The sequence below is a fragment of the Vicugna pacos genome, chromosome 22 (assembly GCF_048564905.1).
Source record: "Vicugna pacos chromosome 22, VicPac4, whole genome shotgun sequence".
In the NCBI taxonomy this organism is placed as follows: domain Eukaryota; kingdom Metazoa; phylum Chordata; class Mammalia; order Artiodactyla; family Camelidae; genus Vicugna; species Vicugna pacos.
The window spans coordinates 27,637,148-27,702,813 of NC_133008.1; the positions used below are offsets into that span (position 1 = coordinate 27,637,148).

The 65,666-nt window shown below is 50.9% G+C and overlaps 5 protein-coding genes and 1 long non-coding RNA gene across 8 annotated transcripts; 2 read left to right on the forward strand and 4 right to left on the reverse strand.

Moving 5' to 3' along the window:
- The first annotated feature begins 10,310 nt into the window (after positions 1-10,310).
- Positions 10,311-13,242, forward strand: CLEC4G (C-type lectin domain family 4 member G). The gene is made up of 9 exons (XM_006206331.4): positions 10,311-10,385; positions 10,681-10,782; positions 11,108-11,161; positions 11,354-11,416; positions 11,579-11,683; positions 12,009-12,098; positions 12,314-12,462; positions 12,580-12,695; positions 12,968-13,242. The coding sequence occupies exons 1-9, from the start codon at positions 10,331-10,333 to the stop codon at positions 13,104-13,106; spliced, it is 873 nt and encodes a 290-aa protein (XP_006206393.1). The 5' UTR covers positions 10,311-10,330; the 3' UTR covers positions 13,107-13,242.
- Positions 11,974-13,788, reverse strand: LOC140688369 (uncharacterized). Its single transcript, XR_012063005.1, has 2 exons — positions 13,648-13,788; positions 11,974-12,733 (listed from the first exon to the last, which is right to left on the reverse strand). It is a non-coding gene; the product is annotated as an uncharacterized lncRNA (long non-coding RNA).
- A 15,030-nt stretch (positions 13,789-28,818) lies between these two features.
- FCER2 (Fc epsilon receptor II) lies at positions 28,819-41,129 on the forward strand. 3 transcript variants are annotated; one of them, XM_031689860.2, is made up of 11 exons: positions 28,819-28,918; positions 30,626-30,739; positions 31,744-31,860; positions 32,180-32,233; positions 35,365-35,427; positions 35,614-35,676; positions 35,788-35,850; positions 35,976-36,065; positions 37,895-38,367; positions 38,518-38,624; positions 39,000-41,129. In XM_031689860.2, the coding sequence occupies exons 2-11, from the start codon at positions 30,718-30,720 to the stop codon at positions 39,136-39,138; spliced, it is 1,191 nt and encodes a 396-aa protein (XP_031545720.2). In that variant the 5' UTR covers positions 28,819-28,918; positions 30,626-30,717; the 3' UTR covers positions 39,139-41,129. The 3 variants fall into 3 exon arrangements, with proteins under 3 accessions (XP_031545720.2, XP_006206577.2, XP_072803121.1); XM_006206515.4 differs by having other exon boundaries at positions 38,216-38,367; XM_072947020.1 differs by lacking the exons at positions 28,819-28,918; positions 30,626-30,739 and adding an exon at positions 30,987-31,114 and having other exon boundaries at positions 38,216-38,367.
- A 1,790-nt stretch (positions 41,130-42,919) lies between these two features.
- TRAPPC5 (trafficking protein particle complex subunit 5) lies at positions 42,920-45,143 on the reverse strand. Its single transcript, XM_072947021.1, has 2 exons — positions 45,048-45,143; positions 42,920-43,530 (listed from the first exon to the last, which is right to left on the reverse strand). The coding sequence occupies exon 2, from the start codon at positions 43,516-43,518 to the stop codon at positions 42,952-42,954; it is 567 nt and encodes a 188-aa protein (XP_072803122.1). The 5' UTR covers positions 43,519-43,530; positions 45,048-45,143; the 3' UTR covers positions 42,920-42,951.
- Positions 45,144-45,947: 804 nt separating this feature from the next.
- On the reverse strand, positions 45,948-48,623 carry MCEMP1 (mast cell expressed membrane protein 1). The gene is made up of 7 exons (XM_015240971.3): positions 48,500-48,623; positions 48,078-48,167; positions 47,427-47,555; positions 47,229-47,279; positions 47,017-47,154; positions 46,690-46,749; positions 45,948-46,554 (listed from the first exon to the last, which is right to left on the reverse strand). Exons 1-7 carry the CDS (start codon positions 48,621-48,623, stop codon positions 46,523-46,525), a joined length of 624 nt encoding a protein of 207 aa, XP_015096457.2. The 3' UTR covers positions 45,948-46,522.
- A 4,614-nt stretch (positions 48,624-53,237) lies between these two features.
- On the reverse strand, positions 53,238-54,507 carry RETN (resistin). The gene is made up of 4 exons (XM_072947023.1): positions 54,460-54,507; positions 54,147-54,274; positions 53,726-53,803; positions 53,238-53,402 (listed from the first exon to the last, which is right to left on the reverse strand). The coding sequence occupies exons 2-4, from the start codon at positions 54,262-54,264 to the stop codon at positions 53,272-53,274; spliced, it is 327 nt and encodes a 108-aa protein (XP_072803124.1). The 5' UTR covers positions 54,265-54,274; positions 54,460-54,507; the 3' UTR covers positions 53,238-53,271.
- Positions 54,508-65,666: the final 11,159 nt, after the last annotated feature.

The window sequence follows — 65,666 nt, forward strand, 5'->3', positions numbered from 1 at the left end:
TATGATTTTTAACATTGGCTCTGTTTTGTTGTTTTGTTTTCCTTATTCAAGGGCTCTAATAATGCACAAATTAGTCCTTCAGTGCCTGAAATTCCATTTCCGTTACTTTCCCCTTTCCATTTCTTTCTTCATGTCATTGTCACTCTTTTTGTTGTTTTCCTGGCTGTTGCCAATGCCCTTTATGATGCGTTTGTCTGAGTTTATGTTCTCTTGGGTATTTTATAATTTATTCTGCAGCTCTGAGATAATTTTGTCTTTTTCTTCCACTTCTTTCCCCAGTTGACCCAAATCTCTCTTCATCCATCCCTGCCCACATCAGTACTTGGTTCTTTAGTGTCTGAATTTTTGATGTACGGTGATTTTTCACATTCTCAAATGCTTGTATTAACTTCTCTTTGGAGTGTTGACTTACAGTGTTCTTCTATTTCCTGATTCCTTTTTGAGGGGACTTTCCCCTTGATTTGTGTGAATTTCCATTTCCTGAATCTTTCCAATTACTCTCTCTGAATTTACTATTTTCCTTTCCTTTTTGTTACGGAGCAAGGATATTTTAAGATACATGCAGCTCAATGGCGCCCTCTTATGTCCATGCAGCATGACTTAACTCCGTGGATTTCGTTTTGGTTTGTTGGTGGCTGCAATATGTAGAGACTTCCAAATATATACTAAATGACCCTGTCCCCCTACCTTTGTTTCTGCTCCTCTTCACCACACAATTGCCATAGATTAGAGATCTTCTCTCTTCATCCTGACCTTTACTTTCCCCAGGAGCTATGCCTTTTGAAGAATTCATCCCCTTCTTAGAGCTTACATTCTGATTCGTTCAGAAGTTATTATAGTATTTTTAGACTTAGAATGAACTTAGTCTTTCTGGAGCTAGTTCTAGATCAGCCTCAGCTTCCCTTTCCATTTCTTCTCTTTTGTATCCCCTGCAGATTTTCTCCATTGCCCTTGGGGCAGGAGTGGAACAGATGAGTGAGGAATCTTATGCTGCGATTCACGATTTTTCTCTTTCCCTCTTAGTTCTTTTAAGTTTGGGGCATTTCTCTGGCTTCAAGTTATGCCAATGACATGGATGTGTGTCACTTTGTTTCCCCCACCTGTTGCTTTGTATTTGGGGGGCGGGAGGAAATATTTGGGATACAAGTAGATCTCACCATCGTGGGACCCTGAGATGTCTCATAGCTCTTCTGATACAAATGGATAATGTAAGTAATGCCAAAAGATGTGAGGAGCATTTGTAGCATTTTCTAGGCTTACAGGGCACTCCCAGTTGAGGCCACTTTATTTGCCAACCTGAGGATTGACTGCAGTCTAACAGGGCAGGAGTCTGCAGTGCCGGGTGAGGTACAGGCAAGGAGGATTATGGCATCAATAAACACTGCAGGTAGTACTCGACACGTAGAATCTTTTTTTTTTAAATTGGAGGTACTGGGGATGCAACCCAGGACCTCGTGCATGCTAAGCATGCACTCTACCACTGAGCTATACCTCACCCCCCAACACATAGAGTCTTAAGGAAAGGTTAAGTAAAAATTAATGTTTCAGCACCACTTACAGTAGGCAAAAGGAGGAAACATCCCAAATGCCCATCAACTGATGAATGGATCAACGAAATAAGGTAGTTCCAGACAATGGGATATTAGTCGTAAAAAGAAGTTAGGTACCAATACATGCTACACTGTCAATGAACTTGAAAACATTGTGTTAAGTGAAAAAAGCCAGACACAAAAGGTCATATATTGTATGATTCCACGTGTATTAAATACACACTCAAAATAGGCAGGTATATAGAGGCAGAAAGCAGATTAGGGGCTGCCAGGGGCTGGGCGAGGGGGAACGGGGAGTGACTACTAGTTGATCCAGGGTTTCCTTTTGAGGTGATGGGAAAGTTCTGGAACTAGATAGTGATGATGGGTTGCACGACATTGTGAACGGACTTAATGCTACTGAGTTGTTCACTTTAAAATGGTAAAAAAAAAAAAGAGGTAAATTTTATATTATCTGTGTTTTGCCACAATGGAAAAGAAGTGAGTATTGCACAAGATCCCCTCCATCCTGGTCAGCGCATGTGGACTTCTGGGGAGGTTGACTCCATCACTCAAATGACAGGTTCCTGCCAAAGGTGGGAACACTGGGAGGGCATTCTCTTGTCACCAGCATGACTACAAGGGTGATCTGGTTTCCTGAAACGGTGCCATGATTCTCAGTAATAGATGCTTCTCGAATTGCCAACTATGACCATCTTCTACCTTATCTCCTGGACAGCTGTCCTCTCCAGGGCAATCCTGCTTTCATTCTTTCCTATTGAAATCAGATGGAAATTTCTAGACCCCCACGGACAAAAAGATCAGCTTAAAAGGCTTTGCTAATTATTCCCAACCACAGCACCCCATGGCTGTCATTATAGTGCTGTTACGGACTGAATGTTTGTCCCCCACCCTCAAATTCATATACTGAATTCCTAACCCCTGGTGTCATGGTATTTGGACGAGGTAATTAAGGTTGGATGAAGCCATGAAAGTGGGGTCCTCAGGATGGGATTAGTGTCTTTAGAAGAGGAGGAAGGGACACCAGAGCTCTCTTTCCCTCTGCCATGTGAGGACACAGAAAGAAGGTAAGACCAGGAGAGAGCCCTCGCCAGAAACCGAATCTGCCAGCACCTTGATCTTGGACTTCCAACCTCCAGAACAGTGAGAAAATTAATTTCTGTTGTTTAAGCCCCTCAGCATATGGTACTTCGTGATGGCAGTCGGAGAAAACTAACAAAATTATATAACGCAACATGGGATCCTGGATGAGACCTTATAACAGAAAAAGGACACCAGGGGGAACACATGAAATCTAATGAAGTCTGTGGTTTAGTTGACAGTATCTTACCAACATGAACTTCCTCATTGTGACAATGGTTATGTAAGATGATAACATTAGAGGCAGCTGAGCTGGATAAAGGGTGCACGGAACTCTGGACTACCATTGTAGCTCCTCTACATTTTAAATTATTTCCAAATTAAAAGTTTTTTTTTAAAGACTCAAAATATCTATTTAGGATTCCACTTACATGAAGTACTTAGAATAGTCAAAACTTTCAAAAAGATAGATGCACCCCAATGTTCATAGCAACGCTATTTACAGTAGCCAAGACTTGGAAACAACCTAAGTGTCCATCAACAGATAATTGGATAAAGAAGATGTGGTATATTTATACAATGGAATACTACTCAGCCATAAAAAGGATGAAATAATGCCATTTGCAGCAACATGGATGGACTTAGAGATTATCATACTAAGTGAAGTAAGTCAGACGGAGACAAATATGATATGGTATCACTTACACGTGGAATCTAAAAAAATAATATAAATGAACTTATTTACAAAACAGAAAGAGACTTACAGACATAGAAAACAAACTTCTGGTTACCAAAGGTGGGGAGGGGTTGTGGGGAGAGATAAATTAGGAGTTTGGGGTTAACAGATACACAACATTACATATGAAATCAATAAACGACAAGGTCCTACTGTACAGCACAGGGAACAATATGTTTAATAGCTTTTAATAGCCTATAATGGAAAAGAATCTGAAAAAAGAATATATATATATATATATATATATATATATATATATATATATATATATATATATCTGAATCACTTTGCTGTACACCTAAAAGTAACACAACATTGTAAATTAACTATACTTCAATTTTAAAAAAGGTCCAAAAAAAAAAGAAAAAAAAAAAGGAAGCTGCTTTCTTTGGATAATAATCTTGCTGCATCCCTTAATTAGCCCAGAAGTTAAATCCCTAAACTTTCTGGAAAAAATGATTATTGTCAACTTTTACTCTTCCTTTCCAACATTTATAGGTCTTATTTATTATTGCACTGGAAAATAAGCAAGATAAGCATCTTTATTTTGTTCTTGATTTTACCAAAAGCGGTTCTCACAATTCGCAAGTAAGACATTTCTGTGGGTTCCCGGAAATTGCCACTTATCGAATGAAGGAAGTTTCAACCTGTTCTTTGTTTACTTCAGCATTTGTTTTCTGGTGGTTATCTTTTCTCTTAATTTATGAAGAATGAGTGTTGAATAGATATATTTAGTAACTGTAATGTGAAGGGGACAAAAATAAATTCTGGAAGCATGCAGGCCACGTGATACCGCTTAGATAAACTTCCAGATGTGCAAAACAACCCAACAGATTGTCTAAATGCATCCGTAATTAACATGTGTTTTAATATGATAAACACCAAGTTTAGGCGGTTGCCTTGGGGAAGGGAGAGAAATAAGACAAGATGAGGGCACAGGGGACTGTCAGTGGTGATTTATTTATGCTTAATAGGATCTGAAATACTTGATAAGGCTGGGTGGAAGGCATGTGGGTTTTCATGTTTGTTTCCTGCATACTTTTGTGTGTGCTTAATTGATTTCATAATAATAACAATAAAAAAGCAAAGCCAACACTAACAGTAGAAACCAAAGCATGATACCCTCTGCACTGAGCTAGGTTCCCCAGTGGGTAGAGAGCTTTCCGTCTCTAGAGAGAATGGAAACCACAGAGTGGGCTTGGCCTTGGGGCTAAATCCTGTGACTTTCACCTTCTTCCTACATTAATCCAAACCCCTTATCTCCACCATTCAAGTCCTTGTATGATCTGGCCCCAGCTGACACCACAGCCCCAGACTACTGTCCATGAATTAATCTCAGCTTCTCTGAGGAGTCCCATTCCCTCTCCTCTCTTAATCTTGCCAAGTGCTAATATCATTCTGGGAACACTCTTTCATCCTCTGGAATAATTCTGGCTTTTTCTCCAGGTATCACCTCCTCCCGGAAGCCCTCCTGGATCCTCCAGGCTGAGTCAGATGGCTCTTGTGGTTCTCAGAGTTCCCTGTGCCTTCCAGACTCGTCACATTGTTTCAACATCCTTGATGACAACTTCCCCACCTACCTGGCCCCCTGGAAATGAATCTCCCTTCCTTGTACCAGACAAAGGCTAGAGGTTAGAGAGCTGTACCAGCCTCATGCCTGGAACCTCGTTTCCCCTTTTATTTCCCTGGTGACAAATTCTGGGCCCAGGACAGGGGGTGGGCAGCCTTCTGGTTGCCTTGCTACACTGGACATCTTCCTCCACCTCCCCAAAGCAGCTTCAGCTCCAGGTATATGCAAGAGAGATATCCCTGTCTCCTTGTGCTTGCCTTGGCTGTGTCCATCATGCAAACCCTTCTTTTTCTGTCAGCACCGCACGTGTCCTTTATGGCCCACTTCCAATGCTACCTCTTGCAGAAAAACTCCTCTGTATTCACTGTTACTCCTTCGTAAGTACTGACAATTCAATTCCAGTTAAATCATTTCCCCAAAACATATTCTGATGAGATTGCGCAATCCCTGTGGGTTTTTTCCCATTTCCTCCCACTGAGCCCTCATCCCTCCTAGTGCCACTGAATTTGAGAGACCCAGGAGGGTGTGCCCTTCCAGAACTCCCTGCCTCACAGTAACCTCCTGCTGTTAAGACGGCTGTCAGCGCTTTTTTTAAAATTTGATGTATAGTCAGTTACAATGTGTCAATTTCTGATGTACAGCATAATGTCCCAGTCATGCATACATATATATTCATTTTCATATTCTTTTTCATTAAAGGATATTACAAGATATTTAATATAGTTCCCTATGTTAGCACCTTTTGATGTGGGTTCCATTTCTGATGATGAAGGCAAAATGGGTCTTGTGTCTCGGAACTAGGGGACTTCTAGGAAGAGGAGTGGGACCCTCCCATTTTGTGGAAAATAACCTTTGTCAGCTGTGCATTGGCCTCTGAGCACTGCTGCCTGTTCACATCCTCTCTCTGCACCACAGGCATCCTCTCTGATGTGTGCAAAACACATCCCTACATACACGTGCGCCATGGCACTGTGAATCTCAAGTGGTTTCTGCTTTTGGCTACTCTAGGTTACTGGGATCTAGACCGTGGCTGCCTCTGCAACTAGATTATTCCTCATTTGTTTCAGGGTGTGTGCCCATCAAGTTTTCCCTACTCATTCATGAGCACCCAGAAGGCCCGTAAGGAAGTGGAAAGACCGGCCACCATGTGGAAGGTGATAGTTACCTTTGTATTTCTAATACTTAAGCAACTTCTAAAAATTAATAAGAAAAAACAAACCCAAACCATCTGATAGCAAAAGATGGAAAAAGGATACAATTTATAGAAAAGCAAACCAGAAGAGTTAATCAACACACAATGGATACTCAAAATCTCCAGGCGTCTATCTAAATACAATCTAAAGCCACAATGACTGTACAGCACAGGAAACCATATTCAATAGCTTGTAATAACCTATGATGAAAAAGAAGATGAAAAAATATGTATGTGTACAGCTGAATCACTATGCTGTACACCAGAAACTAACACAACATTACAAATCAACTATAATTCAATTAAAAAATAACACAGCCACAATGACATTTGGTGAGAAAGTGTTGCCGAAAGATCTGCCCCTGTCTCTGGCTAGTCAAGGAATTCAGAGACCGGGTTTTGGAGCTTAGAAGAAAAGAGGCAGCTTTACTGCTTTGCCGGGCAAAGGGGGCTCGCAGGAGGCTAGTGCCTTCAACACGGTGAGCCCGTCTTAGGGTTGGGGCTTAGTGATTATATAGTGAACAAATTGGAGAGTAAAAGGGGATAGCAATCAACAAGTCTCTGATGAAGCTTCCTCCTGAAACTTGGCAAGTCTGACCGGCATCATGGGACCGTCCGGTGGTCGGGAGGGTCATCAGCCCACGACCTTCTTTATCTGATCAGACTCATCAGGCACCGGAGGGACTTCGGAGGGTCTGGTCATTCTCCTAAGGTTGTCATCTGGTGAGTCACTTCCTAGGGGAAGGACTCAGAATCCATGCATGATTGTAAATTTCAGTTGCCAGAGTGAGGTGAAACAAGCAGGAAAATGAATAACTCCTACTCCAGCTCTGATTGTGACCGTGGGCCTGGGGCTGGGGCAGTGTCCGGCCACTCAGATTTGGTGACTGTTTCAAAAGCAAACGGCAAGTATAAGGCCAGGAATTAATTAGCCTAAGCGCTGCCATTTTGTTATTTCTTCCTCAAAAGCATGAAAGTTGTTCTCACAAAAAAACTTAAAGACTTGTTTTAACCAAGGGGGTAAAAAGAAAGAGAGAACGGGAAAGGAGAGAGATAACAAGGGACCAAAAGTGAAGGAATTAATAAGGATTTCACGTAATAAATTAGTTTTTAAAAAGCAAAAAAAGAAAAAACTAAAAGAAAATAAGAGCAGGGAGTTTTTTTTTAAATAAAAGATGAAATAATTGAAGAGGAAAAGAATATACAAACGATAAACGCTGGAGAGGGTGTGGAGAAAAGGGAACCCTCCTACAGTGCTGGTGGGAATGTACTGTGGTGCAACCACTATGGAGAACAGTATGAAGATTGCTTAATAAACTAAAAATAGACTTACTATATGATCCAGCAATCCCACTCCTGGCCATATACCCAGAGAAAATTCTGATTTGAAAAGATACATGTACCACAATGTTCATAGCAACACTACTTACAATGGCCAAGACATGGAAGCAATCTAAATGTCCATCGACAGATGATTTGATAAAGATGTGGAATATATATGCAACGGAATACGACTCAGCCATAAAGAAGAATGAAATAATGCCATTTGCAGCAACATGGATGGACCTGGAGATTGTCATACTAAGTGAAGTAAGCCAGAAAGAGAAAGAAAAATACCATATGATATCACTCGTATGTGGAATCTTAAAAAATGACCCAAATGAACTTATTCACAAAACAGAAACAGACTCACAGACATAGAAAACAAACTTATGGTTACCAGAGGGGGAAGGTGGGGTGGAGGAATAAATTGGGAGTTTGAGATTTGCAGATACACACTACTATACATAAAATAGATAAACAATAAGGTCCTGCTGTATAGCATAGGAAACTGTATTTGATACCTTGTAATAGCCTGTAATGAAAAAGAATATATATATGTATGTAACTAAATCACTATGCTGTATACCAGAAACCAACACAACACTAAACCGACTATACTTCAATTACAAAAAAACCCCAGCAGCAACTGCCAAGTATAAAGAGCTTTTATACATTTTAACTCAGATAAACTCGTAACAGTCCAATGAGGAGGGAACTATGACTATGACCATCCCACTTTATAGATGGGAAACCGAGACACAGAAACGTTCATCCATCCTTCAGAGATGACACATCTCGTGAGTGGTATAGTTGGGATTCAAACCCAGGCAGTTTGACTGTAAACTAGTAAACAGTACCACGCCTTTAAACCAAAAATAGTAGAAAGCATAAACAAAACCCATTTTTTAGGAAAAGACTGTTTGTCCCCTCTCAGCCTTGGAACTTTCCCTGACACACCCACTGCCTGGGAAAGCGGCTCCCCTCCCCACGCACCTCAGGCCCCAAAACTGTTACCTTTGCTTGGAGTGCAAATGTACGCTCATTTATCTTTACAGCTATTTCAGTTACCTACTGCAATATAACAAACCACCCCACAAGTTAGTGGCTTAAAACCAGTGATTTGTTAGTTTTCACAATTCCACGGGTTGACTGGGTGGCTCCTTTCCTGGTCTCACTTAGAATTGGTTGGGGTGTTGCATTCAGATGGCACTTGGAATGGCTGGCAGAGCCAAGAGTAGCTGTGCTGCTGGCTGCCAGCTGGACTGCTTTGTCCTCCACGTGGCCTCCCATCTTCACTGCGCTAAGCCGGGCTCTCTAACCAGGCCATCCGCAGCATCCCATGAGCACAGAGATGGAAGTTGCAAAGCATGCTGGGGCCCAACATGGAAGTCACATGGTGATGCTTCTGTACACCCATTGGTCAAAATGAGTCAAGTGGGTAGTCCAGCTTCAGAAGGGAGAGGAAATTGACTCCACTTGATGGGAGGAGTAACAAAGTCACATCACAGAGAGAGGCTGGCCCGCATCTCTCAGTCTCCCACAATAACTAAGAGAAGAGTAGCTGGGGCAGGAGGAACGTGGCTTTGGTCAGGACACCAGCACCTCTTGGCTGGGTAGCGTTGGGTGAGCCACCTTTCCTGTCTGAGCTTTGGATTAATCCAGTTTTAGCATCACCTTGATAATCATCCTTTTAGTTACTACCTGGGGAAACGGGCTACAAATCAACAACTTTAGAAACCTTTTCTAGCAGATTCTCTCCCTGAACATGGATAATCCATTTAACTAGAGGTCCCTGTTGATCTTACATGGCAACCACAGAAAGATAATAACAATGCCAACAGCAGAAATACTAGCAGCTACCTTGTATGGACCCCTTCACCTTACTTTTTAATTATGTTCATTATTTGCTGTCTGTCTCTCCCTACCCCTTACTGGAATGTTAACTCGAAGAAGGAAGGAACTGGATTCTTTGGGACATCGATGCATCCCCAATTCCTTGGTGGATGCCTGGTACGTGGTAGGTGTCCAGTATTAGTTGAAAGAATGACCTTTGGTGGATTTTGTGTCTGGTGATGGCATCAAGACTTGTTGAGCATAACCTCATTTCTTTATCACAACATCCCTTGGAGGAAAGTCCTGTCACTGCCCTCCTTTGCACAGAGGAGAAAAACGGAGGCTTCTAGAAGCTGCGTATATATACCTTATGCACCCACACAATAGGAGAGTCCAGAGGCTTAGCTGACCACAGTTCAACAATCATCTGTGTTCTACCTTCTGGATGAAGAGGATTGAATGGTCAGGGTCAGACGTAGCCTCTGGCAGGCACCTGCAGGGGAGTTGAGGAGGGAAACTGAGCTGCTATGGGTGGGGGCATGCCTGAGAGGGCTTTCTCAGGGACCCACAGGGAGCGGCCACAACTTTGCCAGGTTCAGCCTGCCCTCTCAGGAGGAAGGCCAGGATCGGACCTATAAGAGATGAGGACCAAGCTGCAAAGTGAAGCCCCAGCACAACCTAGAGATTGTCACTGGATTGTGTGCCTGGTGACTATCGGGACTGGGATAAGTGGCCTGGAGATGCTGCTACAGCAACCAGGCCAGGGAGGCTGGGAGTGCCACACGCACACGCACACGCACACGCACACACACACTTCACTTCCCATCCCTTCCACTTCCTCTGTCCCCCTCAACTCCCCACTTCCCCACCCCACCCAACACTTACTCCAGCCCAGACCAGCAAGGGTCCGTCACTGTGATTGGTCACTGGGTTCCTGATACTGAGAACGGACACTCAGGAGATGGGAAGGAAGGGAGAGTGGGCGGGGTGGAAGGAGGGATGGGGCTACATTTACATCTTTGCCCAGAGCTGAGCGCCTGCTCACCATGGACACTGCCGGATACAGCAAGTGGGATGGCAGACTGCAGGAGGTCCCTGGAGGTATGAGTCAGGGGGTCCCTCTCTGGCCGGTGGTTTGGGGTTTGATGGGAGAAGGGAAAGAAATAGCCAAGAGAGGGCCTAAGTAGTGGGTGTGGGAGAGACACCACATGCCAGAGAGCTAGCTGGAGTTGGATTCAGATTCCAACTCTGCCACTGAGCGGCTGTGTGACCACAGGTAAGTTACTGTACCTCTCTGAATCTGTTTCCTGAGAGGAACCCAAGCTTCTAGGGCTCAGTCCTCGAGCTCGGGATCCTGGTACAGGAGGGACTCAGGAATCCATCTGTGTTATCTCAGGGCACTGGGGACGCTGGGGACAGAGACCCCTCTTCCTGGCCCTGGCTCTCGTGGTTGTCACAGTCCTATGGGTCCTCATTCTGAGCATCCTATTTTCCAAGGGTGAGTGACGGATGATGAGGGAGGTTATGTCCAGCCCCGCTGGCAACATAGACCTTCCCTCTGCCCCAGGGCACATCAGCCAGGTCCCGGATCCCTGCCTGGCTCTGAGTGTGAACACGTGTGAACAGTTTGTGTGCCCTTACATGTGTGTGCATATGCACGAATGAATGTGTGTGTGTCCCAATATGTATGTCTCCTGTCGCTGTGTGTGTACCGACATGTGTGCTACACGCCTCCCCGCCCCCTCTGTACATCCCATGATAGGGGTCCCCGCAGCCCCGCCCCTGGGCGAGGGGAGAGTTCCCGAGTTCCCCTCTCTCCGCAGCCTCCACGGAGCGCGGGGCGCTGCTAGGTCATCAGGACCTGCTGAGGACAAACGGTGCGTGCGGAACTGGGGCCCTTGGGTCTCCGGGGTTGCAGGGCGGTAGGGTCTTGGGCCCTGGCGACCGGGTGGCGGGTGAGTGGGTGGGGACCCCACGGTCCGCGAGGCTGGCCCCTCAGTGGGGCAGGATGTCCCGTGAGACTTCCAGGGTGACCTGGCGTGTGCGGGTCGGACGGGGAATCATTCCAGCTTCGAAGCAGACAACGGTGCTGGGTGCCTTGAAGGAGGATGTCCGAGCCTGCAATAGCTGCTGTGAGACTTGTGGGCCGAGGGCATGGGGCTCATGGCGGGAACTGGAGGTAGCGAGTGGAAGTGGGGCTTGTGGCAGCTGGGGGCGGGGCTCGAGGCGGCTAGGGGCGGGGCGGGGCGGGCCGGTCTCAGAAGTCCCGCCCCCAACCTCGCCGTCCTTCCCAGGCCTGGGGACTCAGGCGCAGCTGCAGACCCTGCGCACCCAGCTTGGGGAGGCACAGACCAAGGTGATCCAGCAGGAGAGCGCCCTGAAAGAACTGAGCGAGCGCGGTGAGGGCGGAACATGCCACGACCCTTGACCTCTCACCCCGGTTCTTACCCGACCCTTGATTCACCTCCGGATTCCTCTGTAACCCCCACACTATCCTGTGATCCTGACCATTGATCCCAGTCGTGTCCCCCATCCTGACTCTGACCTTGACTGCAACTCCTAACCCCAACCACAACCGGGCCCTACCCAGCTACAACAGTCTTTGACCGTGATGTCATTCTTGACCTTGATGCTGACCACGGACGTGGACGCTGACCTTATCTAATCATGACCCTACTCTTGACCGTGGTCCTAGCTATAATCTGGACTCCCTTTACTTGGCAGTGGCCCAGGGCTTGGCTGAAGCCGGTAGAGACCGTGAAAACATCCGCACTGAGCTGTTCCGGACGCTGGAGGGAATCCGGCTCGGGAATAGTGAGCAGGATCCGGAGGCAGGGAGGGGAGAGGGGAGAGGACAAGTGGGCCCTGCCTTTAGGCCCCCGGATTTCCTGATCCGCCAGGCCCCGCCCTTTGAACTTGGCCAGGTCTCAGTGGCTCCGCCCCTGGGCCCTAGGGTCCAATCACCCCCTCTCCAGTCCTCTCCGTCGGCTCCACCTGGGAGCACCTCTTTGACCCTCGTCACCTCGCAGGCTCCTGCGAGAAGTGCCCCAAGTCGTGGCTGCCGTTCCAGGGCTCCTGTTACCTTTTCTCCCCGCTGCGGGCCACGTGGGTGGAGGCGCAGCATCATTGCGAGCGCGCCGGCGCGCACCTGGTGATTGTCGGGGGCCTGGATGAGCAGGTGCGCAGCCCCGGTGGTCCGAGGGGGCAGACGGAGTTCACCTGAGGGGACGTGGCCCGGAAGGAGGCGCTGGCGGAGCGGGACTGACTCGCTGACTCAGTCTCCTCTCCTGCCCAGGGTTTCTTGAGTCGGAACACGCAGGGCCGCGGTTACTGGCTGGGACTGAGGGCAGTACGCCGGGCGCGCAAGATCCAGGGTTACCAGTGGGTGGACGGAGTCTCGCTCAGCTTCAGGTGAGGAAAGGGTCTCGGGGAGGCTGACAGCTCCGATCCTAGGGAAAGTGCCAGATCTCAGGGCCTCCTTTGGGGTGGGCGGGCTAGATTTCAGGAACTTCCTGTAGGTTAAATTCTGGGATTAGAAAGTTATATCCCAGACTCGTGCTTAGGTTAGACCTTCAAGATGTCTAGGTTACCTAAGCAGTAAACAGGATAGACCCGGGAAAGCTGGACGCCAGGGCCATCCTCAGCCTAGCTCCCAGCACCCCCCCCCCGCCAACCCACTGCAGCTACTGGAATCGGGGGGAGCCCAATGACTCTCTGGGGCGCGAGGATTGCGTCATGATGCTACGCACGGGGATGTGGAACGACGCACCGTGCGACAGCAAGGACGACAGCTGGATCTGTGAGAAGAGGCACCAATGCTGATTTTGCCCAGTGCCCCAGAGCCACGCCCACTGGCACTTGTCCAATCGTCTGAGCTGCTCACCGTCCTGGCTCCGCGCACTGCCATCGATCCCCGGCCCCCCCTGTACGGAGAACCACCCCACCACCCACAACCTAGGACTGTAACTGAGCTCTGGAACTTCTCTGCTCCAACCTCTGCAATGCTCACACGTGGATATAACCTAGTTTCCACCCACTGCAAAATCTGGGCTCCTGGGCTGGGAATCTGACCCCACCCCCTCCCTAGCCAAGGTCAGGCAACTGACTGGTGAAGCTGTTTGGTTTACTTGCATTTTACCCTAAATGGGACGCCTCACAGATGGGCATTTTGTGAGCTTTCTTTGCGGCCAGAGCCGCAGCCTAGGGAGCATCAATAAATGTTCGAGAAATGAATCTTGGCTCCTGACTCTGGCCAGCTGTTCTAAGGTTTATCTCAGAGACCCTGATATAATCCCTGTGAGTGGCCTTGAGCTCTGTAAGTGACCTTCAGGGCCCAACATGCCCCCAAAACTCAGTGACTAACCTGCATTGGGCCATGAGGGCTGTAGGGCAGTGGGGACACGGGAATGAGTCAGACCCCATCCTCAACCTCTGGGAACCTCCTCATTCTGGTCTAGCTGGCATAGGAACAATGTGACCAGTGAGTCGACTGAGCAATGCATGAAGGAGTGTCATGTGATGAATTTGGAGGTGCCACTTGTGTCCCCAGGGAGAGGACCTGTGCTGAGATACTGTAGCAGTGGCCCTGTTCCTTGAGGAGACTGTCACCCCATTGTGACGATTACAGGCAGCCTGGCACAATGCCCTGAGATGTGTGGGAGGGGGGCTGCCTGGATGAGCAGGTCCCTTCTGCCTTGGGCACCTGGGTTGTGGGGGTGTTGAGGAAATACATCCAGAGAAGATGGACTTTCGAGGAAAAATAGGATTTTAGCATGTGAGCTGGGGAGGAAGGGCTTTGTAGGCAGAGGGTGTTGGAAAGGGTAGGGCATGGCTGAACCCATTTGCGGGGTGTGGGAAGCACACAGCCTGGCTTTATCTACTGGGGACTTTTGATCTGAATTTACCCTGCACTCCCAAAGCTTCTTGCTCCCTTCTTGGGGACCTGAGGGCTCTCCCAGAATTTCCAGTGGAGACAGATCCAACTGAGCGGAGTGACAGGCTAGCAGTTTCTAGATTTGGGCAGAGCTGAGTCCAAAACCAAAGCTGCTGGGAGACCCCAGGCTGCCCAGCCCTGAAAGCATCCATGGAGTAGGAAGAGGAGGGAATACCACCCAAACTGCCTGGCTAGGTGGAACCTTTCAGGCACTGACCAGGTCCAGACAGATAACTTACCTAGTGGACTGTTTCCTAGACTGATGGGTTTCCAGACAGTCCACTTGGAGGAGTGTATGAGTCTCCCACTGGTGCTGTAACAAATGCCCACCAACTTGGTGGCTTGAAACAATACACACCTATTCTCTTCCAGTCGTGGAGGTTGGACGTTCCAAATTAATTTCACTGGGCTAAATTCAAGGTGTCACCAGGCTTCCTCAGAAACTCTAGGGGAGGATCTGTTTCCTTGCTTTTTCCAGCTTGTAGAGCTGCTTTCTTCACATTCCCTGGCTCCTGGCCCCTTCTTCCATCTTCAAAGCCAACAGGGTAACATCTTGCTTTAGTGGCCACATTGCCTTCTTTTTCTGAGTCAAGTCTTCCTCTATTTCCCTCTTTTGAGGACACCTGTCATTGCATTTAAGACCCACTGGATGATCCAGAATGATCTCCTGCCACCCCAAGTGAGTGCAGATGCCACCCACAGATTGAGGGCACAGTTTCTAACAAGCCTGCCCTCACTGCACACACCAGTCACAAGTTTGGGAGCCCCCAGCCCACCCACACTTCTGACCAACTGACTACAAATTTGGAGGTTCTCACAACTCCCCGTTCAGGTACCATAATTTGCTAGAGTGATTCACAGAATTCAGGAAAGCGCTATTCTTATGTGGACTGTTTTATTATACCAGACACAAATCCAGACTAGCCAGATGAAGAGAACCATGGGGTGAGTCCCAAACACAGAGCTCCTGTGTCCTGTTCCTGTGGAATCAGGACAAGTCACCCTCCCGTCACATTCACGCATTCACCAGCCTGCAAGCTCCTCTGAGCTTTGATGTCCAGAGTTTTTATTGGGGTTTGATTAGGAAGGCACAGCCGATCAAATCATTGGCCATGTAACTGCACTCCATCTCCAGCCCTACTCTACTTTCCAGAGGCCCGTCCCTCATTTCAGCCCCACCCTGAGCCATCTCCTCAGTCTAAACTCAGGTGTGGTCCAAGGGGGCCCCATGAAAAACAAAGACACTTCCATCATTTGATCAATCCCAAGGGTTTAGATGCTCTCTGCCAGGAGCCTGAGACAAAAACCCATAAGATTCTTTACTATACAACATCTCCCCATCTCTAAATCTTTAATCACATCTGCCAAGTCTCTGCTGCCATCTAAGAGGCAACTTTGGGTACCATTGTGCAGGCTAGCACAAGCCATCACCAGCTGACAAACAGCCTCACAGGTGAGGCAGGAGCTAGAAGAGCTGCCCAGTGGCCTAAGTGCTTGGTGGGCTGAGTTAATGATGGCCTGCAGGGCTCACCTCTTCTACTCTAACTCACAACCACATGGAGACCCCTGGCCAACTGGAGGGCAACAGAGACAGGCTTACAGTCAGACCGTCTGCCGGTCAGGTCGACAGCAGACAGTCTGACTTCAAGCCCAACTGACAACCTCAACAGCGAGCGCCTGATGGGTTGGAATGACAGACAGGTGCACAGGTGGGTGGAAGTGGCCCCAGCATCTCTCCTGAGGATGCAGCTAAGTGAGAGCTGGCTGCGGCTGAGGCAGAAGAAAGGGTCCCCAGAGTTAAACAGAAGCCACCTCAGGATTTTCCAAAGACCTGGCTCTGGCCAGAGCAAGCCCTCTGGCCCCTGGCACCCCAGGCTCAAACACTGGGGTCCAGGGCTCAAGAGAGCAGGGTGGCTGGCCTAAAGACACTCGTTATGCTCTCTGCACTCCTTGTCAGCGCACAGACACGGATTCCTGGCCATCTGGTTCTAACCTGCCAGCATCAGGCAGACACGTGAAGACCCTGAATGAGGGGGTCAGGGTCAAGTTCCCCCCTCTCTGGCTTCTTGGCCCCAGTCCCTCCCCTCTCCAAGATCAAACCTTCTTGAGAAGAAAGAGTCCCTGGGGCCTAACCCTCATCCTGGAACAGATGTTTGGCTTTTGTTTTCCTGGAGAATCAGTCTTGCCAGGAAGATTATATTCTAAAGGCTGACAGGTGGACAGAAAGCCTATATGTGGAGGTTTCTCCACAAGCCTGGCTGAGCCAGGTCAGCAGTCTCAAACACAGACCCCCTTTCCTGGAGACCCTGGGGGCTGAGAGAGCCTCATTAAATTGGAAAACACCTGGCATTTCCCTGGGACACAACAGCATTGCTGAAAACACCATGATAACCCTATAGCCAACAGAGTGCTGGTGCCCACAAAGATGTCCATGCCTTGATCTCACAAACCTATGAATATGTTACCTTCCATGACAAAAGGGACTTTGTAAATGTGATGAAATTAAGGGCCTTGAGGTGGGGAGATTGTCCTGGATTATCTGGATGGACCCGATGTCATCACAAGGATCCTTAAAAGTGAAAGAGGGATGCGGGGAGACGCAGGGAGAGAGATGTGACTACAGAATGATGAGAGAGACATGTTACAAGAAGGACCAGATTCTCTGCTGCTGGCTTTAAAGGTGGAGGAAAGGACAATGAGCCAAGGATGTGGGCGGCATTTGGAACTGGAAAAAGCGAGGAAAACCACCACATACTTATGAGAATGACCAACATCTGGAACGCTGACGACACCAAATGCTGGTGAGGATGTAGAGCAACAGGAACTCTCATTCATTACTGATGGAAATGCAGAATGGTTCTCCCACTTTGAAAGATATTTTGGCATTTTCTTACCAAACTAAACATCTTATGATATGATCCAGTAATCCAACACTTTTGTTCTTCACCCAAAGGAATTGAAAATTTATGCCCACACCAAAGCATGCACATGGATATTTATAGCAGCTTTATTCATAATTGCCAAAATTTGGAAGCAAGCAATGTCCTTGAGTAGTTGAATGGATAAAAAAAATTGTGGTCCATCCAGACAATAGAATATCAATGATAAAAAGAAATAACTATCAAGCCATGAAGAGACATGGAGGAAACTTGAATGCACATCACTGGGTGAAAGGAGCTGATCTGAAGAGGCTGTGTACATACTGCCTGACTCCAGCTCTTTGGCATTCTGGAAAAGGCAAAGCTATGGAGACAGTAAAAGGATCAGTGGTTGCCCGGGATTAGTGGGGAGGGAGGGATGAAGGGGCAGAGCACAGAGGACTTTTAGGGCAGTGAAATTATTCTGTGTGAGACCATAAGGGTGGATATATTATACATTCGTCCAAATCCATAGAATATATACCACCAAGAGTGAACCCTAATGTCAGTTATGGACTTTGGTTGATTATGATATGTCGATGAAGTTTCATAAGTTGTAGCAAAGATACAGCTCTGGTGAGGGATGCTGATAAAGGCGGAGGTTGTGCCTGCGTGTGTGGGTGCAGGGGATATATGGGCAGTCTCTGCCTTCTGCTCAATTTTGCTGTGTACCTAAAACTGCTCTTAAAAAATAGTCTTAACAACAATGAAAGGCAAGGCAACAGATGCCCCCCTCTAAGCCTTCAGAAGGATGCCGCTCTGCTGACACCTTGACTTTGCACCAGGGAGACTGGGGTCAGACTTCTGATCTCCAGAACTGGGGGATAATGAATTGATGTTGCTTTAAGCCACTAGGTTTGGGGTCATTTGTTACAGCAGCCACAGGAGACTAATACAGATGCTTACCTGGAGCTCACCTATATCTGCCTCTAACACAGCGGCCATCTGTGGTAGTCCTTTAACATATCTTTATTTGTTTGCTTGTTTTGGGCAAGGTAATTAGGTTTATTTATCAATTTTTTTTAATGGAGGGACTGGGGATTGAACCCAGGACTTCATGCATGCTAAGCATGCACTCTGCCCCTGAGCTACACTCTCCCCACCTTTAACATCTCTTTAACACATCTGTAAGAGCCTGTGACCCAGGCTGGGACCTGGGACATTTTACCAGAGCACACCATTTTACATTCCACCGGCAAAGCACAAGGGTTCCAATTTCTTCACATCCTTGCCAACACTTGTTATTTTCTGTTTTTTTCCTTTTTTTTTTTTGGATAGACATCAACCCAGTTGATGTGATAAATTGGTGAATTTTATTGCATATACATTATATTTCAATAAAATAGATTTTTAAAATAATTTTTAAAAAGAATTATACCTGGGACAAGTGCAGACCAGCCCTGCTCAAGGAAAACAGAGGCATTTGGCCCCCCTAGTGAGGGTGAATTCCATGTTTGTGCTGTTAGGTGAGCGGACGGTTACAGTTAGAGCTCCAGCGGTGATTGCCATGCTATGGGTGTTTTAACACCCATAGAAGTTTAATAAACCTTTATGTTTATTACAGGTGATTCCAGTGTTTTTTGTTGAGTTGAGTTACTTCTAAGGGGCATATGGGTGATACCAACCTGGGTCTTTGGAGTCTTTAATCAATAGAAGTTGATAAGAGGCCAAATGAGAAATTCAGGCAAGGCTTTATTGGGATTCGTGCTACAGCACCAGGGAGCCAAAACAAGTAACAGGAGCCCTTGCTCATGGCCCGAGGTGGGGCGAGCTGGCTCTTTAGAAGAGGTAAGGGGCAGATGGGTGGGGTGGGCAGGAGGCGTGGTTTAGGTGGCCTGCCCACCTGCTGGTGGGGCTGTGTGCAGGGGTCATGTACGTTCCCCCACTTTTGCTCCCCGCACCTTGGACGTGACAATTAGCTGCTAGGAATATTCTTGCACAGATCTTATGATTCAGGTTTCCACTTCTCCTGAGTAAATACCTGGGAGTGGGAGTGGGTCAGATAGTAGACAAGTGACTGGCTTTATAAGAAACTGCCAAAGAATTTTCCAAAGTGGTTGCACCCTTTTGCATCCCAATACTCAGGGACGTGTCGGGGCTCTGGTTGTTTGGGGAGAACATTTTTAAGATTTAATTTATTTTTTGTTTTAGTTTTGGGGGAAGGTAATTAGGTTTAATTATTTATTTCAACGGAGGTACTGGGGATTGAACCCAGGACCTCATGCATGCTAAGCATGTGCTCTGCCACGGAGCTATTACCTGCCCCCCCAACCTGTGCATTTCATTCTGTCATTTTACTCAGAAGGAAAAAAAGTAAGGAAAGTGGCCAACGAACATCGGCCTCTGGTTCACAATCTGCAGGCTGGAGTGTTTAGGGGGGTCTGGAGTATTTAGGGGGCTGAAGTGGGCTAATGCCTGCAGCTTACTTTGAAATGCATGAAAAGCCAGAGAGACTGAAGTGTGGATGGATGAACAGGTTTGCAATAAAGCAAATATAGAAAATGTTGATTGTAGAATCTCGGGATGGGTTTTCATTCTAAAATTCAACTTTTCTGTACCCTTGAAAATTGTCATAACGAAATGTTGGGGTTCGGGTTGTTTGCTGCCTTCCTGGGGTGCACAGTCGGCCAGGGAGAGGGGGAGGTGAGGAGGGACAGAAAGTGATGTGCCCACGTGGTGAGATTGGAGGTAGAATGTTCTGGAAAAGCCTGAGGACTGAGGTGGGGGAGGAAAGGGGGGCCTGCCTTGGAGACTCCAGACTCCGAGGGGGCTTGTGCTGGGAAGCAGGGGGTTGGGGGCAGAAGAGGCCCCTCCAGACGGCTCTCATTCTTTGCCAGTAGGTGTCCCCACCAACAGCCCCCTGAGTGACCAGATGACCCCACTCTCTGGGGCTGAGTCAACAAGTCAGAAGTGACCTGGGAGCCCAGCCAGGGTTTCCTGGATGGAACAGCCATATCTGTCACCCCACTTTCCAAGGAAATGGCCTTGGAACAGAGTAGCCTGTCCTTTCCAACCTCCCGTCTCCCTCCCCCCAAGTCCCAGGAAACCCCCTGTCATCCCAAGGCCTCTTGCTGGGTTGGCTAAGGTGCCTGGGGAAGGCCCCAGGGCGGGAAAGCACTCTCCTCCAGCTCTTGGCTGCCCCTTCCTTCCCTGTCCACCGTGACACCCTCGCCCCCAACTCTTGCCTCTCCTATGTCCCCAGACCCACTCCCAGATGGCTTGTATGGGCGAGTTTGGCAGATGCACACAGAAAGTTCACGGTCTAGACCCGTGCTAGCCACTCACTCGCTGGGAGAGCCTGGGCGTGTGACTTGACCTCTCTGTGCCTCAGTTTCTGTGTCCATCAAGGGGAAACAGTAATAAGAACTTCACCTCCTCGGGTGCGGTGCTCAGCCGAACAATTGCCCTCAAAGGCGTTCCCATCCTAATCTCTGGAACCTATGAAGATATGACCTTACAGGGTGGAAAGGACCTTGCGGCTGAGATTAGGTTAAGGATCTGGAATTGGGGAGATGATCTCGGATTATCCAGGTGAGCCCAATGTCGTCACAAGAGCCCTTTTAAGAGGGAGGCAGGTGGATCAGTCAGAGGAAAGGAGATAATAGAAGCAAAGTCAGAGAGAGATGGGCAGACACTACCCCGCTGACTTTGAAGATGGAGGAAGGGGCCACAAGCCAAGGAATGTGGGGGGCCTCTAGAAGCTGAAAAAGGTAAGAAAACAGATCCTCTCTAGAATGTCCCAGCGCAGGCCTGGAATGCTCTCAGGAGTCCCAGGAGGGCCATCTCAGCCCCCTGATCCCTGGGGGTGTGCTGGGGCCTGGAGGGGCTGAAGGGAGTGGGCACTGGGCCTGGAGGCTCTCCAGAAGGAAGGAGGTGGACATGCCAGCCTCTGTGTTCTACACATCCTAGGCCCCTCTCCAGGCCCTCCCCACCCCTAACAACACAAAAAACAGAACCGGCCAGGCTCCAGATCCTGAGGCTCCAAGAGGCAAAGACGCAGAGCCAGCCCCTTTCCATCCCACGTGCACCTGCCCTCTTCCTGTGGACATGCTCTTCGCATGGGTGAGGGTTGAGAAGGGGAGCACGGGGCAGGAGGCGTATGTGGCTGTGAGCTCAGGGTCCCTCCAGGAAGGTCCTGCCCTCAGGGAGCTCCAGGTCCCAGGTGAGGCCCATCTAATGCAAGAGCTCAGGGCTGGGGTAAGGGGAATACAGAGGACTGGCTGGGGATGGGGGACTCAGAGGAGGCCCCTGGCCCGAACTCTGCAGTTAGGGAGGCCTCCATGCAAACTCTCACTGCAGGCCAGTCTGGCACCCCAGGCATGGGGAGCTGTCAGTGCAAAGGCCCTGAGGTATGAGAGAGTGGTGTGAGTTTTGTGCTCTCAGGTGCCTGGGGAATCTAGTAGGAAGTGGAGGGAGGTATCACTGGAGAGGCTGACTGGGTAAAGCCTTTGAACTCCAGGAGGGGGAGCCATGGAGGGTTGTAAGCTGGGGAAAGTTGTGGTCATGTGTCTGCCAGAGAGGGGGCTGCCACCACTGTCCAGGAGGGAGGATGGTGACTGGGGGTGGAGTCGTGGAAGAGGAGAGGCAGGACCCATGAAAAGATAAGGAATGTGCAGGGGTCGGGGGAAGGAGGGCAGAGCTCAGTGTTTAGCATGTCTGAGATCCTGGGTTCAATCCCTAGGACACTATTACAAATTTTGAAAAGAATTAAAAAAAAAAAAGATAAGGAATGTGGGCAGTGGGGGTGGGGACGAGGCAGGGGATGACAGGCATCCCTGTGCTCAGTTTGGGGCGGCGGCAGCATCTGGGCTCACTCCGCTCGTCACACCAGCCTCCTCAATGCTCTTCCAACACACCCTGCACCACCAGCCCAGCGGCTCCAAGGCGGCAGCCATGCAGGGCCTTGCGGGCTGTTCTTTGCCTTTTGCACATGCGGTTCCCTCTGCTGGGGTCCCCAGCCCCCTCTGGTCTGTGAAGGCTGGCTCTCCCATCCCCTGCAGGGGTCCCAGCTCAAACATCAGAGAGCCTTCCTGCATCACCATTTAAACAGCACCTCTGCCAGCTCTCCTCTTATCTGCTTTATGTCTCTCCCTGGCAGTCATCGCCATCTGACATTCAACATCAGATCCAAGGGCAGAGATTTTTGTCCGGCTCATTCACCACAGCAGCCCCAATTGCCCAAGACAGTGTCCAGCATCTCATTGAATGAATGAATGAGTGAGTGAGTGAATGATGGTGATGAAATAAAAATTCACATTTTAGGGCAAGATAAAACAAAATAAACATAATCTTTTCCTCTGCCCCTTGGCCTCCGCCCGCCCCACCCCCCCCCAGTGTGCGCTATGCGGCTGCACTGCGGTAACCAGCCTCTCCAACGGCAGGGATACCCGCCCACCCGTAAAGAGCGATTTTCTTCTTCTGGAGCCGGTCATGTAACGCCTTCAAAAGTGTCATTTTTTCTCAGTCCTGTAAGGGGGTCACGATCGATACAGGAAAAAAAGGCAAGTGCGGGAGGATGGCTGTGTCCCAGGTCTCAGTTGAGTCCCTGGGACGTGCTCCTCCAAGTCAGGGTCCTTGGCTTCGTGCAGGAACGAATTCAAGAGCGAGCCACAGTTGAGTAAAAGTAGATTTACTCAGAGGTGCCCACTCCATAGACAGAGAGCGGGCCGTCCCAGAAGGCGAGAGAGAGAGTGCCCGTGAGGTGCAGTGTTGCTAATTTTTACATACCAACAAGTGGCAGGATTATTCCAACTACTTTGGGGAAGGGGCTGGGATTCCCAGGAGCTGGGCCACTGCCCACTTTTTGAAACCTTTCATGGTCAGCCTTGGAACCGTCATGGTGCCTGTGGGTGTGTCATTCACCTTGCTGGGATGTTACAATGTGTAAAATGAAGCTCAGGGTCTGCTGGAAGTCAAATCTCCAGCCATTTCGGGCCTCAAGGTCTACTGGGAGTTGAATCTCCCGCCATCTTGGTGGTAATTGCTGTGTCATCGCTTTACTGGCTGCGCCCTGCCCCCTTCCCTCCTGTCTCACGATGACCCACCACTTGCCTCTTTCGGGCAGACGTCTGAGGTGGATTTTGTGTACAACACAAATATGTCATTTCCCTTAAAGATCGTGGCTGGTGCAGAGCAGACTGGTCAGCAAACCTGGGGAGGTGCTGGGCCACACCTAATGGAAGTTCTTAGCTGAAATACTTACTTGTAATCTGCTTATATTTCAAGATTATTGTTTCTTGTGTTACCGAATATGTGGCTGAGCCTTAGGTAAAATTGATCATGGTTAGGCGACTTGAAATGTTGGAGCAAATGTTTAGTCCTGTAAGATGAATGAATGCAATAGTGTAAACGTAGCTATGGGGAGAAGCCACAAGAAGGAACCATTCCCTGGATCATAACGGACAAATAGGATGGGTGGTCCAGAGGCTTTGGCTCCTGTTAACAGAGTCTTATTCAGTAATAGCATAATGAGGGTTCTTGGACATAGAAAACAAACTACGGTTACCAAAGGGGAAAGGGGGGGAGGGATAAATTAGGAGTTTGGGATTGACAGATGTACACTATTGTGTATAAAAGAAATAAACAACAAGGACCTACCACATAGCACAGGGAACTATACTCAATTTCTTTTAGTAAGCTATATTGGAAAAGAATCTGAAAATATGTGTATTTATGTATGTGTATGTATAACAGAATCACTTTGCTGTACACCTGAAACTAACCTTATCAACCAACTACACGTCAATAAAAAAAATTTAAAAAATAGCACAGTGAGGGTCCTATCAACAAAGTCTTCTCCTGCCGTGGGGATGAGCATTGCCAGCACCATGGGACAGATTGCTCATGAAAAGCCTCCCAAACTTTGGTGGACATTCAGGCTGAAAGAGAAAGGATTCTAAAGTAAAGAATGTTGCCTGCTATCCAGTTCTGCAGGAATCGAGTCATTAGCCGCTGCAGTCAGTGACCTGCAGTGACCCTGTGCGGAATTCAGGGCAAAGATGAGAACGAGGCACTTTGTGCTCCGGAGAAATTGGCAGAACTGGCCCTCAAGCAGTTAGGTATTTTTCAGGAGACAATTTTAGGAAGGCAGTTTCTTGCGTCTCCCCCTACTTAGAAAAGCACTAAGACCATGAAAAAGATGTTTGTCCCTGGAGAATAGCAGGACCCTGCTACCAAGACAAGTGCTTGATTGCACGAAGCCCCTCTCCAAAATCATGTCTATACTGGCCTCCCCCTTTCCCTCTTCGGAACAGTCCTCAGAGCTCTCTCAGAGACTGTTTCCTAGGTTAGAATCCTCCATTTGGCTTGAATCAATTTTTCCATGTCTTTCTTATATTGACTCTTGGTGAATTTTTTTCGTCGATAAGAGTGAGTCAGTGTGTGAACAAAGGAAACTCAGGAGATGCATGAGACTGAACACGGTGAAATCAGCAAAGACTGGGGTGATGGAAGCCAGCGGTGGTGCAGAGGTGGAGAGAGGTTTCCAGAGGGGAAACTGAGGTCTGCAGGGTGAGCAGGAGGGCCGCTGATGGGAAGGGCTCGGCTTCTGTCCATCAAGCCCTCCTTTGAAACAGCTCTGCAGAAGACCGGCAGAGGGCGCACATGTATGTGCGCGTCTGAATGTACTTCTGTGTGTGTGTTGCCTGCGTTGTGTGTCTCTGTATGTCTGTGCATTTGTGTATGTTTCTGTGCACTTATAAGTGTGCATACGATTATGTTGTGTGTGTGTAGCTGTGCACGTTGGGTGTGTGTCTCGTATCTGTAGCTCCCTTGTATGTGTCTGTATCTGTGCATTTATGTTGTGTGTACCTCTGTGATTCCGTGCACCGGTGTCTGTGTGTATCCATGTGTATGTGTCGTGTGTGTGTGTGGCTTGGCGATGTCCTCTGGTCTGTATCTGTGTGTGTTGTGTAGATGTCTCTGGGTCCTGTCTATGTGCACGTGGTGCTTGTGTGGTTTTGCATCGCAAGTGCTTCTGTGGTTGGATTCTGTTGTGTCTGTGTGTCTGAATCTTTGCGTGTGTGTTGTACGGATGTCTCTGTGTGTTTGTGCTTTTCTGTTGTGCCTGTGTGTGTGTGTTGTGCATGTGTCTGTGATTCAGTTGTGCAGTGCCTGTTGGGGTGTGTGTATGTTGCTGTGGGTGATGGTGTTGCACTACTTCATGACTGTGTGCGTGTGTATCTGGGTGTCTGGGTGTTAGGGGTCCCCACACCCCACCTCCCTCACCCGAGTGAGTCACAGTAGCTGTCACTCAGGCCCAACCACAGTTCTTTGGAATTCCTACTTCCCCACAGTGCTGGAGGCCTGCCAGGGAGGAGCTGATTGTGGCCCCTGGGCTTCTGGGGCCAGGGGTCCAGTGCTCTCCTCTGCAAGGGAAACTGAGGCCCATGGAGTCTGTGTAAGTCACACGTCAAGGTGGGGGATGCTGCAGGACCACTGGCCCCTCTCCGGGACCTGGGTCCTCTGGAAGAGGAGAGCGTGGATTTCCCCTGGCTGTGAGGGGATGGGCGCCAGCTCATGATACTGAGCTTGCAAAGCCCCACTGGAGGATCTGTGGCAGCTGAAACATTCAGATAAAAATCCAGCAGTGGCCTCTGCTTCCCCTGGGGATGGTCTCCCCCAGGTTTCTGAGTCCTGCAGTCTAAACCAGCTTCACTTCTGGGTACCTCCAGCCCTGCTTTCCACCACCTAAAATTGTCACGGATTTCTGAACGTTCAACTCTGTTTTTCTGCTACAACATGGATGAACCTTGAGGACGTTACACTCACTGAAATAAGCCAGGCACAAAAAGACAAATATTGTATGATTCCACTCACAGGAGGTCCCAAGAGGAGTCAAATACAAGAGACAGAAAGTAGGATGATGGGTGCCAGGGGCTGGGGGAGGGGGTGGGGATTTAGCGTTTAACGGGGACAGAGTTTCAGTTTGAGAAGAGGAGAAATTTCTGGGATGGATGGTGGGGATGGTTGCACAAGAGTGGACTTACTGCCATTGAAAATGATTAAAATGGGAAATTCTGTGTTACTTATATTTTTACTACAATGATAACCAAAAATCTTTGTCTTCCTCTCTCTAGAGAGTTGGGGCTTTATCTTGTTTGCACATAGTAGGGACTCAATGAATGGTTGTTGAGTGAATGAAAGAGGGGAGAGGTGATTGATCTGTCGACAGAAGATGGTGAGAGAGATCCGGACAGAGGGAAACAGCAAAAGAGCGTTGAAAGCCTGAAACCAGCACCTTCTCCGCTATAAATCATGCTTCAGAGCAGTGGTTCTCAACTGGGGGTGATTCTGCCCCCCAGAGGATATTTGCTGATGTCTGGAGACATTTTTGGAAGGGAGAGGGGTAAAAGATAGGCAACTAGGGAGCGGAGGCCAGGGACGATGCTGAACGCCCAACAATGCACAGGATAGCGCCCCCATGATGGGGAAATCACCCTGCACCAGTGTCCACAGTGCCGAAAATGAGAAACCCAGATTTAGAGACACCTTCTCCTGGAAGCCCTCCCGGGTTTGACACGCTCACTGCCCTCTTCCACCACGCAGTCACGCACCCTTCCTTTCTCCCCCTCGAAACACCGGGAGAGACTGAAGAGGTGGGGTGGCGAGGTTCTTGCATCACGTTTGCCTTGAGCGCCGGGCTCTGTCCCAGGTGCTGAGGCTCTGCGTTACAGCACTGGGGAACGGATCTGCGAGGCACCGAGGGTGGGCTGGGGTAGGGGGACGAATTGGGGTCCAGTAGGGTCAGGGCTGGGGCTGGGCTGGCATCCCACCTGGGAACTGTTTATGGTCGTTGGCAGAGCCCCGACTCATTCCTACAGAGTCTGGACCCAGGACTGGCCATGACTGAGGGGCAGCCCTAGGCTCAGGGATCTCCAACCCCGAAAGAAGAACCGACACCCTAGGGTCGTGGCTGACATCCGCATGGTTTCCTGTTTATCCCCTAAAGTCAGTGAGAGATGTGGCTTATACCGCAGAGGGGAAGAGGGAGGGAGCGATCTGTGACAGGGTCCCCCCAGCACCCAGAGTGGGGGGTGAGACTTCACCCCCAAAACATCCTCTTGTCTAAATTGAGTCTTGGCAGGGACCCAGCACCATGTGAGCCCTTGAGCCCCATTTAGGACACGAAGAGCCAGTGGGCACCAGTGTGGACTGGGGCTGGGGTGCGGCCCGCAGAGACCTCAGAAGCTCTGAAACACCAGACTCCATCACAGCCCCACCCTCCATCTGAAACCTTGTCCTATGTCCTCACTGCAGGCCAGCAGGACTTGTTCCAAAACTTTCTCCTCCACCTTCCTGTATCCCCATCACTAGGACAGCCCCACTGTCCACACAGACACTCCAGTCATCTTCCATAGCATCTTCTGAGCACCCACTCCTCTCCCATCCTCACAGTCCTCTCATCTCTAACCTACCTGCTTCTCTCCAACTTCACAGCCACTGTCTCAGGCCACCTCTGGCTCCTGGACCAGATGACATCCCCCTATTGTCCCGCCAGGTCCCCACCCCCAGGACTCCCGCTGTCTTTGTGCTCCCAGCAGACCCCAGGACTGACTCTCTCCTCCTTAAATTGCTCATCCTCTGGCACTTGGCAAACCAGGAAGTGGGTTCAGGGCCCCACAATTAGCTCCAATCAAGGTCGAGAAGGACATTTGGGGGTCCAGAGCAAACAGCCTCAGCCCACCAGGGTCCTTCGTTCAGCAGACATGTACTGAGGGCTGCCCATCTCCAGCTGGGGACACAGCAGGGCAGATGAGGCAACAGCAGTACCAGCTACCCTGGAGTGCACAGTCTGGTGACAACCCAGCCAGCCCCCTCCCTGCTTGGTGGGCAGCCTGACCTAGCCCGGGCTGGGAGGCGGAATGCCAGGGAGTGTCAGAGAGTCCTGAGAGGCAGAGTCCAGCCTGAGGTGGGGAGGCAGCCCATCCAGGAGTTTGGCGTTAGGAGGTCCCCTACTAAGAACGGGGAGGGGGTTAAGGATCAGGGGACACATCTGAGAGAGGAAGAGCAGGGTGTGTGATGTGTCAAGAAGTCTCTGTCAATATAAGGTGAGGTGCAGAGGGGTGTGGGCTGCAGACTCAGGACCCACGCTGCCTGGGTTCAAATCCTGGCTCTGTCATTTGTGAGCTGTGTGATCTTGGGAAGTTGCTTAACCTCTCTGTGCTTCATATCCTTCCTCCACAAGACAGCATCGGTAACAAAAGCATTTACCTCATAGGGTGGCTGGGAACATTACATGTGCTATGCATCTCAGACACCAAGGCCGGTACCCAGCATGCGCTGCTACTGAATTAGACCATATAACAAAATTGGCAGTATTTGACCAGAATGTTAATTATAGGATGTGTCTTTCTTTTCCTTTTCTCCCTCAATTCCTCCCTCCTTCCTTCTTTTCCTCTCTCTCCCCACTCTTCCCAGCCACAGCAGCGTAATTATTTAGTCACTTAAGTTCAAATCCTGACTCTAGTACTTACCTCCTTCCCCACTTTGGGAAGGTGGCTTAGAGTCTCTGAACCTGTTTGTTCACCTGAGAGATGGAGATAATCGTGGCACAGGCTTCACCAGGTTGTGCGGAGCATCAAAGGAGGCCATGTGTGAAACGTGGTTATCCAGGTGGCAAGCCCTTAATTAGGTCTGTGAAAATAGAAGCAGCGGGTGGGTGAGTCCACTTTCATAAGAAAGTGCCTCACCGGGTTCAACTCCTCACCGCAGCCTGTGGCCCCTGCCGGCATCTCCAATTGGCCCCAGCGGACCAGGAGAAGAGCGGCCTGCTCAAAACTCAAGTGAGTGCGTGATGTGGTATGGCTGTGTGTCTGTGTGTCTGTGCCTCTGAGTGTGTGACTGTGTGTGAGTAGGTTTGTAAGTGTGTGTGCACATGTGACTCTGTATGTGTGTGTGTGTGAGAGGGAGTGAGAGAGAGAGAGAGAGAGAGAGAGAAAGAGAGAGAGAGAAGAGCGAGCTGGCAATGGGAAGCAGACATCAAAGTCTTCCTGCAAGAAGTGACCTCTGGGCCGAGTCTCGAGGGGTGACTAGGAGGAGGTCTGCGGGACAGAGGGGCGGCGGGCAGTGGATAGGCATGGACAGGATTGCCAGGTGTGCAGGGACTTAGTCTGGGGAAGTGAAAGCCAGCCGATTGGCATGACTGAGCAGAAAAGGTGATCTTGGCGGATGCACTGGGGGCTGATCCTGCAGGACCCCGGAGAGCCATGGAAGGCTGCAAGCAGAGGCAGGAACCCTCACGTTAGAAAGATGAGCGGGCTTCAGGACACTGCTGCCCTGGCCCTCACCAGCAGACACCTACCAGGAGGCCGTGTCCCCCAGTGGTGAAGCAGATAGGCTCTCACATCATGGGTTCAAGTCCCAGTCCCACTACGGAGTGATATGAACAAATTACCCTCTCTGAACCTCAGTTCACCTAATACCCCACCTGTAGATCTACTGAGCACCTACTGTATGCCAGGACTTCGCACACTGCATCATTCTGCATTGTGGAGTCAGTACAGTCGCTCACCCCCAGTTTACAGATGAGCAAACTGAGTCACTTGTCCAGGGAGAAGCTAGCACTCAGCCCCAGGTCTGCCCAGCTTGGGCTCAGCTGTGTCTGGATGATGACACCTCTGGCCTCCTTCAGAATGGCGAAGGACCTGATTGGAGCTGCTGTTAATCAGAGCCTGGCTGCCCCTCGTCTCCATTTCTCTGAGACTCAGAGAGGGCAAGCAACTTGCCCATAGTCACCCAGCAGGAGGACAGTTGGTGACCCCAAGGCTTGTCTGACCCCGAAGCCCACACTCTATGGCACCTAGTAGGCATTTCAAAGTCAAGAGACTTTAAGGACGCAGAGGAGGAAGCTGGGGTCTGGGTGACAGTCTGCATTTCCTCACTTGACCTGGCACAGAGCAGATGCTTGACAGACATTGAGGATCTGAAGACCCACTGTGTGTAGCTCCGTAAAAAGCCTCATGTACATCCTAATCTCATTTGGTCCTACCCCGGCCTCACGGTTTGGGTTCCATCATCACCCCCATTTTACAGAGGGGAATACTGAGGCTCAGAAAGTTTGAGTCCTGGGGGAGGTGGTACAGGCAGGAATAGTTAACAAGACCTGATGATATGGGAGTGCTTACAATATCCCAGGCCTTGTTCAAAGCACTTCAGACATTCATGTAGAGCAGACCATCGCACTACAGTGTAGGTATTATTAATATTGTCATTTTATGGCTGAAGAAATTGGTTTTGAGGTTCAGCTACTTGCCAAGATCACACATTGATTGAGCACCTGCTGTATGCCTCACCTGTGATGGCCTCTGGGATGCCCACCTCTGGCCTCTGACCCTCCACCCCAGCTGCATCCCCCAGTTAACTGCAACCTTGCCTCCCACCTGTGGACCAAACAAAACCGGCCAGTGGCCACTGAGCTCCTCAAGTCCAAGATGCTGTCCTGTGCCGGTAACTAGGGCCTGACGTCTCACTCTAACCCCAACCCTTGTTAGAACCCAGATCCCAGCCAGAGCGGCGACTGTGCCTGGCAAGCGAGCTGCCTTGACAGGTGCTGAGTCCCTGGGAAAGTCCAAGCAGCGCTGCCATGGAGGAAAGTTCATTCTCAGGTGAGAGAACTGTCTAAAGCCGACTCTGGCAAACGCAAGAGCCCTGACCTCCTACCTCCCCCCAGGAGAGGAGAAGGGCTCCTGGGAACCTCTCTGGGAAGAAAAGTAAACTTCTAGCAAAAACCCAGCCTGGGAGGGAGGTGAGCCCAGACTGGCCTTCCCTGGCACAGAGCCAGTCAGGCGAAGGAAGCAGTGGGCCCCTCCCTTCCCTGACTCAACCCCCTCATGACAACAAAACAGCTCCAATGGGTGCACTAGGAGCCCAGTAGAGAGAAGTTCACGTGGAAGGGGACTCAGAACAAGGGGAATTCAGCAGGATGACCCCTCACGGCCAGGCTGAGGGGAGGGGGCCCGGGCCCGCGCCGCGGCATCAAGGTAGAGCCCTGGGGGACCCCAGAGTGGGAGTGAGGGAAGAGCTCTGATACGGAGGTCTGAGACCCAGCGTCTCATGTCTAGGGAAGTTCAGAGCAGGGCACAGGCATCAGGGTGAGGGCTGGGGTCAGGAGGGAAGGGGGACCCACTCTTCCAGACGTGGGGCTGGGGACCCAGCACTGGGTGGGGGTGGGGTAACTGAATCCTTCTGGGGGAGGAGGGTCACAGGTGAGAGCTAGGTAGGGGCCCGCCACCTGAGGAGGAGGCCCGTGGGGAAGGGATCTCAGCTCCTGGCCCCAGACCCGTCTCTCTGGACAGTGACCTGGCCCTGAGTCAGGCCACTGGAATGTGGGCAGAAGGAGCGGCTGACGTTGGGCTGGATGGGCAGAGGGACAGACTCAGAGGTGCCCAGATGCAGAGATGGACAGACAAAGGGGGGGAGTTGCTAATGGATATGAAAGCAGCATGTGGGGAAAGTGTACAGAGGAGGCTGGGGGTCCACTGAGACCCTCTGCTTCAGCGTGGGCTCTGGACGTGCTCCCAGGACCCTGGGGCTGTGGGTGACAGAAAGATGGCAGAGCTGGAGCCCAGCCTAACACCGCGCCCCTTGTCACTCCCCCAACTCCCAACAGACTTCCCAAAATTTACCAGAAGGCGGCGGTGCTGTAGGAAGGGGGTACAGCTGGCGCTGTTGGGGCTGGTGACTGCAGCTCTGTGGGCCGGGCTGCTGACTCTGCTTCTCCTGTGGCGTGAGGACACCCCCAGCCCCACATGGCCTCCCTCTTGTGTTCCCTCCCAGATCCCCCCACCCTCAGATCCTGGGGAGCCCAACAGACCCCTCAGAGCCCAATTTCCCCATCCTGTCTCCCACCGTGACCCCACCATCCCCTTCCCATGCCCGTTCCACCCACCCTTGAGAGCCCTGTGCCCTGGCCCAGTACCCATCCTTCAGGCACCTCCCACATGGTGTACCCATGGCCTCCATCCCCAGCTGGCAGGTGGGGTGTAGATGGATGAGGGCACTTGAAACATCCTTCCTCTCCCCTCCTCTTCTCCCCTCCTCCCCAGATTGGGACACTCTACGAAATCTGAAACAGCTGGAAGAGAATGCGGCCCGGAACGGTACGGAGGTACCAAGGGGCAGGGTGGGTGAGACCCTAGGCTGTGGTCCTGCCTCGGCCACTCAGTGCTGCGGGCTGCGGGGGGAGGAGCCGGCTCTAGTTGCCCCCCAGGAGTGGAGGGTCAGTCTGTGCCCACCTCCGGGGGATAAAAACCCAGAGACTCTTGGAGGCGAGGGCTCTGAGAGGTGCCTAGTGGGGTGTTATGTAAAAGCTCCGTGCCTCAGCTTCCTTGCCAGTAAAATGGGCAGAATTTTAGCCAAGACTTTCAGAATCGAGTCCAGTGAGCTTTTGAGAAATGCCTGCTGCTTTCCTGTTTAATTCTGGGTCAGGGAAGGGTCCACACGTTCATTCTATCCTTGCCTGCCCTTTCCCGAGTACAGGCAGACCTCGGAGATATTGCAGGTTTGGTCCAGAATAAAGCCAGCATCTCAGTAAAAGCGAGCCACACGAATACTCTGGTTTCCCAGTACATATAAAAGTTATGTTTACGTTACACTGTGTGCAATAGCATTAGTCTAAAAAGTGTACATATCTTAATTTTAAAATACTTTATTACTAAGAAAAAGGATGCTAAGCATGATCAGCAAGAGGTAATCTGTTTGCTGGCGGAGGGTCTGGCCTTGGCGGTGGCTGACTGACCAGGGGGATGGTCGCTGAAGGTTGGGGTGGCTGCGGCAATTTCTTGAAATCAGACAACTATGAAGTCTGCCACATCGATGGACTCTTCCTTTTATGAACAACTCCTCTGTAGCTTGCAGTGCTGTTTTATAACATCTTATCCATATAACTTCTTTCAAAATTGGAGTCCACCCTCTCAGCCCCTGCTGCCGCTTCATCAGCAAAGTGTATCTGCTGTTCGAAATCTGTGGTTGTTGTTTTCAACAATCTGCACAGTGTCTGCACCACGCATAGATTCTGTCCCCAGAAACCACTGTCTTTGCTCCCCCTTAAGAAGCAGCTCCTCATCTGTTAGAGTTTTATCCTGAGATGACAGCTGTTTGGTCACATCTTCAGGCTCCACTTTTTTTTTTTTTAGAGTAAAGTATAGCGGCTTTGCAACGTTGTGTTAGTTTCTGGTGCGCAGCATAGTGACTCAGTTACACACATACGTATATCTGCTTTCTCATAGTCTTTTTCAGGATAGGTTTTTACAAGCTATTGAATATAGTTCCCTGTGCTATACAGTACGACCTTGTTGTTTATCTATTTTGTATTTATAGTAGTGTGTATCTGTTAATCCCAAACCCCTAGTATATCTCTCCCCCCACCATCCCTTTTGGTAACCAGAAGCAGGCTCCACTTCGAATTCTAGTTCTCTTGCTGTTTCTTCTGCATCTGCAGTGACTTCCTCCACTGAGGTCTTGAAACCCTCAAAGTCACCCATGAGGGTTAGAATCAACTTCTTCCCAGTTCCTGTTAATGCTGATATCCAGACCTCTTCCCATGACTCACAAATGTTCTTAGTAGCATCTAGAATGGTGAACCCTTTCCAGAAGGTTCTCGGATGACTTTGCCCAGATCCATCAGAGGAATCATGACCTGTGGCAGCTACAGCCTTACGAAACGTCTTTCTTAAGAATTTTCTTAAGAATAAGACTTGAAAGTGGAAATGACTCCTTGATCCCCGGGCTGCAGAATGGATGCCGTGTGAGCAGGCATGGAAGCCACGAGAATCTCACTGTCCGTCTCCGTCAGGGCTCTGGGGTGACCAGGTGCATGGTCGATGAGCAGTCATATTTTGAAAGGAAATTTTTTTCTGAGCAGCAGGTCTCAATCTCGGGCTTAAAATATTCAGTAAACTGTGTTGGAAATAGATGTGCTGTCTTCCGGGTTTTGTTGTTCTATTTATAGAGCTCGGGCAGAGTAGACTTAGCATCGTTCTGAAGGGCGCTAGGACTCGGGGAGGTAAATGAGCAGTGGCTTCAACTGCAAGGCCCCGGCTGCACTGGCCGCGAACAAGAGAGTCAGCCTGTCCCGTGAAGCTTGGAAGCCAGCCACTGACTTCTCTCTAGCTATGGATGCCCTCGATGGCATCTTCTTCCAATAATAGAAGGCTGTTTCTTCTACAGTGAAAAATCTCTTGTTTATGTAGCCACCTCTGTTTATTACCTTAGCTAGATCGTCTGAATGATCATCAGGTAAATGTCAGCCCTTGCCGCTTCCCCTTGACTTTCCTGTTACGGAGACAGCTTCTTTCCTTAAAACCTGTGCACCAACCTCTGCTGGCTTCACACTTTTCTTCTGCAGCTTCCCCTCCTCTCTCAGCCTTCAAAGAACAGAGGAGAGTTTGGGCCTGGCTCCGGATGAGGCTTTGGCTTGAGGGAGTTTTGTGGCTGGTTTGACTTTCTGCCCAGACCGCTCCAACTTCCTCCACCTCAACTCTGAGGCTTTTCACTTCCTTAGCCTTCCTGTCTTTACCGGAGCAGCCTTCTTAACTTCCTTCAAGAACTTTCCCCTTGCCTTCACAACTCGGTTGCTTGGCGCAAGAGACCCAGCCTTCAGCCTCTCTTGGCTTTGGGCCTGCCCTCCTCACTCGGCTTCATCACTTCTTACTTAGCTTTTGATTTCAAGTGAGAGACGTCCGACTCTCCCTCTCACTCGGACACTTAGAGGCCACAGTAGGGCTATTCACTGGCCTAATTTCAATGCTGCTGTGTCTCGGGGACTGGGGAGGCCCGAGGGAGGGAGGGAGACGGGGAAGTGCCGGAACTTTCATTGATTAAGTTCAGCGTCTTCTATGGGCGTGGTTCATGGTTCCCTGAAACAATTTCAGGAGTAACATCAAAGATCGCTGATCACTGATCACCATAGCAGATATAATCATAATGAAAAAGTTTGAGACATTACAAAAATTACCAAAATGTGACACAGAGACCAAAAGGGAGCAACTGCTGTTGGAAAAATGGCGCTGAAAGACTTGCTTAACACCTGGTTGCCACAAACCTTCGATTTGTAAAAAATGCAGTATCTGCTCAATGAAACAAATACTTGTGCCTCAGAAATTAAAAACAAAAGCCGTGGCCATCGTGGCCCTGTGAGCTGGGGACCTGCACTTGGGGTTGGTGTCGTGGGGACTCAGGGACCTGCCTTCCTGGTTCCCAAGGACACGTGCCTTCTCTCCCACTGCCCCAGTCACTCAGGTCTCCAAGGATTTGGAAAGACACAAGGGTGACGAGATGGCTCAGAAATCCCAGGGTGAGTGAGCTCAGCTCAGGGTCCAGGGAAAGGAGAGGAGGTGGGGATGGATGAGCAGATGGGACCGGGCTCTAGACCACTACAAACTGCGCAGTGAGCAGCTGACCCTAAAGACTCAGGCCAAGGGGGGTTGGTGGGGGCGAGTCTGAGAACTTGCCTCCCACTGAGCCCCTCCCCTGCGACCAGCTGCCCAGATGTTGCAGAACATGGAGAAGATCCAAGCTGAACAGAAGAGAATGGAATCTCAGGGTGAGAGTTGGGGCGGGGATGGGGGTGCTGTGGAGCTGGGGGCCAGGCTGGGGGACTCTCAGCCCTGCAGGCATCATCCCTGACACCAGTCCTGCCCACCCCCTCCACCAGAGTCTGAGCTCTTCCAGAACCTGGATGGTCTTCGTGCTGATCTGAGCAACCTGAAATCTCTGAGTGAGCCTTGGGAGGGGCGGCGGGAAGGCGGGGGGCCAGGGAGGTATGCCTGCTCTTGTGCCTCCCAAAGTGAAAGCACTTTGTCCCTGCTTCCTGCCCCTCCACCAACAACCCAACCACTCAAGATATGAACGAGAGACGCATGGCCTTGGAGTCCCTGGAAAGACTGCAGGAGGAGATACAGAAGCTGTGGGTAGAGCTGCGTGAGTCCAACGGTGAGTGTGTGCGTCCGTGCTGGCAGGGGTGTTGTGCACACGTGTGACAACGTGGGTGTGTTCCAATGTGCAGTAGAGGTGTGTGCATGACGACGTGGATGGATCTGTGCTGACGCGTGTGTCAGGGCTGACGGGGGCCACACGAGTAAGCCCTTTCAGATTCCAACAGTCCCCTCCACCAGCCTGGGTAGGGGACTCCCACACTTTTTTCTCCTCCAAGTAAAAGCTGTCCCACCATCGCTGGGTTCTCTTCCCTGATCTCTCCTCTGCCGTCTCCGCTCAGCAGACGGCCTTGGGGAGGACGCCCTTGGCCACAGCCCTCCCGGAGGATTGCCCGACCCAGCCAGGGGGCCGGAGGGGGGGTCACCCCTGCAGCAGTGGGGACACTGGGGACCACTGCGTCTTCCCCAGGGGTGGCACTGATGGAGGCAATGCTGGCAAGTTACGAGGGTTGTGGGGGTGTCCCCAGCAGGCCAGCGGACTGCAGAAGAGCAGATAGTCAATTGCTGTGCCTTTAACCTGGAGTGGAATTTGGGTGTTACAGCCCTGAAGTCCCTGCCGGCTCCCCCTACCCTAGCTGCACCCTTGAGTTTTGACCTTCCACCCCTGGGAAGCCCCAGCTGCCCCAACCAGGTCAGAGAAGAGGAAGGATCTCTGCTTGGTGTGGAGGAGTGCTGTCTCCTGGGACCTGGTGTGGTCGTGGGAATCCCAGCAAGAAACCCCGCTTTGCTCCTCTTGGGGAGGGGGGGAGCCTGGATCGGGCTCACTCGGACAGGTCACCTTCTGATTCCCACTCAGTCCTTGAGTTCCCCATCGCCAAGTCTGGCCCCACGTCCCAGGGTCTGAGCCTGGCTCTGCCGGCTCTGTCACAGTGACCACATGACACCCAGCCAGGGCACCATCCCCCAAGTTTCCTTGAAGGGACCAGCAATGCTCTCCTTGTGTTTTAATGCTACCCCCCCCCGGGGGCCACACACTGGCTACTTTTTGACATATGAGATGTTTCTCAAACTGCTGCAGACCCCCGGCCCCTCAGAAAAATCCCCCCAAAGCCAAGGAGCCCTCCACCAACATCACTCGAAGCAAATCTACTTTAAGTCACGAGTGAGTCAACGCAGCCGCAGTGGGTTTGACCTCCCGATGGGGAGTGCTGGTGCTGGTGACAGGACCTGAGTTTCCTTGGGGAAGGGGTGAGGGGACAGAAAGACAAGGTGGCCCCTGATGGGGGCCGTTGGGGGTACCCAGCCCTCTAGTCTCCTCCCACCCCTGACCAACTAGAAGGAAGTCATTTCAGTTTCCCAGAAAGTGGTCAAGAGCGCTGCTTCTGGGGGCGCTGGCCACGATGGTGGAGGCCAGGGATACTACAGGAGGTGCTGGTGGGGACAGTCACGGGGGAGGTGGTGCTGGCTCTCTTGATGTCAGCACTGCTGTGGGCGCTGGTGACTAAGATGTGGCTGGCGTGGTTAAGGTGGAGTCGTGGTAGAGAGGTGTTGCTGGCCATCGTGGGGATCCGCAGGGATGCTACTGATCAAGGCGTTACTGACAGTGGTGGTTGGGGAGCTGCTGGCCGTGGAGCTGGTGGTGTGGTGACCGATGGTGCCTAAGGTGTTGCAGGCCACAAATGTATTTATGGTGATGGTGTTGTTGGTGGTCGAAGTGCTGCTGGCCAAGGGGTGTTTATGGTTGCGGTGCCTGACGTTCTGCTCACGATGTAGGCGGTTGAGGTGCTTCTGGGGTGGAGCTGGTCTTTCATGGTCAGCAGCAAATCTCCGGGGAAGACGGCAGCCTGGGGGACTCTCTGTCAGGCTCTGGGGTGGATCTGCTTTCAGCCCAGGCCCCCGGAGAGATGCTGCCACCCACCCTGCCCATGGTACCCATGCTGCCCACCACGGTGCCCGCCACGATGCCCACCACAGCCCCTGCCACGGTGCCCACCACAGTGCCGACCACAGCCCCCACCACAGTGCCCGCCACGGCCCCTGCCACGGTGCCCACCACAGTGCCGACCACGGCCCCCACCACAGTGCCCGCCACGGCCCCTGCCACGGTGCCCACCACAGTGCTGACCATGGCCCCCGCCACAGTGCCCACCATGGTACCCGCCACAGCGCCCACCACAGCCGCCCCCCTCAGCCTCTCCTCCACCCCAGGCTCCACGTGCAACACGTGCCCTGAGAAGTGGGTCAGTTTCCAAAGGAAGTGTTACTACTTTGGCGAGGGCGCCAAGAAATGGATCCAGGCCCGCTTTGCCTGCAGCGACTTGCACGGACGGCTGGTCAGCATCCACAGCCAGGAGGAGCAGGTGGGCCTGGGTTCCGCTGAGGGCGCGCTGGTGGGAGATCTGCAGATCCCACCCCCACCTCCTGGATGATGCTCGTGGCAGTGGCGGTGGTGCTGGGGAGGGGGACGCAGGCACGTCTCCCCAGCCCTCCTGCCCTGTCCTGCTCCCCAGGACTTCCTGACCAAACACGCTAACAAGAGGGGCTCCTGGATTGGCCTCCGGGACCTGGACATTGAGGGGGAGTTCATCTGGATGGACAAGAAACCCCTGAACTATAGGTGAGGAGGGGGGAGGGGGGCCTTTCTGGGATGAGAGGAGAGGGTATTTGGAGGGCATGTGCCCCAGGCCCATGGGAAGCTTCTGGACTGCAGCTGAGGTCGGGGAGTGGTGCAGAGGGGGCAGGGGCTGTCAGGGTCCACATCTCGGGGCACATCCCAGGAGACTCAGGGCCGAGGCAGATGGTCAGGGTTTGGAGGCAGGTCCAGACTAAGGGGAGAAGAAGGGGATGAGGGTGTCTCCAGGATGCAGGGAGTTGGAGTGGGAATCCAGGGATGGTGTGAGGAGGGCCCAGACTTGGAGGGATGCGTCGAGGGTGAAGGCAGTGGGAGCCCTCCCTCTCCCCCACCTTCCGACCCCGAATCCTTCTCTTTCAGCAACTGGCAGCCGGGGGAGCCCAACGACGCGGGTCAGGGCGAGAACTGCGTGATGATGCAGGCCTCCGGGAAGTGGAACGATGCCTTCTGCAACAACCGGCTGGACGGCTGGGTGTGCGACCGGCTGGCCGCATGCTGAGCTCCCGCCTGCTCTGCCCCCTCGGCCCTGGGTCCCCTGGGAGGTGCCCCAAGATGTGGACCCCGACAGCCCCCTGCCTGCTCGCCAGGTGCACCCCTCCCCCACTTCAAATATGGGAACAGCCTAGCCCACCGTGTGATACTGAGGACCCCAACCAAGGCCTGGACGCCCCTTTTTGTGGCTGAAGAGTCCAGATGACATCTCCTCCCGACCCAGCAGAAGCAGCTGACTATCATCCCCGATTCTGGCCAACACTCCAGAGGGCTTGTCCCTTGCTCCTCAGCCCAGCAGCCATCACCCCTTTCCTGCCCTTGAGTGCCTGGAGTTCCCACTTTGAGAATTCCTACCCGCAAGCCTAGAGGTTAGAAGCCCCCTCCCCACTGGGGCACAGTGCCTGGCAGCCCAGCCCTGCAGGGAGCTGCACAGGAAACTTCAGACTCCTGCGTTCTTCCTCCACCTCCACCTCGCCATCTCCTGATGCAGCGCGTGTGTCCTGCAGCAAAGGACAGAGACCCCCAGCTCAGCCAACCTGTCCTCCCTGCCCGCCCTACATCAATAACATGAGGTGATGATGGCCCCTTGGACTGGCCCCTCCTCGGGGCCTCACTGGCTCTAGTCTCCAGGTGTGCAACGTGGGAGCTGGGAGTTCCTGGTGCCTGAGGACACCTCTGAGTATGCGGAACTGAAGTAGCGTTCATACGTCCCCACTTTCCCCCCCCTACTTTATTATAAGCATTTACTCAGCAGGGCCCAGAGATGAAGAATGGGGTTCAGTGGAGCAAAGAGTACCCCTAGACCCCCAGGAATATAGTTGGGCAGGACAGTGGACCACCTGAACCTAGTTCCCAGCCCAGAAGCGGGATGGCTGGAGAGGCTGGTGGAGAGGTGGCCAGATCACCTGGCGGCCAGTTCAGATCCTGAGGTGCTGGCCCCGTCCCTACTCAGACAGCACCAGCCCCAGGCTTGGCCCAGGTCCGCCCCCCACCTCTGGGAGTCCGTAGGAGGCAGACCCGGATCTCAGGCTACCCGTGGTTAAGCGCCTCACTGCCCACCCCACCCCCAGTTCCTCGCCAGAAAAGGAAGAGGTGGACGTGCTCACGTGATTCTTGGGCCCACTCGAGAAAGAGGAACTCATGAAGAGAGACTCACACTGGATCACCTAGGACCTGGGAGTCAAGGGCCAGGCCAAGCCAAGCCCCAGCCATGTGGAGGGGGTGCTGGGGAGAACACCCTGGGGTTCAGGATGGGGCGGGGACAGAGCTGGCCCCTTGGAGTGAAACATGGGCTGGAACCCCCAGTGACCTGTTATCTCTCCCCATCACCCACCCCCAGATTTGTCTCCCCCAGATCTACTCAGAACTCCAGGCCAGTGCACAGCTGCCCACCCCGGCTCTCCTTGCAGAAACTCCCGCCCCAGCCTCCTAGTTACTCAGGCCAGCACGGGGTCACCCTCGCCACGTCTTTCTCTCACCACCCCACCTCCAAACCCGTAAGAAAAGGCCATGGGCTCAGGAAGTCAAGCCACTTCTTACTCGCTCTTGCCACGGCCTTGGTGTAGCCCCATCTTCAATCAGCCTGGCCTCCCTCTTCACTGCCCCAAACTTCCCAGAAGTGTCTTCCCAGCTCAGAGAAAGACAAAGTTCGCCAGGGTCCTTTGTGATGGCAGAACCCCTCCACGCACCCGACCTCCTCCAACCCCAGCCTCACCGTTTCTTCAACATTTAGGCTCACTGCCACCTCAGGGCCTTTGCACATGCTGCTGCCTCCAGCTCCTCAGTGAAGCCTGTCCTCAGCTCCCCTCCGTCCCACTTAAAATGACACCTCCTGACACCCCATCCCTTTTACCCCCCTGTACTTTCATCGCGGCCCCCTTCTCTCAGCAGAATGTGTGATCTACTTCATCTGTTTGTTTCAGGAGGGCAAGGGCCTTTGTTTTGTTCTCAGCTGTATCCCCAGAGCCTGGCACACAGGAGGTGCTCAATAAATATTTGTTGCCTTAACATGTGACTTTCTTTCGGGGCTTGTGAATCAAGGGAGGCTGCCTGCCTCATTCCCCACGGGCCAGTGCTGGGTGCGTCCTCCTCACTGCCCCCCACCCGTCTGGGGGCTTCGGTCCCCAGCATCCTAAGTCAGAGCCGCTGTGATGGGAGCCTCTCTCTGAACCCCCTGGCCCCACAATCCTATGGTTTGTTCCAAACCTTCTCCCTTCTCCACAAGTCCCTCCTCACCCTCTGCGGACAGCAGCAGACCCTGGGCCCTCCTCTCCCAGCTCGCATCCCAAGGGACCCCCGCATCCCCTCCCTTGGGGTCCAGCCGTGTCCCCTCCCCTCCTGCCCTATTTCTCTGGCATCCTTCACTGCCTGGCCTGTGGATGGATCAGCCGTTTCCTGATCGTCTCCACGCTCGAGCTCCGTAGTTTATTTATCCAGTTGACACGCACGACTCCTTTGCGATGCGCTGAGGTTTGTTCTGACCATCAGCTGCTGGGATGAAACTGCCCTCGACCAAGCCTGGTGTCCCCTGCCTTCCCATCTCAGGCTGCCTTCCAGAGAGCTGAAAAGCTGCACCCACCCCACCCTTAAGCCCTTCCCATTAGCAGTGAGGTGGACCCAGCCAAAAGCACCTGAGGTTCCTTTTCAAAAGACTTACTCAGGTCCTAGGGGGTGGGGACAGGGAGGACTGGCAGAAGTTTGCCAGGCAAAAGTCCTGAAGGGCTTCCCTTGAGAGGGAGGAGTGCCCAGGGACCAAGGGTGGTGGGGAAAAGGGCAAGGTTTGCCTGAAATGTAATTTTTTACCTTCTATTTTTTTTTAAAAACAAGAAACAAGTTCGCCGGTTGATCGCCTGTTTAGCAATTAACTTCAAGTTATTTTAGGCACCCAGATGATTCTGCAGTGAGCCCACTCATTTCCCCTTGAGAACCAGGTGCCTCAGGCTAGGTTCTCAAAGTGTGGCCAGGGGAGTCCCAGCAGTTCCTAGGAACTTGTGAGAAATGCAAATCCCCGGCACACCCGGATCTGCAGAATCTGAAACTCTGGAGTAGGGTCGGGGGGGGGGCAGCCACCCCAGTCTGCACACAGTCTATGCCCTTGAAACCTGCTTCTCAGACACATAGGAAAGTCCTGGGGACCTTGGTAAAGGCAGACTCTGAGTGGGTAGCCTAGGGTGGGCCTGAGGGTCTTCATTTCTGACAACCTCCGGGGGATGTGGATGCTGAGGTCTTGGACCACACTTTGAGTTAACAAGTGCCCAAAAAAAAAAAAAGTTGACAAACAACCACTCTCTGCCTGTTTTCTAGATACACAGCCACACCCGTCCCTTAACCTACAGCTGTCTACAGAGCAGTCAGACAGACTGCTGGGTGTAAACCATCCACTGTCTGGTCCTTTACAGAAAAAGTGCACCAGCCCCAGGTCTCAGGGCATCTCCCTTAGCTTGATCCCTCCACCAGGATACCCAGCTCCTGGCCACCCACCTCTGCCGCTCCCCCTCAACCAACTTCAGCCTTTGGATGGCCTCCAATTGTGACACCAGGAAGTGCCAGCGTTCTCCCCACTCCAGCAGCCCCTTGAGCCAGATTTATCTTGACAAGCCCTGGGCCTCCCCCAGTCCCCAAGCTGAGTCAGATCCGCCCCCCCACCTCCCCACCCCCACCTCCCTACTCTGTTATTAACATGCTTGGCCTTGGCCTCCATTACCAGCCTGAGACATCGGCCTGGGGCAAGGCGCTGAGTGGCTCTCCGAGGCCCCCACACAAGACACAAGACACAAGACACACTCGGGAAGGCGGCTCAGCATCCTTTATCTCCGCGGGGTCAGCGGCCCTCCAGGGCCCGGTCTCGGGCGATGACCGCCTCCTCGAACTTGATCATGAGCGTAGTGCCCTTGTGCCAGTGCGCCGTGACCTTGGCGGGGAAGCCGCTGTGCGTGAGCACCGCCTCCACGATGCCCGCCGTGAAGCTGGCGCAGTTGAGCGTGCTGTTCTCCTTGGGCACCGAGATGTAGGTGTTGATGAGCGGCTCCCGCTCGATGATGTAGAAGGTGCGCGCGTCGTCGTTGGCCTGCTCCAGCTTGTCGGCCTCCTTGCCGAAGAGCGCCTTCCACACGGCGCCCTTAACGAACAGCAGCGCGCCCAGCACCTTGGTTTCGCGCCGGGCACCCTTTTCTCGAGCCACCAGCGCGTCCAGGACGCGGGCGCCCACCTGGCGGCCCAGCGCGGCCAGGCGCGCCTGCAGCTCGGCCACCGAGAAGACGCGGCTCTGGCAGTGCTGCACCAGCTCGGAGAAGAGCAGCGCGAAGGCGCTCAGGCTCACCTCGGTGCGCGGCCGGGCCAGCGCGCGCTCCAGCAGCGCCGACTTCCCGCGCGTGAAGCGCGCCTCCATGCCGCCGCCGCCCTGCGGGGAGACCGGGAAACGTGGGGGTCAGAGGCGGGAGAACCCCGGGGGTCCCCCTCCCTTGTGTGCTCCATCGCTGCCTTCCTACGTGGGAAGAGATGAGTGGAAGGCAAGGAGGCATCCACCTGCGCGTAAAGCACACCTCCATTACGGGCAACCAGTGACGGACAACGGGAGACGGAATAGGCTTCTACCCTTGGCGAGGAGAGGGTTTGGGAGGGAGGAGGATTGAGAGGGAAGACGGGAGAGACGAGAGGGGGACCAGAAGGGGGCGCTGGAAACCACCCCCAACCCTCGAGTTCCAGGTGATACTCGTGCTTTAATATCAGCGTCACGACCCTCTCCGCCACCTGTGCAAGTAACAAGAAAATTAGTGCTTGGGAAGGGGGACGTCAGACCTAGGGCAGGGAGGGGACGAGGAGGTCAGCGGCAACTGTCCCGCCCCCACCATGCACTCCAGCAGCAACAGCGCTGACTTCCCAGGATAAAGAGAACTTCTCTGCCTCTCCCCTGAGGAAAGCCAGAGAAACCGAATGAGTAGGAGTTCTGTTCAGACTAACGGCCAGGCGGGTTGGGGGCGTGGGGCGCCGGCAAGATATATAGGGCAAGCCAGGAGAAGGTGCTGCGAACCGTTCCAAACCCGCGCCCTCGGGCAACACCGATTTGTCTTGCACAAAGCGTGCTTCTTTAAGTGGGCCTGCGTTTGTAACGAAACGAAACAAAACAAAACAAAGCAAAAACCCTAACTAGAGCGGGGCCAGAGAAGGCGTCGGGAGCAGCCCACCCCCTTGCTCCCAGAAAGGTAGCAGCACAGTGGGAAACAAGAGAGAGAGGGCGCCCCCTCCTGGCTCCCCGCCATCCCAGAACATGAAGCCACAGCTGTAGGTGGCGGGAGAACCCCGGAAGCGGCTTGTTGGGAGAAAACCCCAAGGGGGTGCTGAGACACACTGTGGCTTTGCGATGGGGGTGGCAGCGGATGGGGGGGGATCCCAAGGGCGGAGACATCCTCCCTCCTCCCATTCACCAAGGGTGGGATCAGGAGGGGTAGCTGAGAACCCCGCCCCCACTGGGCAGGGACCCGGCCAGAGGTGGGAATGGTCTGGGCATGCTGAGGTCCCCAACCAGGTCTGCGTGGGAGACGGAAAGACCAGTGGACCAGCGAGGGAGGGGAGTCCCAGGAGCTGCAGGACACCCCTGCCCCGGTGCACAGCCGCCTACATGGGGAGGGCCCAGCGCGCGAGATGGGAAGGGGGGATGTTGAGACCCCCTCCACCGGGCTGCCATGGGGGTTGGTGAGCTGAGCCGCGTTAAGACCGGGACCTCGGCTCCGGCGTAGACCAGACAGAGGCACCGGGGAGGAGCCCACCCTCCTCGCTTGTCCCCCGGGGTGGGCCGAGGCTGGCTGATCGGGAATCACGGACGCCGAGACCCTGGCCCAGGACCAGTGACCCACGGGGAGGGATCGGGGAGCGGACAAGGCCCGGCAACGGGAGGGGTCGTGGCGGGCGGGGTCTTACCGGGAACTGCGGCCGGCGATTCGGCCGAGCTGCTTTACGGCGTCGTAAAAAGGCCCGGCATGCGCAGGCGCCGCAGCGGGACGGGCGTGTGGGCGGGGCGCGAGCAGTCATTCTGGAGAGTGGCCGCACGGGGGCGCCCGTGTCCGTGGGGCCCGACCGAGGGACGCGGCGTGGCGGTTAGGAGCCTCGCTGGCCTTGGTTGGCCCACGATCGGGGGGACAGTAGCACGGGTGGTCACCTGCTCAGGAGTACAGGCTCGACGATCGGTACATGTGCGTCCTTGAGCCTATGTCTGCCTGTCTCAGGGGCACATGTATGTCCTCGGGCACACGTCTTGTAGGGGCACATGTATGGCCATTTGCGCATGCTCACTAGTCTTAGCGACACACCAATGCCTGTGTGCACATGTCCACTTGCCTTAGGGACAAATGTATGCCCGTGGGCACGTGTTCTCTTAGGGGATGTACAGCCTTGAGCAATGGGCATAGTACACTTACCGGCACCTGTGCTCATGGATACATGCTCTGTGGACAGAATCACCCACCAGCACAGGAACACCCATGGGTACAGACTCAGAGATACGCATCCGCGGGCCCTTGCACACTTAGGGAGACCTTGTACATCTCAGGTCCCAAACCTTCATGGGTACACACTCAGGGTGCAGGGGCTTGGCTCCTCCCTGGGTACACATTCATGGGCCCACTGGGGGAATTTGTTCTCACACCGCCTGGGGCCCCAGGGTTCCTGGCATCACGTCCACGTGTTCACTGCCCTCCCCCAATTCCCAAGTCTGACCACTTACAGACCCTCCCCGACAACGTCCCGAAGCCTCCCAGCCACACCAATAAAAGACTGGAAAGCCACGTGGTTTCCCTTTGTCCTTTATCTTCATGAATCACGGAAAGTGAGTGCAGAAACAAATGGACACATTTACGCAGACGCTCTGAACCCCCTCGGTGACATAATCAGACACGCTCATGTTGACACACACCTGTTCACGCTGGCACAGGCAGTGACACGTTTATACACTTATCCCGCAGGGCACACGTGTGTTTATACTGACAATGAAATGGGCACGCGCAACATGTATCACCAACACCCACACCCCACAGTGACACACCTTTGTGGTTGCTGCTGACACGGCCACCCACCGTGACATGCATTACACTCACACACACCATGCTACACACGTGTGTCACACGTTCAGGTGTGCACACCACACCTGCTGTGACTCCCACCTGCAACCTTCACCCATAGCACCTTCCTGTGGGGACACACTGAAATACCCACCCTCCCCGAACTATTTACCCCCATACACATGTGCACACACACACACGTAACGTCACAACACTCATTTGCCAAGATATGTGATTTTCTACACGTGGGATGAAGGACAGGTTTGGACCAGGCTGGGGCCCCCATCTTCCATCTTCACTGAGGGATGCGATCTTGTCCTCCCAGCTGCAGCCAGGGCTTCAACGCCTTCTCATTGATTTAGATGAGGGGCCTGCGGCGTTGGGGGTGAGGGGTAAAGGGTGGAAACCCAAGGTCAGGCAGATTCCACTCTCAGAAGGGAATCTAGGGCCAAATCAGGGGGGTGGACCCCTCATCTTCCTCCCCTCCCTCCCCAGCTCCAACTTACTTGGATTTGGCATCTTCAGCATCTCGATTTTGTCTAACTTAGCCCTGGTTTCACTTATGGCTAGGGGCGGGAGAGACAGAAGAAAACTGAGGTGGGGCTTCGCCACATTTACTGGAAACTCCCTGTTTGACCCCCAAGCTGGGGTGCCACAGAGCCCGTGGACTTGGAGTTTTCCAGCAGCATGTATATACTCCCTAATCCATCACCCTTCCAAATCCTGCGCTCTTGGGAGGGCGAGGCCCCACTGCCCCATCCCCCAACTCCCCAGCACCCAGCCCAACGTTGAGCACAGAGACACGTTCACCCAGTGGAGGTCGGTAAGGGCACCTCTTAAGAGTTTCTGGCTCTGTTCCTGGACCTTGTTCTTCAGCGTGTTAATGCCCTGCACTGCTATCCTGGTGTTCTGATTGAGGGTGCTCCAGGCCTCCTTCTGCAACTCCAGGCACCCCTGCGCCGAGAGGGAGACTGAGGGTGTGGGGTGGGGATGTCTGTGTCGCCGCTCCCCTCCCTACCCGACCCGGGCCCAGGTCCTCCCTCACCATTCTGAAGCTCCCCTTTCAAGTTCAGCAGCTCCTGGGACATCTCGGAATCTGTTCAGGATGGGGGTGGAAAAGGAAAACCTTCCAATCGCCCTAATTCTGCAGCCTTGGGAGCCAGACTTGACCTCCCCAGCTCCCGAGGACCCCTCCACACTGCCCCGGCCCCTGCCCCAGTCACCAAAAACTCAAAACACTCACTCTTCATCAGGACCAAGGCCAAGAGAATGACGCAGGACAGGGCGAGGAGGAGGGACAGGCTCACCATGGCTCTGTGCAACCAATAGAGGCCCTGGGCAGAGTCCAAGGGAGGCCTAGACTGGGATGGGACTGGGGCAGAGGCAGGACAGGTCACCTCCAGGGCCCAACACCGCCACTCGGACCATTGGCACTAACACCATCAACAGCTCTGTCATCTACATGTGCTGTCCCCAATACCATAAACAGCTTTGACCATCAACGACGCTGCCAGCCTGGCCAGAGCCGCCAGCAATGGTCCCTAACACCATCATCATCACCCCCCTCCTTACCATCCTTGTCACTGACACCCACCAGCATCAATGCGCATTTATGGGCACTGTCCCCATTGTCCGACCTCATCAGCACCCTCACCAGCTCTGTCTAGGTGATTCCTTCCCAATGCACTCCACGGTCACTTACTCACCATCACCGTCACCCAAATCTTCCACCAGCACATTCACACCACCAACAAAGCTACCCCCACCACTGTCACACACAAGCCTCAACACCACGCCATCGACCTGACCCCCACGCACTGCCCCTTGTCTCAGCAGTGCTCTCCTCCAGGCCCCTCCCTAGGCAATGGGATGTGGCTCATGGGTGGCCGCTCACCCTTATTCTTGGCTGGTGAATGACTGCCCTTTGGTTGGTCGCGATTTCTGAAGGTCAACGTGAAATTCTCATAGGCAGGGTCATCTGCACCTGTGAGCAGGTCAGTGGAAGGGGCTGTGGAAACCTGCCTGCCCGGAGCGCTGGGACAGGGATGGGAGTAGGAGAGGAGGCTCAGACATCTGGGTTCACCGAACCCTGCACACAACACACTTCTGGGGGTAAAGACAGGGAGTGGGGAATAAAGGTCAGCTTCTTGATTAAGGGGAGCGGGTGTGTGTGACCGTCTGGGTGATACACAGACACACACACTTTCTGGGTAGGGGAAGGAACCCTCTGGCCCCAACTTTCAGCTCCTTATCTCTTCTATCCCAACCTCTCCCTCTCGACCTCTCCCCTTGCCTCTCCAGGGCGAGGTGCCCAACCTTCTTTGTTGTCTGGGGATCGCCGTTTCTTGTCTTTAAAGGCTGCTGCCTGCATCTTGACCTGGTTCATGTAGATTTCCTCATTCTCCATTTTCCCCGGGGCTGCCGATTTGTCTGTATTCATTCTCCACCCACCGGAAGGTGTCTGGAAGGATGAGGAAGTCTCTGGGTTGGGGTGAGGGAAGAAAGGAGGAGTCAGCCTCCTCTTTCCAGGGATGCAGGACCCTCCCACCTCACCTTGGGCATCCTCACCTCCACCCCGGCTCAAGAGGGGTCTTAGGAGACCAGAGGTCTCAGGGAGGACCAAGAACAAGAGCCTACAGTCCCGGAAATGGAATGGAATAGTCAGGAACTTGTGGTTAAAGTGTTAACTAACACGATGGTGATGATCACATTGCAATAGACAAAGGTATCAAATCAACACGTTGTACACGTTAAACTTACACAACAGTCATATGTCATTTGTTTTTTTTTAATTTTGCTGTTTATTAGCGGGAGAGATAATTAGGTTTACTTATTTATTTACTTTTAGAGGAGGTACTGGGGATTGAACCCAGGACCTTGTGTACACTGAGCATGCACTCTACCACTTGAGCTATATCCTCCCCCATCTGTCAATTGTATTCAATAAAAATAAAGCTTTTAAAAAAGGGATGGTCAGGAAATCTATAGGAAGCTCTGTGTGTGTGTGTGTGTGTGTGTGTGTGTGTGTGTGTGTGTGTGTGTGTGTGTGTGTGTGTGTGTCTACCTGGATGAACCTCAACCTCCCATCTCTTGCTCTCAAGAGAAGAGATTTGACACCTCCAAGCCCTACCTTTTAGGGCAGAGGCAGTTCCTAGCCCCAGTTCCCCCTCTCGGCCCCGCCCTGAGAAGTTCTACTTCTTCAAGATCTCTTGAAGGAGAAGCGCGGGTAGGAGGCAACAGGGTCACCGAACTGCACATCCACATGTGGGACTGAGGCCAGACCTCACCTTGACCTAACTCCGGAAGCAAACCCACTCACACTCAGCCACACGTCTCCTCACCTACCCAGACTCACACACACACACACTTACGCACACCCTCCTGAACACCCCCAGTCACAATCTGCCCGCCTGCACGTGTGTCACCCTCATTTGCATGCTGATGCCTATTCATGGCATCACACTGTCTGCACTCTGCCTAGCTGTCTTGAAGTTCTCTTTGTCTCTCTGACCTTGAAAACTGTGGATTAAAAAAAAAATGAGACCAAGTATACAGGGAATTTTCTCTTTAGATCTAGAGCAGTGCCTTCTGATGGAAGTATAATGTGAAATGCATCATGGTTTTGGAGGGCAGGGTTTTTAAAAATTGAAGAATAGTTGATTTATAATATTATATTAGTTTCAGGTGCACAGCATAGTGATTCAATACTTTTATAGATCATACTCCATGGAAAGTTATTACAAAATAATGGCTGTATTACTCTGTGCTGTACAATACACCCTTGCTTCTTACCTATTTTATACGTAGTAGTTTGTAGTTCGTTTACTGTAGTCGTCTTCAAATTGGTCACATGGTGGTCTGATCAGCACCATCTTGATTGTTTTAAGTGCAGTTAATCTTCATTTTCAGGCTCAACTTGTTCCCATTTCCTTGAGGCCAGTTCTCAGAATTGTGCAAGATGGAGCAGCTTATGTCATGGCTACACTCTGGTCATCGTGTACTTAACTTCCTCCACGTGGTGGGCATTTTAGCATCTGTAAAACGGCTCAGAGGATATGGCTCAGAATCTTATCTGTAGCCCTTGAGGAGAAAGTAAAGGTCTTTGACTTTGCTGCATGGCTAAGCTATTATTATTTTGTCCTGTTTGACTGCTTCTCTTTGCTTCTGCATTTTTTCATTTCTTTGATTAAATGTACTTTTTTGGCTAAAGTTTTTCTAGAGACGAGAGACAGGCAGAGGACACTGAGGGGTTGGTGGTGTCTGTCCTGGGAAGGCCCCGTAGGGTCCTGCTCTGTTACTCTCCCTTTGGAAAAAATAAATTTGAAACTTTCTATGTGTAGGAAGTGAGTATGTTTTAGATTTAAAATGTGTGATTAAATTCTACATAATTTTGGAATGGTCCCCAAGATCCAGTGAGGATAACATTCTCTTTCCTAAAGCATTGCCAATCTTGTCTGCTCAAGGAAGATTGATTTACTAGTGATTAGATGCCAGCTCTTGTATCTGGTCTTACAAAGACTCCACTTACTGGGAAGTGTGACCCCACACCCAGCCCAACAGTCACAGAAGAGATAGGCCAATGGGGAACTGGCTTTGCTCTGATGGACAGGCACAGGGAGCGGGGCCACAGCATCACACCTTTCCCTGGCTCTGATGAGGCTGAGACCAGGCCCCAGCCCTCTGGACTTTGAGGAAAAGTTAGTCCCCAAACGAGACCCTCAAGCAACCATGTCACAGTGGCCTAAGAGGGCTTCTGAGGTTGCCTGACCAGACTTTCACTGAGTAACTATCTCCGCTTTCTTTTAAGAAAGAAAACATGTCCTAACTAGGGATTGGTTTAGGGTGGGCATGGGATCCAAGCCCAGCCAATCAGAGTCCAAAATTTGGCACACGGCAGGAACATGAGCCAGACTCAACCAATGAAGTTGAGTCCTGAGGATTTTGGTGGGTCAACCAGGAAAAAGGGTATCCTCTTTCCCCCCAGTCCTCACCCCACTGCCGTAAGACTGTGAGGATGTAGGCCTGGAGCTGTGACAAGAGAGAGCCTGCTTGAAAGTGAAGCCAGCACTGAGGAAAGCAGACCTGACAGGGAGTGGGGTCCTGGACACATCATTTGAGACCCTGGATCCAGCCGTACTTGAATCTGTTGTTCTAACCGTGGGCCTTTCAGTTACATAATCCAGAAATGTCCTTTCTCTTTTGCTCCAGCTAGTTTGATGTGGGTCTGGCTACTACAGGGGCCAGGCATTTGGCAAAAGAGGAAGGAGGCTTAAGAAGGGGCAGGGGTTGCCTGTCAAAGTCTGTGCTCTGGGACAGGAGGGTGACTGTTGGAACTGAGTGCTCTGAAGAGGCCTTTCTTGGGGTCCATAGAGAAGGACAATTGTGGGTCTTGGAGACAAGGGGGCATTCACATCAGGGTCTGGAGACACTGGAGTGCTCCTCCCTTCATGTCAGTGAGGGACAGGCTAGACAAGGTACTAGACTCACCCCCTCTGGTTCTTAACACACTCCTGAATCAGTGATCCCACTCCAACCCCAAGGCCGAAGTGGGATTAGGATGAAGGACGTGGGAGGGGAGTGCCTGGATCAGAGACTGGGTGGATGCCACAGGCACCGGGAGTGTTTGTGACCTCAGCTCATGGCCACCGGGATCAGACATCATAACGGGTAGTTGCCAGTGGGAGGAGAGTCCAAAACATCTTGAAAGCCAGAACTCCACCCTGTCCTCCATTCTCCAGCCTGAGGAGTATGCTGGGGACTGTGACGTTTACCTCTGGGGTCCCTTTTAAGATTGAGCACCAAGTGTTCTGAATTCTCTGCTTGCATCTCTCAGGGACTGGCTTTTAAGACTCCTGGGTTAGGATTCTAAAGGAACTAGACCTTGAATCACCTGGGTTTGTGCCCCTCTCCCTGTGATGCTGAGGATTTCCCTTCTAGGGTTTGACTCCAAACTGAGACGGTGTCATTGGGTGGGGGCGGGACTTGATGTTGGAAGTATGAGAGTCTATCTGAGGCATACATGTGTCTGTGTGTCCCTGGGTCTCTCCGTTCGGTAGGCATGTGTGTATCTGTGGGTGGGGTGTCTCTGTGTAACCATGGTAACTGGGTTTTGTACTGTGCGTGCACATGGCCATGAGTAACTACGTATGTGCATGTAGTGTGTGCACCTAGGTGGTGTAGCCACGTGTGTGTGGTTATTTATTCAACAGAAATTTCCTGAACACCTTCTATCTACCAAGCTCTTTCTAAGAGCCAGATACATCAAAGATACAAGCCCCCTGCCCTGTGTTTTCATATTTGAGGGCTCATGAGAGGTACATACCATGAGCTATAATTACTCAAAACTGCACCTGTGCGTGTGAAAACGTGAATTGGTGACGTAGGTAGCATCAGGTAGGAGTTCTCCCCAGACCCCTGTGAAGACTCCTTCCTGCTCATGACCCAGCTTTGTCTGCCCCTTGGGGGTCCCCTGATGCAGGTGTGGAGTGAGGGATGGGGCTCAGGGCTTTGGGCTCTCCGATGGCTCAGGGATGCACCCTGACCCGGGGGCTGCTCGTGGCTTGAGTCCCGGGAGCACACGTGCATAGGGTGGGTGGGGGTACCTGCCCTGTCCAGACCCAGATCCCTGAGGAGGCCTCATTGTGGGCGGTGGGGAAGAATGACCCAGCAACTTCCCGGGAGGTCCGAAACGCTAGGGTGACCGTCAGGTTGGCTTCAAAGGTAACACTCCCTTCCCCTTCTGAAGGTATGCCACGAACCTTGGGTGTGGGTGTCATTAGAGGAAGTTAAGTCCCCATTTTTTCAGAAGTAGAAGTGGGGGACCACAAGGGAGGAGGGGGGAATGGGGCAGAAGAAAGTCGCAGTTGTCCCCCCACCCACCTCCCTCTGGTGACTACGCGCCTCGCTCTTTTTGGAGACGCCAGCTCAGTCTCCCACACCCCACAGAAGACACAGCACAGGGCCCAGGCCCTCTCCATCCTCTTCTCAGCCTTTATTTCTAGCCCCGCCCCTCCGAGGCATGACCCCACCCCTCTGAGGCTGGCCACGCCCTCCAGGCCCATCCCGTAGGCAGGTGCAACTTTAGGCTACTAGGCCTGCAGGTGACAGCAGCGGGCTCCTGTCCAGTCCATGCCTGCGCACTGGCAGTGGCATGTGGTCTCGGCGCGAACATCCCACGAGCCACAGGCAGAGCCACACGTGCAGCCGGTGACAGCGAAGCCTGCCAGTGGGAGCGAGGAGTGGGGAGAGCTTGGGCTCCAAGTCAGAGGCTGCGGGCCTCGGGGTCCAGGGGGCTGGAGGCCCTCACACTGGAGAATGGGAGCCGGATGCGTGGGTGGTGGGGACGCTGGTGGTTGGGGACCTGGACACCGGGGTCCTGAGGAAATAGGGTCCGGGAGTTGTGGGGAGGGAAAAGGCTGGGGGTGCAGACCAAAACATTCTAGAAGTAGAGACTGGGTCTCCATGGTCTTAGAGGAATAGAGGCTGGACGTGGGGGAGGGGGTTACAGGGTACCAAGAACAGACCTGAGAGTTCTGTACTCACCTGAGGGGCAGGTGACCAGGTCCCCCCTGGAGGTGACACTCCGGCAGTCCAGGCGAACTTTCCTTATTACGTCAAGTACTGCGGGGTGGTGGAGGGGGATGGGTAACTGTGAGACCAAGCTGCCTCTCCCCCATTCTTATGCTGCCCAGGCCCTGTGGTCTGGACATAGGCAAGGGGTCACAAAAACTCCCCTGGAGAGGGCCCAGGTGGTCTGGGCCCTGGGGGAGGGCCCAGGTGGAGGGGAGCTCACCGCCTCCTAGGATTCTGTCTTGAGGTGGGCGTTTTGGAGGAAGGAGGGTTTGGAGATGTGGTTAAGGGTGGAGCCGGGCGGGAGCTGGGATTGGGGTCGGGGCCACTACTTGTTTGCTCCGTGTCAGGAATCGGAGGGGCCCCTGCTGAGGTCAGATGTCAGGGTCCTCACTTAGGAAACTGGTGGCATCTTGGATCTTCTCATTGAGGGCTTCATCCATGGGACACAGTGAGTTGCCACACACCAGCAGCCACAGGACTGGGAGGAGGAGGAGGGGGAGAGCCTTCATCCTGCAGGTTCTGCAAGAGAGAACCAGGGGACCCACATTGGGGTCAGCCCCTTCCCAGCCTGGGAGGGATCAGGCCCACCGAGCGTGTGGGATCTGGAGCCCTGGGTCCCGATGGAGGACAGGGCTGGAGGTCCAGCTTTGCCCCAGGCTCTCTGGCTGAGGCTCTGGGCAGAGGCAGGGGCCCCTGTCACTTACCCTCTTCTTGGACTCTGCAGGCAGAATCCTGGACATACATCCTCTGCCCCTGCCTCAGCTTTCTCTTTAAGGCCTCCGGGTGTGGGGCTTCCTGTCTTGGCTAAGCCCCTTGGCATCCTGGCCCTCCCTTCCCACATCCGGGGCTAAGAGGAGGCCCCCAGGGTAGGCTCCAGGGCCTCCTCTTTCAACAGCCTTCCCTTCCCACATCCCGGAGGTGGTTACCTGGGGGATAATTCCAGAAACCGCAGTTGGAGGGACAGGCAGAGAAACATAATAGTCAATCGTTGTGAGTGTGAAGTGAGAACTGCATACCACTTCATTCTCAAATGCCCATCACAATAGAACAGAGAGATAAAATCATGGTCTATTCCTTCAATGGAACAATCTACAACTGATGTTGGCAAGTTACAGCCCATGGGCCAAATCCAGCCAGCCATCTATTTTTGTACCACTCACAAGCTAAGAATGGTTTTCTTTCCTTTTTCTTTTTCTTTTTTTTTTGTTTGTGTTTGTTTCCAATAGGAATAGATTTTTTTTAAATTGTGGTAAAATATACATAAAGTGTGGTAGGATATAGCTCAAGTGGTAGAGCAGGTGCTTAGCATGCATGAGGTCCTGGGTTCAGTCCCCAGTACCTTCTCTAAAAAAATTAAACAAACAAACAAACTGAATTACCTCCCTCTCCCCCCAAAAATATATATGTATACACATAAAATGTACCATTTTAACCATTTTCAAGGGTACAATTCAGTGGCATTAAGTCCATTCACAATATTGTGGAATCATCACCCCTATCCATTTCCAGAATTTCTTTTAAGCATCCCAAACTGAAACTCTACCCATTAAACTCTAACCCTCCCCTCCCTGCCAGCCCTTGGTCACCTCCAATCTACTTTATGAATTTGCTTATTTATTCATATTACAATACGTGGAATTAGCCTTCTGTGTCTGCCTTATTTCACTGAGCATTATCTTTTAAGATTCCTCCATGTTGTAGAATGTATCAGAACTTGACTCCTAGAGGGGAGGGTGTAGCTTAGTGGTAGAGTGTGTGCTTAGCACGCAGGAGGTCCTGGGTTCAAACCCCAGAACCTCCATTAAAAAACTCAAATAAACCTAATTACCTACCCCCACCCAAAAAAGAAAAAACTTCATTCCTTTTTAAGGCTAATATTCAATCATTTGTACATACCACATCTTGTTTATCCATTCACCCGTTGGCGGCAGGTGGGTTTCTGTGAACAGTGCAGCTGTGAACCGGGGTGTGCAAGTATCCCTGTGAGCGGCTGCTTTCAGTTATTTTGGGTACAGACCCAAGAGTGGAATTGCTGGATTATATGGCAATTCTGTGTTTAACTTTTTGGTGAACTGCCAAACAGTGCTCACATTAAATTTCTTGTATTGAAGTATAGTTGATTGACAATCCTGTGTTAGTTTCTGGTGTACAGTATATTGATTCGGTTATGCATATGTATTCTTTTTCATTATCAGTTATTAAACATTTGAAAATCATTAAAAAGTTAATATTTAATGACATACGGAAAGTATAGGAAATTCAAATTCTAGGGTCCATAAAAAAAGTTTTCCGGGCACACAGCCATGCCCACTTTTGAATATATCATCTGTGGCTGCTCCGCACATCACTGGCAGAGTTGAGAAGTGGTGACAGAGACCACATGGCCCACAAAGCCGACCACTTTTACTAACTAGCCCTTGACAGAAGAAACTCCTCCCCCGGTGCCCCACTAGGCCAATCGCTGTGAGTGTGAAGTGAAATCAACATGTGGTTTGCAGCTTCGTTCGCCCATTTGGATTCTTACCAACCTAATGTTGAGCAGAAAAACCCAGACACAACAGAGAACATTCTACATCAATCCATTTATTCCAAAGGACAAAAAAAACCCCAAAACCCCACCAGGCACAACTAATCTAAACTATGATGTTGGAAGCGAGGACAACATTTTCCTGGGAGTGAGTGTAGAGATAAGAAAGGGGCAGACAGAGGGCTTCTGGGAAGCTAGTGAAATGTTTGAACTGTATGCTTATATTTGCACACTTTATGCATGTTGCATTTCAGTAAAAATGATGTGTGTCTGTGGAATCCAGATGTAAATACAACTGTGTCCAAGGGCCAAAGTGTAGGCAATGTTGATTGAGCACTGATTAGATGCTAAGCCTTGTGCATCCAATAGAAGGGAAAGGGACACTCTTTCTGCCCTCTTGCAGTTTGTCCTGTCAGAGGAAGATGGACACCAAGAGAACACACAATCAGCCTCAAATTCCACCTGTCACTTGTGCCCTGAAGCAGAGGAACCCAGTTCTGGGAGGACTTCCGATATAAGAATCTGGGCTCCCCCTCCAGAAGACCTGAATAGACATTATTCCAAAGAAGACACACAGATGGCCAACAGGCACATGAAAAGATGCTCAACATTGCTAATCATAAGAGAAATGCAAATCCAAACCATAACGAAAGATGTTCAACATTGCTAATTAGAGAAATGCAAATCAAAGCTACGATGAGGTATCACTTCACATCAGTCAGAATGGTCATCACTGAAAAGTCTACAAATAATACATGCTGGGGAGAGTGTGGAGAAAAAGGAATCCCCCAGCTCTGTTGGTGGGAATGTAAATTGGTGCAGCCATTATGAAGAATAGTACAGAGATTCCTTTAAAAACTAAAAATAGACTTACCATATGATCCAGCAATCCCACTCCTGGGGATATAGCCAGAAAAGAAAAAAACTCTAATTAAAAAAGATACATGCACCCCAATGTTCATAACAGCACTAGTCACAACAGCCAAGACATGGAAGCAACCTAAATGTCTAGCCACACATGATTGGATAAAGAAGATTTGGTGTGTATATATACTATGGAAAAAGCCATAAAAAAGAATGAAATAATATCATTTGCAGCAACATGGATGGCCCTAGAGATTATTAAGTGATGTCAGAGAGAGAAAGATAAGTATCATATGATATCACTTATATGTGGAACCTTAAAAAATTATACGAATGAACTTATTTACAAAAGAGAACAGACTCACAGACATAGAAAACAAACTCATGGTTACCAAAGGGGAAAGGGGGTGGAAGAGATTAGTCAGGAGTTTGGGATTAACAGATGCACACTAGTATATGTAAAATAAATAAACAACAAGGACCCACTGTATAGCACAGGGAACTGTATCTTATAATAACCTATAATGAAAAACAGAAAAAGAATATATATACGGATGTATGTGGACAGATGAACGTGTAAAGAGGATGTGGTGTATGTATACAATGAAATATTACTCAGCCACAAAAAAGAATGAAATTTTGCCATCTGCAACAACATGGATGTCTTGGAGGGCATTATGATTAGTGAAATAAGTCAGACAGAGAAAGATACTGTATGGTATGCTATTGCAATACATATAGAATCTAAAATATTAAACAGACTAGTGAATATAGAAAAGAAATAGTCTCACAGATATAGAGAACTAACTAGTGGTTACATTACCAGTGAGGAGGGGAGAGGGGAAAGATAGGGGTAAGGGATTAAGAGGTACAAACTGCTATGTATAAAATAAATAAGCGACAAGAATATATTGTACGGCATTGGGAATACAGCCAATAGTTTGCAATAACTATGAATAGAGTATCATCTACAAAAAAATTTTGAATCACAGTTGTCGTAGGATCCGTCAGGCCGGTGAGCAGGCGGTAAAAGAATTTACCAGAGACAAAGGAGGAGAATAGTAAAGGAGTTTATTAGACACGCTGCCGCAGAAAACAGTGGGCCACGCAGACAAGAGCTGCCTGTATGCGCACCGAGGGTTGGTTGCTGAGGTCTTTTATAAGGGAGGGTAGAATTTGACTCCTTGTGCTTACGTGACATCAGGCACACAGGGGGTCACAGTGTGTGTGATCAGTTCACACACAAGTTTCCAATTGGTTTAGGTGAGTTGAGAAAGTTAGGGTCCCTGAAAGGGCAGTGGGATTTATGATTCCGATAAGGAGGAGACATGGGTTGAAATAAACCAGCCTGAGCTATTGTGAGAGTGACCATTTCCTTAGGCTATTAGTTGTGCTGGGGCAGACACATGTCAGGAAAGAATGTACCTTATCTTTTGAGGGATTGCAGGCAGACATCTGGGAGCCAAGGAATGATGGTCATTGGACTTTGAAGGGCTCCCATTGGCCTCCCAACCATGTTGTACACCTGAAACAAATCTGACATTGTAAATCAACTATATCTCTCCCTGCAAAAAAAAATCTGTTCTCCAATGGAGGAATCTAGGAAAGTTCTTATGGAGGAAGAGATGGCTGGGCAGCAACTGGAGCAACTGAGCAAGAGTTCACCAGGAGAACAGGCCAGCAGGGGCTTTCTGGGTGGAGGGAACTGCATATCCTAAAGCTCTGGGGTGGGACACCGTGTACCAGTGTGAGGAACTGAAAGAAAACCTGTGGGGTGGGAAGGCAGAGAGCCTGGTTGGAATAAATGAATTCCAGAGGCAAGTTCATGTGCCTGCTGCACCATGAGGCCAAACAAATTGAAACGCTGGAGTCTGGAGCAGAGAAAGGTTTATTGCAGGGCCGAGAAAGGAGGACAGGGTGGCTCATGCCCAAGAAAACCCCAAAGTCCCCAAAGGGTTTCAGCAAAGCATATTGAAAGGCCAGGTGAGGGAGGGGGTTGCAGGGTATGTGATCAACTCATGCACAATCCTCTGATTAAGTGATTTGGAGGGAACAGGGTGGTCAATACTGTCAACCCCTAGGCACCAGGAGGTCTGGGGGCCACATGCTATGAATAATCAAGTAGTTCATTTCTTCCCTTTGGTGGTGATTTTTAGCATCTGAAAAACTCAGGAAATATACATGAGATGCTATTATCTGGGTGCTTCAGAGAGGAGCTGCAGCAGAGGACATGGGGGAGGGGTCTGTCCCTGGAAGGCCCCACAGGGTCCTGTTGGTTACACAGAGGCTCTCTTTCTTGAAGACCCCCAGACCTAGCTGGGGCACAGGGTAGCTTGGGAAGTGGCAAAAATCATTCTTGGAAAGCTCTCATTTTTCAAAACCCTTTAGTCTCAGAACGTTTCAGGGAAAAGCTTTTGAAGGGTGCAGAAGTTGGGAGCTCTGACCACAGGTTGGGTGAAAAGCGGGGAGGGGTATAGAACCCCTGGGGTTCTCTGGAGACCCAGTTTGACAACCATTCGTTCAGTGTCGGGGAAGAGCTTTAGATTGGCCAGATGAAAGGAATGTTCACACATTGAGGTTTGAGGAAGTCATTTTGGCTTATGCATGAGTTACCTTGAATGTGATGTTAGCTAAAGCAGCCTGTTTGTGGCCCACCAAACACCCACTCTACATCTGCTTTAACTATTAAAGAAAAGGGCACATTGACTAGATGTCAAGAATGTCCATGTCAAAAATAAAGATTAAATGCTTCCCTTCCTGGGACACCAAGGCTGGTACTCCTTTGATGATAAGACTCCCTTCCCAGGCGTCAAGTCCATACTGACTCTATGCTGTGTATATGCTGGTCTTTGCTGTTGTTGTTTAAATCTTGAAGGAATATATCCCTGATTTGTTCGATGCTCTTTGTTCTGACAAGACAAAAAACTTTGCTGAAAACCATGCTTCTCTGGAGCAGTTCCTCAGAGTTATCTGAGAGGCTGTCTTCCGGGCTATAGTTCTCAGTTTGGCTCAATAAAACTTTTCGATTCCTATGTGGATGAAAAATATAGCCTGCCGTATCAGTAAACGAAGGATACAGCAGCCATCAAGCCATCAGCCACTATAGCTGCCCCCAGTGGTGAGCCTTGAGGAAGGGAAGTCAGGATGGAAACAGGATGCCACCAGCAAGCCCTTGGCCACGGCGGCCATCCCCAACGCTGCACCCAGGGGGATCTCAGGACGGGAAAGAACAGGAGGATACTGGCCCTGGATAGCTAAGGTGCACGTCAAAGGAATGATTTCACTGAGCCCAGACTCTTGCACCTTCCCATACAAGGAGAAGCACTGAATTCATTAACTTGATATGTCTTGTTTTCTTTAATTAACAATAATCTTTTGATGTTCCAACTACGTGGTTTTTGTTGCAAAACTCCTGTATATCCTGGCTCCTTCCCTGCCTCTTTGGAGCAGTCCCTCAGAGCGATCTGAGAGCTGTCTCCTGGTCTTAAGTCCTCAGTTTTGTCCACCAAATAAAATGCAATTCTCAACTTTTAGGTTGTACATTTTTCAGTTGACATCTACTATTACTTGCTGATTATTTTCATCAACAGTCTCTTAATTCTCTTTTTAAAAATCCTTTCATTCTCCCTGATTTCTACCAGAAAAATTGAGCTCTAGTGCCCTTAATTTTGCATCTAATACTACCTAATAAAATTCTAGAGTTAGATCTTTAAAATGTACAATAGAATAATCACATACTTATAATTTGCTAAGGTCAATTTTATTGAATTATAATTTCCATACAATAAAACGCATCTATCTTAAGTGTTCAGTTGGATGCATTTTGATAAGTGTATATACCTGCATGCTGCATGAATGTTTTGATTTCCCCAAGTATTGGGTTTAAAAAAATAAGGTGTAGTTTACTCACAGTAAAATGCACCCTTTTTACTGAGCTCTATGAATTTTGACAAAGGCATACAGTTGTGTAACCATCACCACCAAATACTTATAATTTAAATTATAATGGGGGGGGGAGTTTCCCAAAGATTTGAAAGAAATCTGTGTCCTGAAGCCACAGAGGGGGAGAATTTTTCTGCCCCATACAAGTGGATTTCCTGTGCACTGCAGACCTTGTGAATATTCATAAGTGTTACCAGCTTGTTCTCGCCTCTATTAATATACATCTGTCCTTGAAGTTATTTTGGACAAAAAGGGCCTGTTATCACCCTGAAGACTGGAAGCTGTTGCCACTTCCTGTAAAGTTGACATGCAGAGGCCCCCTGTGCTTCTGATTGGTTGTCTTGCTAAATCACTTGGCCTGCTGATGATGTCGCAATGACAGGTGGCCAAATCAGAAAAGAACCATTGACACTTGCTTCCTGTTCCACATGAATGTCAGAAAATTAAAGTAAAAGCCTTGGAACACTGCCACATTTCTTTAGCAAAAGCTGGAGAGCCTGGCCTCTTTTCCATAAACACTTCTGACCTGGGGCCCTGGGGCTGGGGGGTGGGATCCACCTTGCAGAATGGGAGCCTGAGCACCTGTGGGCAGCACAAGTCGGGAGAGGACAGGTAGGTGGCTCTGGTAGGACCTTGGGGCCAGACAGAGCCTTGAGTTTGGGTGGTGAGAATTCTGGCGACTCCCAGTGTTAACCACTCAGAGATTTTCCTTTGCGGAGACCCACACCTGCCTCTCAGGGTTCCCCGGCTCCTTGAGCCTCTCGCTTCCTTGAAGAATATGCTTGGTCCTTCATCTGGGTGCTCTCTGGCCAGTTCTGATATGATCATGTCAACTGTTTGCTGAATGCTTAACCTTGTGTTGAGCTATTTACACATATGACCTCACTTAATCACCGCCAGCACCCGGTCAGGTAGATATGATTATTGGCTCTACTTCACAAAAGAGGATGCTGAGGTCCAGAGAGGTTAAGTGACTTGCCCTGGGGTCACACAGCCAGTTGGTGGAGGAGCTGGGATTTGAGCCCAGGCAATCTGATTCCCAGAACTGCACATTTTAACCCTAAGAAGTGAGGGATGGGGGCTCCCCTGATGGCCACAGTCACTGTCCCAGTTTTCCTTTATTAAAAAAAAAAAGAGAGAGAGAAAGAGAACAGGGAAGAGTAAAACTCAGTGGTAGAGTGCATGCTTAGCCTGCATGAGGTCCTGGGTTTAATCCCCAGTACTTCTATTAAAAAAAGGGGGGAGGGAAGCAACTGTTTTTTGAAAATATTCCTGCTGCTTTTCTTTTTCTTTGAAAGAAATTGACAGAAATGAAATGTCCCTATGTAGGAAGGCATTCAAAGAATACAGAAGTTTAGAAAAGTTTCCCAATATTCCTACTCACCTGGAGTAATCAAGAAATGAGGAAGGGGTTAGGAAGTAAGCTGCATACCCCCTCCCCAGTTGAGAAACAGTGACTAAAAGAGAACGGTGTGGGGATGAATCGGAGAGTCTGGCCACAGCTTCCTGACAGCCTCCACCACGTTCCTCATTTCACAGATGGGAAACTGACACTGGATGAGGCTGAGTCACTGCCAAAGGGGAGAGTTCAGATCCAGATTTACCAGATGCCAAAGTCCTTACTTTTAACCAAGACATTTTCCCACCCATGCCATGAGGTGGGGGGTACAAGGAGTGGGTTGAGGAGGAATACATGGAGGGCAAAGTAAGGGGCAGGCAGGAACAGTTTTGTGGAACCCCCTTTACCCAGCCCGGTTCTTAGACGAGCTGTCGCCCCAGCTCCTTCCTTCCATACCTGCCCTCCCTCCCCAGCCAGGTGCATCCAAGCAATAAAAGCAGATGCCAGCGAGTTTCAAGGATGCTGTAGTGGTGATGATGCCTGAGGAGGCTGCAGCCCCCTTGCAGGGATCGAGTCCCAGCTCAGCCACTTACTAGCTTCATGGCTTTGAGCAAGTGGCTAAGCACCTCTGGGCCTCAGTTTCCCCATCTGTCAAATGGGATTATTCTTAGGGATGATCTCACAGGGCCTGGGTGAAGATTAAGTGAGTGCTTTTCTCCCCCCAGCTTTTTTGAGATTCAATTGACTCATAACATTGTGTGAGTTTACGGTGTACAACATGACAATGTGATACATGTGTATATTACAAAATGATTACCACATAAGGTTAGTTCACATCTCTAACACCTCCTGTAGTTACCTTTTTGTGTCTTTGTGGGGTGAGGACATTGAAGATCCACTCTCTTAGCAACTTTCAAGGACACAAAACAGTATTGTTAATGAGTCACCATGCTGAGCATTAGATCTCCAGAATTTATTCATCTTCTAACTGGAAGTTTGTCCCCTTTGATCAACATCATCCTGTTTCCTCCACACCACCCCCCCCAACCCCTGGGTACCACCATTCTATTCTCTGTTCCTATGAACTTAGCTTTTTTAGATTCCGCATGTAAATCTTAAAAAGACCAAACTCATAGAAACAGAGAACAGCTGGGTGATTGCCAGGGCTGTGGGGACAGGGTCGGGGGGGAATGGGTGAAGGTGGTCCAAACTTCCAGTTAAACAACGAATACATTCTGGGGGTGTAACATACAACATGATGACTCTAGTTAACCATACTGTGTATTGTGTATTTCAAAGTTGTCAGACAGTAGAATTTAAAAGTTCTCACCACACACACACACTCGGTAACTATGTGAGGGGCTGTTAGATGTGCCATCTAACCTTATTGTGATGATCATTTTGCAATCTATTGTCGATGAAAATAATCAGTAAAACTGGAACAGGAATAGGAAAGAGTTGTGTTTTTTTTTTTGAGCCAAACTGAAAACTATAGCCTGGGAGACGGCAAAACAAAATAATTAAAGCAGATGCACAGTGTGTGTTTGATAAGCCTTAAACGGGCTGTTCTAGTTAGCATAAAATTCAAGCTAAACTCATGAATAAGCCAGAATGACTTCCTCACACGACAATATGTGAACATTTATTTTATCAGTATATATGAATTAAATCACTACGTCTTAAATTTATCTCAACAAAACTGGGGGAAAAATAGATTCCACATATAAGTGAGATCATACAGTCTTTCTCCATCTGACTTATGCCATCAAGTGAGGACTTTGTGTGAATCTGTGTAGACAACAGAGAATGAGGCACATAGTGAATGTTTCATCAGTGTCCCTTTTTTATCATTATTTTCCCAGAATTGCCTCAGCCGCTGAATGGGACTGAGACTCTGAGTGGTTTCAGAGAATTGTGGTCTCTCAAGGTGGAGGGACCCCCAGCCAGGACTTCCTCTCTCTGTCCTGTCCCCTCAAAAACCTCAGCCCTGGGGACTCCCATGGTGCTCCCCTCAACTGGAACAGAACCTTCCTGCTCGCAGGGTGGTTTCCTCACCTCACCCCCCGATGCTTTTCACAATGTTCTTGGCAGCAGCTGTTGGTTAACTTGTGTTTTCAAATTTTGAGCAACTTTACCAAAAAAAAAAAAAAGGGGGGAAGGTTGCTCTATTTCCTGACTTCTGGGTCCCCCTGGGAGGCTGGCCCTCTCTCTTCTTCACCTTTCTCCCTTCCACAGCTTTGCTTGAGTCACAATGACTTCCCCTTCCTGCCCTGGGGGCCACTCAGACCCTCCCTCAGAGGTCTCGGTACTTCTGTTCTGCCCCGGGGTATCTGGGGGCTTCACCATCCCACCACCACCCCTCCTGACCCAGCTGGCAGCTCCAGCATGCCTGGGACCCTCACGTTTTTGTTTTGTTTTGTTTTGTTTTGTTTTTATTGAAGTATAGTCAGTTTACAATGTTGTGTCAATTTCTGGTGTACAGCATAATGTTTCAGTCACCTGTATACTTACATATATGCGTTTTCATATTCTTTTTCGTTGTAAGTTAATGCAAGCTACTGAATATAGTTTCCTGTGCCCTACAGAAGAAACTCTTTGTTTATCTGTTTTATAGATAGTAGTTAGCATCTGCAAATCCCAAATTCCCAACTTATCCTTTCCCCTCTGGTAACCATAAGTTTGCTTTCTGTGTCTCTATGTGAGTCTGTTTCTGTTTTGCAAATAAGTTCATTTGAATCATTTTTCAGACTCCACATATAGGTGAGATATCATATGGTATTTGTCTTTCTCTTTCTAACTTACTTCACTTAGTATGATAATCTCTAGATCCATCCATGTTGCTTCAAATGGCATTATTTTATCATTTTTTATGACTGAGTAGTATTCCATTGTGTACATATGTATGTGTGTGTGTTTATGTATATATACCACATCTTCTTTATCCAGTCATCTGTCGATGGACATTTGGTTGTTTCCATGTCTTGGCTATTGTAATGTTTTTTTGTTCTTTGTTTTTTTTAAACATAGAACAAGCTCAAGATCACAAACCTTTCCCTCCCATTACTTGGATGAGGTGTTTTCCTAGAAGAGCCCCTGCCCTGCACAGCACGCGCTAAGAACTATGACCCTCTGATGTGTCCCTGAACATCAGTGCTCACCCCCACCCCCGGGGGTGCCCTCCGACCTTCCAAAGCACTGAAATTGGCCTGAGCAATCCTTTTTTTTCTCATTTTGTGGAG

Bases quoted from the DNA above. Each gene is read 5' to 3' on its own strand.
- TRAPPC5 (XM_072947021.1), bottom strand. From the start codon at position 43,518: ATGGAGGCGCGCTTCACGCGCGGGAAGTCGGCGCTGCTGGAGCGCGCG.
- CLEC4G (XM_006206331.4), top strand. From the start codon at position 10,331: ATGGACACTGCCGGATACAGCAAGTGGGATGGCAGACTGCAGGAGGTC. The intron at 10,386-10,680 runs GTATGAGTCAGG...GTGTTATCTCAG, and splicing joins ACTGCAGGAGGTCCCTGGAG to GGCACTGGGGACGCTGGGGA. The intron at 11,684-12,008 runs GTGAGGGCGGAA...TTTACTTGGCAG, and splicing joins GAAAGAACTGAGCGAGCGCG to TGGCCCAGGGCTTGGCTGAA.
- MCEMP1 (XM_015240971.3), bottom strand. From the start codon at position 48,623: ATGAATACAGACAAATCGGCAGCCCCGGGGAAAATGGAGAATGAGGAA. The intron at 48,168-48,499 runs GTTGGGCACCTC...ACCTGCTCACAG, and splicing joins ATCCCCAGACAACAAAGAAG to GTGCAGATGACCCTGCCTAT. The intron at 46,750-47,016 runs GTGCCCTTACCG...TCCCGCCCCTAG, and splicing joins GAGCCAGAAACTCTTAAGAG to CCATAAGTGAAACCAGGGCT.
- RETN (XM_072947023.1), bottom strand. From the start codon at position 54,264: ATGAAGGCTCTCCCCCTCCTCCTCCTCCCAGTCCTGTGGCTGCTGGTG. The intron at 53,804-54,146 runs GTGAGGACCCTG...ACCACCCCGCAG, and splicing joins AGATGCCACCAGTTTCCTAA to TACTTGACGTAATAAGGAAA. The intron at 53,403-53,725 runs GTGAGTACAGAA...TCCCACTGGCAG, and splicing joins CCTGGTCACCTGCCCCTCAG to GCTTCGCTGTCACCGGCTGC.
- FCER2 (XM_031689860.2), top strand. From the start codon at position 30,718: ATGGAGGAAAGTTCATTCTCAG. The intron at 30,740-31,743 runs GTGAGAGAACTG...AACTCCCAACAG, and splicing joins GGAGGAAAGTTCATTCTCAG to ACTTCCCAAAATTTACCAGA. The intron at 35,428-35,613 runs GTGAGTGAGCTC...CCCTGCGACCAG, and splicing joins GATGGCTCAGAAATCCCAGG to CTGCCCAGATGTTGCAGAAC.